Source organism: Topomyia yanbarensis, chromosome 2 (assembly GCF_030247195.1).
Source record: "Topomyia yanbarensis strain Yona2022 chromosome 2, ASM3024719v1, whole genome shotgun sequence".
NCBI classification, from domain to species: Eukaryota; Metazoa; Arthropoda; class Insecta; order Diptera; family Culicidae; genus Topomyia; species Topomyia yanbarensis.
In genome coordinates this window covers 287,270,208-287,342,296 of record NC_080671.1, presented here as the reverse complement: position 1 = coordinate 287,342,296, position 72,089 = coordinate 287,270,208, and the positions used below count along the sequence as shown (strand labels likewise).

General features: G+C 40.1%; 4 protein-coding genes across 4 annotated transcripts; 2 read left to right on the top strand and 2 right to left on the bottom strand.

Annotated features, from left to right (window-relative positions):
- Positions 1-19,573: 19,573 nt before the first annotated feature.
- On the top strand, positions 19,574-20,875 carry LOC131680404 (uncharacterized). The gene has a single exon (XM_058961120.1). It carries the CDS (start codon positions 19,574-19,576, stop codon positions 20,873-20,875), a length of 1,302 nt encoding a protein of 433 aa, XP_058817103.1.
- Positions 20,876-54,856: 33,981 nt separating this feature from the next.
- Positions 54,857-55,543, bottom strand: LOC131680402 (uncharacterized). Its single transcript, XM_058961117.1, has one exon. The coding sequence runs from the start codon at positions 55,541-55,543 to the stop codon at positions 54,857-54,859; it is 687 nt and encodes a 228-aa protein (XP_058817100.1).
- Positions 55,544-57,161: 1,618 nt separating this feature from the next.
- Positions 57,162-60,119, bottom strand: LOC131680401 (uncharacterized). The gene has a single exon (XM_058961116.1). The coding sequence runs from the start codon at positions 60,117-60,119 to the stop codon at positions 57,162-57,164; it is 2,958 nt and encodes a 985-aa protein (XP_058817099.1).
- A 6,426-nt stretch (positions 60,120-66,545) lies between these two features.
- LOC131683230 (uncharacterized) lies at positions 66,546-70,373 on the top strand. Its single transcript, XM_058965069.1, has 3 exons — positions 66,546-66,616; positions 69,219-69,904; positions 70,028-70,373. The coding sequence occupies exons 1-2, from the start codon at positions 66,607-66,609 to the stop codon at positions 69,854-69,856; spliced, it is 648 nt and encodes a 215-aa protein (XP_058821052.1). The 5' UTR covers positions 66,546-66,606; the 3' UTR covers positions 69,857-69,904; positions 70,028-70,373.
- The last annotated feature ends 1,716 nt before the right edge of the window (positions 70,374-72,089 follow it).

The following is a 72,089-nucleotide window of genomic DNA, read 5'->3' as shown; positions in this document are numbered from 1 at the left end:
AAACAAACCTCCATTGTTGGTTTTAATATCAGAAACACATATTGTTGATGCTGATGCATTTGATCAGTATAGCATTCCGGGTTATAAAGTTGCTTTTTGCCTATCTCATTCCAGACATACCGGTGGAGTTGCTATTTACGCCAAAGAATCGATTAAATTCAACGTTCGGTTAAACGAAGCAGTTGATGATAATTGGTTCTTGGGTATATCAGTTGAAAGAGGCATGCAGATGGGAAATTTTGCAGTAGTATACCATTCTCCTAGTTCAAGCGATCGACGGTTTTTAGAAATTTAAGAAAACTGGTGGGAGAATTTCGTTAACTTAAGTAAACTTAATGTAATTTCGGGCGATTTCAATATTGATTGGCTCAATGATCAAAATTCGAATCAGTTGAAGCAGTTGGCAGAGTTTTTCAATTTCAAGCAAACGGTTAGTGAGATTACAAGAATTTCCAGACACAGTAGAACATTGATAGATCACGTGTATTCCAATTTTGATGCGGTTCATTTCTATGTAGAGGCCGATTGACTTTTTCAGAAACACCCTAAGATAAAGAAGAAAAATAATTATAACATGAAACCAGATAATGCTATAACTTTGATGCATTTGAAAATGTTACTTAAAAAACATTTTTCTACAACTTTGCTGAAGTAAGTACCTTGCTACACCATTTAGTTCTAAACATAATTTTTCATGGTGTCTACTCACTGGGAAAACCGGGAAAAACATGGAAAACCGGGAATTCTCAGGGAAATTAATTTTACCTGGAAAAACCTGGAATCCTCAGGGAATTTTGAAAGTTGACTATGATGATATCAAAATTGTATCAATTGTCACGAGCAACGCCATACGCAAAATACTTTTGTTCCTTCAATACCATCGAACTTTTTCTGAATTTCGATAGAATAAAATATTTATTTCGAAAAGCGAGAAAATGTAGATTTATAAATTCAAACATTTCTTTAATCCGCTATCATTTCACTTTACTTGTATCGACTGCTACGAATAACAAATATTTGGGTTTACTAGCCAATAAAACATTCATTCAATTGAATAGTAATCAGAGGCGACGCGTCGGTACGTTCAACCTGTTCATTGAACAGGTCAGCCAAATCAGCCGAACCGAAACTTATTTAGAGTTTAACTGCAGTACTACCTACGAAAAATATTTTCAAGGAAGGAAAAATCTTCAAACACTGAAGTTGCAGTCAGATTGGAACGATAAACCAATCTAACGTCTCCATTACAAATGTTTGCCTTCCTGGTTTCACCGGTTCAACTCGTTAGAACTCTGTGTGCGAAACGAGAGCGCTTTATAATTTTCAAATACGTTTCGTAGCTGTACCGTACGTTTACAGCTGTCGGTCGAACGCTTGTGTTCTTGGGTAGTCTAACCAGATGTTTATGTCCTTGAGACATTTAAATTTCTATCCTAATTGGTAGAATTTATAGATGATTTTAAACCGGTTAATAAATGTTTCAACCTATTTTATAGGAAGGAGGAATAAATCTCGGTGTAAAAAATAAGATTCTACATTGTAGGTTAATTCGAATCATAACATGATTTATAAGTGTTCAATAATGCCTTTAAACATGATTGCGCTGTTTAAATTTAAATTGAGAAAACTTTTTCAATACGAAGGAAGCGGTTGCCGCCTACATGAATGTCATATATTTTTGCCTTTTGCTACAGGACTTTTTTGGATTAGGTTTTCCACAAAATGTTTGACAATTCACCGATGGGTTTTGACAACAAATTTGTTATGCTCGACTCCTGCGATCAGAAAAACCCGTCCGACGAACATCTTTTGTTGGTCAAGTCTTTTGTTTGTTGTCAAGTGAATAGTAACTAACAAACGAGAGGTTGTCTGAAACAATGTATTTAAATATAGCTGGGTTATCTACAAACTTTGTCGCAATGCGACATCTTGTAGAAAACAAACCTCCATTGTTGGTTTTAATATCAGAAACACATATTGTTGATGCTGATGCATTTGATCAGTATAGCGTTCCGGGTTATAAAGTTGCTTTTTGCCTATCTCATTCCAGACATACCGGTGGAGTTGCTATTTACGCCAAAGAATCGATTAAATTCAACGTTCGGTTAAACGAAGCAGTTGATAATAATTGGTTCTTGGGTATATCAGTTGAAAGAGGCATGCAGATGGGAAATTTTGCAGTAGTATACCATTCTCCTAGTTCAAGCGATCGACGGTTTTTAGAAATTTAAGAAAACTGGTGGGAGAATTTCGTTGACTTAAGTAAACTTAATGTAATTTCGGGCGATTTCAATATTGATTGGCTCAATGATCAAAATTCGAATCAGTTGAAGCAGTTGGCAGAGTTTTTCAATTTCAAGCAAACGGTTGGTGAGATTACAAGAATTTCCAGACACAGTAGAACATTGATAGATCACGTGTATTCCAATTTTGATGGGGTTCATTTCTATGTAGAGGCCGATTGTAAAATTTCAGACCATGAGACAATTTCAATTTTACTGGAGAAAGAACCTAGCCGTGAAGAGGATAAAGTTAAAATCAAGTGCTGGAAAAGATATTCGAAACAAGCTATGTCTCAACTGGTTTCGAGAAGCATGGATTTTACGGAATTGAATGGAAAGTTGGATAACAAGGCAGCTGTTCTAACTAACGTGTTAAAAGAGTGTATAAATAGTTTAGTTTCTCAAAAGTTTGTTAATTCAAATAACTCTAACAGCTGGTACTCTTAAGATCTTTAGCGCCTTAAACGTAAAAGGGATAAAAAGTACAAGAAATTTTGCAGAACTAATAGTGAACGTCTTTGGAATGGGTACACACACGCGCGAAATATTTATTCACGGGCCTTGAAGAAGACCAGATGTGAATATATTCAAAGGAAGATCGATCAACATCAAAACAACAGCAAAGATTTATGGAAAATCCTAAAGAATTTAATTAAACCTAAACGTAGTTCCTCGCAGTCCATAACTTTTAACGGGATAGAAGAACAATCTGAACAAATAATAGTTGAAAAATTGAACAGTTATTTCGTTAACAGTGTCCAACTGATCAATCAAAGTATTGAGCTGGTCAGTGAACCTGTGGAAATAACACAGCCGATTAATATTAACTGTAGATTTGATGGATTTCACCCAATCACTTTTGAACAATTGAAAGATATTTGTCTTTCTTTGGGAAAATCGGCTGGTATCGATAATGTCAACGCAAAAGTGATACAGGATTGCTTTCATGTCATCGGACACGATCTGCTGGACCTTGTAAATGAATCGCTACAAACTGGGCACGTGCCGACAGTTTGGAAGGAATCACTTGTGATTCCAATTCCCAAAGTTACTGGGACGGATAAAGCCGAAGAGTACCGCCCCATTAACATGTTGCACACATTAGAGAAAATTTTAGAACTTGTTGTTAAGGGCCAGCTGATGAGTTATTTGAATAATAATAATTTGCTAATTCCGGAGCAATCGGGATACCGAGAGGGACACTCTTGCGAAACCGCTTTGAATCTAGTGCTAACAAAATGGAAATCGAAGTTAAAGAAAATCGAAGTTAAAGAAAATCGAAGTTAAAGAGACAATTTTTGCTGTATTTTTGGATCCGAAACGCGCTTTTGAGACAATTTCGAGACCTTTACTTTTGAAAACTTTAGAGCGATTTGGTATCGGAGGGATAGCACATAAGTGGTTTGAAAACTATTTATGTGATAGAACTCAGAAAACTAGTTTCAACGATTTTGTATCTAGTCCTCTCGACAATCTTCTTGGAGTGGCGCAAGGTAGTGTCTTAGGTCCTATTTTATTTATTATGTATATAAATGACATTAGGCGAGTTTTACGATTTTGTGACTTAAATTTGTTTGCTGACGACACTGTTCTGTTCATTGCAGCTAAGGATATAGATGAAGCCGTGGCGCATTTGAACGAAGATTTACATTCCCTTGCTCGTTGGTTAAAATTTAAACAATTAAAGTTAAAAGTTGCTAAAACTAAATATATGATTATCTCTTCGGCTAATACTAGGCCTGACGTTAACGTTGAAATAAATGGTGAGACTATTGATCGCGTTAGTGAATTAAAATATCTTGGAATAATCATTGATGATAAGTTAACCTTTAAGTCTCACATCGACAATGTCATCAAAAAGATTGCTAAAAAGTATGGTATATTGTGTCGTCTGAAAAATGATTTAACAATTAGTAGTAAAATTTTATTATATAAATCTATTGTTTCACCACATATTGACTTCTGCCCGTCCATTTTGTTTCTTGCCAATCAAACACAAATATTGAGGTTACAGCGATTGCAAAATAGAATCATGCGATTAATTTTAAAATGTAACAGATACACTTCCTCTAGTTTCATGCTAAGCGCATTACAATGGTTCTCTGTGAAGCAAAGAATTTATTACTTAACAATGGTGTTCATTTTTAAAATTATTAATGGAATGCTGCCTCGATATTTGTGTGATCGAATTGAAAGAGGAAGTGATGTGCATAGGTACAACACTAGAAACGCGTCTGATGCAAGAACACCTAACTTTTTATTTAGTAGATCACAGAACTCCTTGTTGTACAAAGGAATAAGTTTTTTTCAATTCGATGCCTAGACATATTAAACGTGCGGCAACATTAGCGGAGTTCAAAACCCTATGTATTTCACACGTAAAATCTGCTTTGTAGACAGATTTTTTGAATTTTTATATTTTGGAGTTATTTGAATAACTATGTAATACCACGAAGATTGTATTTTTGACATTAAAAATGTCTTACTCCACTATCTGGGGCTAGGTGTCATTCTAAAATCTAAACTATCTCCCATGTAACGAAACTATGTAAGGTTTGCACGCTTATAACTCCGATATTACTAGATGGATTTTAATCATTCATACACCAACCGATTCAGAAACACCTAACTTAAATATTGGTAATAATTTAATATCTCCCCAATAAAAGTAGACTTTTGGAAATTGGTAAAATTAAAAAGTTCACGAAAAACGGGAAAATTACCATTCGTGAGGCAGATTTCTCAGACACAGCCGTCAAAAGAGGGCAGCTTAGTGACTCAATGAAAGACGAAAAGTCATAAATAGAAGCGACGCATGTCCGTTTAAATCAGTTGTTGCTCTTGTCTCATACGAACAACATCGTCTCCGGGCGATGCAATAAGCGCTATCGATTTTCGGCAACGTTGGCATTTGCACACACTCGCACCTATGTGACTAAACCATATACGGTTAGTTTATAAATAGAGGTGACGCGTACCCGTTTGAATCAGTTTTTGTTCTTATGTCGAACGGGTAAGATCATGGCTGCAGCGTGTGGGCACTACAATAAGCGGTAGACGCTATGCATTTTCGGCAGCGGTGGCCGTGTGCGGATTTTTCGGGTACCAGCACGGTGTCACAGAATGATTTGCAAAGTGGGTGGGTGGGGTGGTTTGGATTTAATTCAATACGGTGTGTGCTGCTTAAGAGTGTTGCGTTTGAATAAAATATATTTATTTTTATGCATGCGTGTGCGTTGTAACTTGTTAATCCATGTTTACGGCGCATTGTAGCTGCCTAGGGTAAAGAGCCTATTGGTTTTCATATGTTTCATATTTTGGTTATATGTTTTTTATCAGTAAGGCATCTGACAACGTGCTTCTGTAGTTATTGCACTGTTCAGCAGCGTAGTATTTTATATAGGGGAGTAAACTCAGGTTTTATTACGCGGAATTTTTTACGCGAATTTTGAAATTTCCGCGGTTTTCATCTACGCGTTTTTTTTGAAATTTAGGCGGTTTTCATTTGCACGGCCTGTATCCCCTGCGTAAAAAAACCTGAGTGTAATTGCATCGGAAACAATCACATTCCCAGCAGAACTTTTTGTTTTCTAATTTCAAACACTTTTGTTTCGTACTGTACACAACGGAAAATTTTAAAACAGAACTTACCGTCCCAGCAGCAGTTTAGGCGGGTGTTCTTTTTCGATTCAAATTCAAGCCATGTTTTAATCGTTACTGGACATAAAATTGTTTTCCCAGTTTATCCAGTCAGAGTATCTGTCCTGCCCTATGTAGTTAAAACACAGTTCTAATTGCGTTTTAAAGTATACAACAAATAGAACGGTTAGGTATACTAATTTAAATTTTAAAATATATCTGTTTGAAATTATGCAACAAACCGCTGTACTGAAGATATAATTATGTCAGTCCTATTACCACATAAAACACCTATATAACATAAAACGCTGCAGAATTGGTTTAATAATACAATGTTTACACTACAGAGTTATAACACGTTTTAATAATTAGCAACAAGAGAAAATGTCACCAAGGTAGCATAAAACCCGTTTTAACTGGTAGTGCGAACGTTGCATAACAATGTAATTTATCAAATAATTTCATTTTTTTCACCACTAATCGATCAAGAAATACTTAACGTTAAGATTGTTTACTTAAGTTCATTAATACATTATTGAAAATTTAAATGGAAAATGAAATTTCATATTTCATGAAGAATCTGTATATTTCCGTTGCTGGGCGTGGGCTTCCTCGTCACGGTTCTAAATATGGAACTTTTCTTTTAAATATATTTTCTGGACAGACCAGCCTATTTTTACTAGATGGAATAGCCAAATAATGCCAATCACCTAGTGAGATACTTGATTAATTAATAGATTACCGTTAAAAGACCTTCAATAAATTATGTTTTAATGGGGAGGGTATATAGCAAATTGTAACATAAAAAACAGGCGAGTGAGCAAGAACTTGAGTCGATATGTGTGATAGATAAAATACATTTGCACGCTCTTGAAAAAAGCTACATTTTTAATGTCACCGTGGTCGTGTCCTGTACACAACCCTTTAATTTTTTTCTCTTCTATTATTTGCATTTAGTCACACTAAGTTATTATATTCGCTATGATGATGATGGATTTTTGTTAATTGTTTATTATAGTTTTTAAAAATAATGAGATGTCTACAAAAGTCTGAGCCACGCGCGCGATAAGCAGATAGAGACTAACTTGAAATCGAACATGGTGACCAGTACTAAGAGCTCATCGGGTTGAATTGAAGCTTTTAGACTTTTGTTGTGATCAGGGTCTGATTTGATGATGGAGTTGCTTTGCTGGCTTTGCTCGACAATAGAGTTAATCTCGGTTATTGCTGCCATAGCGGCAATAACGGAGTTGGTTCGTTGAGTGGGGGGCTTGGTGACTTCTTCTGATAAAACAAGATATCGGGTTCAATTCCTGATCAATCCAGAGTATTCCCGGAAAGGAATATCCCTGGATTGCCTTGGGTTAGTGGTACGCAACTTTCAATAAAGGGGCCTGATGTGGATGATATAACTCGATTAGACTCTGCACTGCCACTAGGCTCGTCACTTCTCACCTAAGCAGGTGGTAGTACCGATGTCTTGGTCAGGCGGGAGGAGTCTTACAGAGAATTATCAGAAATGGAAGCTATTGGGTTCAATTCCCGATTCTATCAAGTATCTTCCCGGAATGGAAATTTTCTTGATGGACCCTGGTTGTTGATGGAATATTCGAAATATATCTGGTTACGTTCTTTTGAAGGAAAGGCTATGTCTGTAAATTGAACCAGTCCGTTTTTTTGTTAACTGGTCTTGTCATGATTTAAAATATTAATTATCTTCTAGATAAATCGTTCAGCTCACACCTTTGTGGGGGTATGAGGTGGGACCATCATCATCATCATCAAAAGTATAAACTTCAAATCGATTCAAAAAAGATTTTTTTTGGCTCAGTACAATTACATGGTTCAAAAAAATCAGTTTTCCCACCACAATGCATTGATTGAGGAATTTAGATATTTTATTAACAGAGCATTAGCAATAATTCGTTTGTATGTCTATTTTATGGGCCATTTTTTCGCTTTTCCATTGATTTGGTTTGAGATTTCTAGCACTGATTTTGTCCTATGCTGATTTGAGCGATTCTCTGAGTCCTGCCACTATCCCATGTAGTACGTGTTATCAAAAACATCGCGAAGCATCAAGTTCTAAATGTTCTCAAACGATATAATATCCGAAGAGAGTGATAAGAGTTATAAGAAATGTCTCATCACACTGTTAGGTGGATTAAAAGCGTTTTTTTTTATTTAGCTTAAAGGTGCCATTTCTTATTGTTTTACGTTTTCTACATTTTGAATTTCATTTAAAACTAGGGGGTTACACATTTCAATATTATTTTGTTTTACATTTCTTATAAGAGAAATGTATAAAATTCGCTCAAACTTTCAAGATTTTTTCCGAGGCCCGGAGGGCCGAGTCTTATATACCAATCGACTCAGCTCGACGATTTGAGACAATGTCTGTGTGTGTATGTAACGGACAAACTCTCATTCGTGTTTCTCAGCAATGGCTAAACCGATCTTATCCAAACCAATTTTGAATGAAACCTATCAAACAGTAAGAACGCTATTAATTTGTTTTTGATTCTGATGTTTAGTTTCTAAAATATGAATGTTTGAATGTACAAAAATGGCGTTTTTGCAGTTTTTTTAAATTATCAGCCGAAATTGACAACACAGATTAACAGTTTATATATTTTTAGGCAGCTTATACGAATACCTTTCGAACAGATTGAATATAATCGGACTATTATCAAAAGAGATATTTAACATTAAATGCGGACGAAAGATTTTTATCATTTCCCATTGTCAGAAATATGACCAAAAACATGTAATCTATTATTAACGCCAAAACGGCTTATTTTAGGTCAATAGTATCTTCGGAGAATTTAATGGAGGCAATATGCCCTTTCTTTTGGTACTGTGCTTTTGCTGATTAATCCCCCTATGAGTGAGATATTTTCATAAATTTTCTTGGAAGTGATTGTATTGAAATGATGCCTTCAGCAAATTTATATCTCTTACTTTTGCGAATAACTTTACTAAAGACTTCAAATATCTATTTTGAATCCTTTAAAAGTTATGGCTTGTTGTTTGTTGATTACTCTTTGTCACCTATTTATTGTTCAATATAGTAGTCATCCATTGAAATAAGCCGAACATTATTTCGATAAAACAAATTTTGTTTTTCATTTTTCTACAACCGCTAGAAACAATCACCGAACACTTCCAATTTTTTTTTATTTCGTTTATTTGACACGGCTCATAGCGGTAGATTAACGGAGCCGTGGATCTTTTATGTGTTTACAATATATAAAATATAAAAATAAAACAAATATTATTGATTGTCCGTTGGATCTCGTGCGCGCAACTTTTTATTGCGAGCGGAGACCTTCTTTCGCGGCTCGCCTACTGCGTCATGGGGACAATTAATTCTCTCCTGTCCTCCACATCAAGGTCATCATCGTTAAAAGCGCCTTGGTGATCGCGACCAGATGTTCTTTCCTGCTTCTTGCACTTACGGGTGACCAATGTAAATCCGTCGTCATTGCTATTATCTTCATCACCGATGTTGCTTACAGTGGTTTCTGGGGTGCTGGATGCTGCTTTGGCAGTTGTCAATATGGACTGAACAGCTGCCACAAATTTGGCAACCGTTTGTGGTTCAGGTATTGGTATTGAAAACTCTTTTTTGGGTTGGTTTACCGTGGATTCGTTGGCAATCGGTAAAGATGCATTCTCCTCTGTATCTTTCGCGCAAGGTTGTCCGTGGTGTGCTGTTTGATTAAAATACTTGCATGTGGGAGTTTGCCCCTCATGGGTGCATAACGTAGTTTGATTAATAGTAGCTTCGTGGGTTTTGAGTATTAGTCAAGTGGGAGGGGATAAGTTTTTCGATCCGCATCCTCACCACAAGAACACCGTTAGGTGTACCCAGGAAGAAATTTCTCCACGTATCACGTGTAACTGATTCTACTTCACCATATTGCGACATGTATTTTGCGATTAGATCAGGAGGGGTACGCGGTGATAGGTCATGTAACTTTACATCTACATAGTCTTTTTCTATATACACGGGAATCTTAATTCCAACTTTATCACTTTGAGCCACGTGCTTTAAGTTGTTCTGCAAAACGAAACGTTCGGCTTGTGCTAACGTGTTGAATGATATGAGTACGACATTACGAAGATGATGATACTGTAGATACATAACCTCCTTGAGCTTAAGCTGCATGTTCACCTTCAGCAGGTATTCCACTTCACGAAAACTCAATCTTATTGAACAGAATTTAAAGTCAACGACCGCTGCGTTGGGTCGGAGCAGAGATTTTTCGTCAAATTTACTCATGATGGCAATATTATTAAAAGTTTCCTTTGTTCTCGAGACAATGCACACTAGATTGAGAGGTTACTAGTTTTTGTTCACTTGGTTCGATTGTACGTCTGTCTTGGGCAGAAGTAGAAAGTAGACTGACACTTCCAAGTTGTCTGGAAGGAACTTGATAACTTATCAGTGCAAAATTGTTCATTTGTGCGAACCTTCTGACTGCAATTTTTCTAACTTATAACCATCGGATTGATCTGCAACACATCGGAAAATGTAAAGCGAAATAAATAACTCCAAGCAATGGCGTAGCCAAGAGAAGGTTTCTGGGTTTAACACCATACAACCCCCCTCCACCACACCCAAAAAAAAAATTGGATTGAAGTTGAAAATTTATTGACGCTGACTGATTTAATTCAATATTACAATAACAATTATCTGATCCATACATTGATAACCAGTTGTTGCAAACATCATGAGGACTTTTGATAAATTGTCGGAATGGGGTCCTGATATGTAACTGATCTATTGGTCTTGATTTCACAGTTGTCTAATAGCATCAATATCAAATTCCTGCCTGAAAACATTCCAATAGAAAATTCCAGAGTTCTGTAAGCAATCATAATCCTCAGATTTCTTTTCAAATTGAGCTCGCTTTTGTAGAGATGTACTGTAATAAGTGTCTTTATTTCATAGGAAGCGAAGTTAAAATTGATTTAATGTCCACGAAAGATAGAACTGCTCACCAAAAAAATGCATAACTTTCAACATTTGCTAAAAATGTTTTTGCCTCTCTCATTGACTCTAAAATTCGTCAATCAAATCCCGACCCGGAGGGCCGAGTGTCATATGCCGATCGACTCAGTTCGTCGAGATCGGAAAATGTGTGTGTATGTAAAAAAAATGTGACCTCTGTTTCTCAGAGATGGCTGGACCGATTTGCACAAAGTTAATCTCAAATGAAAGGTACAACCTTCCCATCGGCTGCTATTGAATTTTTTATTGATTGGACTTCCGGTTCCGGAGTTACGAGTTGAAGAGTGCAATCACACATCAAATTTCCATATAAACTGAAATGAAAAATTTTCAAAATCAAATTTGTATTTTTGATGCCAAATGACTTCAAAATGCATGAACAAAGAGATTTGATGTAAACTCTAAAAAAATAATGTTTGACAAAAATTGACTTTTTTGGACTTCGGCATATTTTTGCCTTTCTCATATAGAAAGCTTATGCAATCACTCTAAAAATCGTCAATCATACCGCCCCGGAGGGAGTATGCAGTGAGGGGTTGCTACTTTAAAATTAAAACTAGTTTAAAATTTCTTAACAAGTTGAAAATCTTCGGCAGGACCCGGACCTCCCGGATCTTTCTCCATGATCCGCCGCTGGTTTCAAGCGATGTTTCAGTATCACATAGTATCTCAAGATCGTGGCTGTCGATCCATTGTATGTATGTGCAAATCGTACTGAACATGTAATATTCATTTCCACCATTGTATTGAACATAACCAGCCATGGAATCGTAGTCTGGACAAATAAGACAAGCACAATTGCACCACTAGGTGGATTAAAACAGGTTTTTATTTTGAGAATGCGTCGAGTTGAGACGAAAACGTAATATGATAAATAACGAGGATAACACTTTCCGAATGTAGAGAGAAATTTATGCAAAATGACGATATTCATTCGACTCTAGCAGGTCCTGATCGATTTTGATGAGCATTTGATTTTTGTTGTATGACCAATTATATGTACAGGTCAAATGTTCAAAAAATGCCAATTTCGGAGGTTTAGTATCTTCGATGAGTTTTACAAACGTTAAACAGCGAATCATTTGATAAAATAATTTTGCCGGTATATCGTCCTAAAAGTATTGATGGTGAATTTTCCCAGGCTAATATTCATGACTACAATAAAGTCTCAACAAATTCGCTAAAGACACGAACTCTGTTACTATTTTCTGAAAAATTAATTCTGCATAATTTTAAAACTTCAAAAATTACGGTTTCGGAATTTTGCCGTTTGAACAGTAGGGTTGCCACCTCTGGAGAGGCTTTGACCCGGAGATTTTCACTGATCTGGGGGGTGGTGGATTTTGAGTGGAACGAGACAGAAATTGGAATCAAAGCGATTGCTAGGCATTTTAGAGCACTTTAATCGCTTTTTATTACCACGTTAAAGTAAAACTGAAAAATTTTCTCGCTTGAGAACGGTTTCATCGGTTTAATGTGGTGTAGTATTTCACTTACCCGACTAAGTGCCAAGAATACAAAAGCTCCAGCTACTCTCACTGTGGAGGTCGAACGAGCATTGCTCTCCTCCACAACTAACAGAAGAAGGAGAGCAAAGGAGGCAGAGCTGCGACATCACACTATGTGGTGTCGGTTATTCGTCATCAACAAATTTTAATTTCGCAACAAAGGGGCAAAACTCACCTCCCTAGCCCAGTTAAGGATCGCTGCTGGAGTAGCAACAACACCGCAAGAACTCGTTTGATGTTGACCTAGTCAATTGGATTAGAACAAATCTGCCAGACCTTAGTGCAGCTGGTGATAAGCACCACTAAGAGTGAAATGATCTGGTAAAATTGCAGTAAAATAACTTTTTTACACCATTTTGAGCGACTTAGTGGAATGCAACATTTCAATTGTAGCACATAGCGAAATATTACTTTCCTTAACCCTCCGGAAGTCGCGCATTTGGCTTACCGAACGAACAGCCGCTGGTCCCCTAAGACGATTTCGCTAGATTTTCAGAGCAGCGTGCACTCAGTGCACTAGCGCGACTTCCAGAAGGTTAATTTGTAGTAAATTTTATTTGTTTTTCATTTTCATTGCTTTGTGAAAGAAATTAGCAATATTGCGTGAACTCTTCGCCACCTTGAAACGAAGGGTTAGCAGGGAAAAATAAATCTGAACCAGAGTAATAGTTAATTTAGACTTTTTAAATATTTTGTAAAGAATCAATCAATTCCAAAAAATTTAACCTATGCTTCTTCCTACCAAACCCGGAGAAATTGATGTAAAACCCGGAGACCCGGAGATCGCTCCCGAAAACCGGAGACTCCGGGTCAAACCCGGAGGGGTGGCAACCCTATTGAACAGTAAGATCGATTTTCACCAAACCCCCACCAAACCGAATTTCTGGCTACGCCGCTGACTTCAAGTAAGTAGAAACAAAGTCGTTCTACACTCGTTCACAAGAAACTTCTCCGAATGCTGAATATCTATTATAATACATTGAAACCCCGATTTTATCAGCCAAATATGAACATATGTTTGATGGGCTCTAGCAGACGAACAAGACTGAATTCGAGTAAATTCTTTCTTGAGCATGTTTTCCTTATCATGAAGATGGAAATACGCAAAAATAAAAAGTTCATCATAATCAGAAATAGTTATCAGACTACATCAAGGGACGGGAAGAATATTTTAACAGCTTCAGTTTATTATAAAGAAAAAAAATTGTCCGATTTAGTCAATGCCCATTTTGTCAGCCCAAAATACACCATGAGACTGATAAATATGGGTCTTTATTGTATGTATTATTCACTGTGTTTCACATTAATAGGTACATTTCATTTTTGGCGATTTTTTTATTGCATCGAACTACAATAATTTTTAGGTAGTTTTCAAGGGGTTATTTTATAGACTTCTTCCAAAATCTGGCGAACCTATTCCAATTCGTATACCAATTAATTGGTATACTTAAGGGTTTATATGTTGCAGATAGAGAAAATACTGAAATTTTTAGCTTTTTTCCTACACAATATTACGAAAGCTTATTAAACAATTTTTCCTAATAAGTTTGTGAAAATTATAAACTATTTGAAAATTTTCAATAGTTTTATTTTTTATTTAACCGTGACTTTTTTAATAAATAGTGACCATCGCTTCACAACGTAGTCTATTTTTCATGGCTTGCGGTGAGCACGATCTCTCGAATTGCTAAACTGAAAATTATGGAATAGAAATAAATTTTTAGTATTCTTTACAGATTTAACTCGCCACGCAGATAGCTCTGAATTAGACCCGCTGGTGCCCTAAGACGATTTCGCTAGATTTTCAGAGCATTGTACACCCAGTGCATTAACGCAAGTGACGGAAGGTTATCGAAAAGTTTCGTGAAAATGAAAATTCCAGTAATGATGATGATTTTCCCAAATGGTTCGGTTTCGAGAGGTTTTTATTTGTTCTTTGGCATTGGGATTAGCGATAATAATTCAAATCAAGGATACTACTGGGAAGTCACCTTTAGAAAAAGTCAATGTCGAAGTAAAATTTGGAAGTATGATGCACTTCAGAGATAGCGTGATATCAGGAGTTGCGATTTCATTTCAACGCTTTTTTGTGAAAAGGGCGATACTTACAAATGTAAACATAAGGCTTTTTTCATACATGCGAATGAGGGCTTTGAAACGCAACAAATTAACCTAAAAATTTTGATTCTACGATATTGCTTTCTGAAACTACAACAAAAAATACAACGGGCGAAACTGCATTTATGTTTGTTTATTTAAAGTTTCGCCCTTCACGCTCCATGCAAACAAACAGGGCGATACTTTTTTGCTAGCAGTTTAGAGACGAAACTGTTTTTTTGTGTTTTTTAGGATTATCAAGCTGATAACAGCTGTAAATAGTAACAATGATCGCTATTGAAAAAACCCGGCCAAATTCGGTGGTGTAAAACGGTAGTTATTGTAAAAAAACGTAAGGACGATACTTCAATGCTGATAGGTGGGACCGAAAAAGTAAACAATCGCCAAAGGGGCGATACTATCAGATTTTGTCAATTTCAATAGCAAAAACAAATTTTAATTTAATAATTTCTAATACTTTATGAAGTTTTGGGTTTCGATCACTGAATCATGCAATCTAGGGTGTAAAATACAATAGTTCTTAAATAGGAAATAAAACCAAGTCTGGAAATATTCACTGTTGATTTTCTTTGAATGGTATCACTGCTAGTATCGACCTTTTCAAGAAAAATCGTTGATTTCTTAGTTCTCAGTCGCATTGGAAATTTGAGTAAAGTATAAACTTCAAATCGATTCAAAAAAAATTTTGATTTTTTTGGCTCAGTACAATATATAACCCCTTTAGGGAAATTCAGTTTTCCCACCACAATGCATTGATTGAGGAATTTAGATATTTTATTAACAGAGCATTAGCAATAATTCGTTTGTATGTCTATTTTATGGGCCATTTTTTCGCTTTTCCATTGATTTGGTTTGAGATTTCTAGCACTGATTTTGTCCTATGCTGATTTGAGCGATTCTCTGAGTCCTGCCACTATCCCATCTAGTATGTGTTATCAAAAACATCGCGAAGCATCAAGTTCTAAATGTTCTCAAACGATATAATATCCGAAGAGAGTGATGAGAGTTATAAGAAATGTCTCATCTCACTGTTAGGTGGATTAAAAGTGTTTTTATATAATGAAACTAAAAAAACTTTACAACTAACTTATACATATACAAGAGGGGATAATATTCGTAAGATTAGGGGGACGGGTCATTTTGTGTGTTCTTTGTATAGCAATGCACTTAATGATTTGTAGAAGGGAGATTGTTGGAGCAATTAATTATTAACTAAGCGCAACATTTTACAAGCTTATTAACTAGGAATAATTTGAGAGAGTGGTTAGATTTTATTAAGATTAGAGGGGATTAATTAGGGCTATTTTTAAGTATTGGTACTGTTGGGTATTTCTTAACGAGATTAAATATTGATCAACTAAAACTAGAAGATAAGGGGGCACATAAGTTTTGGGAAGATATTCAATGGGTGGATGGGGAGAGCGAAGTCCTACATCTGTGTATCAGAAACACGGGAGAGAGGGCGGACAAGGCTGGCAGATGGGGGGAGTAGATATAAACTTTATGTTTCCGGCATCGCGAATCAACGACAAGGATTACAGATTCGGATGGATGTATTGGGACGCCGGGCGGCCTTCCTCGAGCCGGCAGGGGTTCCTCTAGACGACTTCGTAGTACGGATCACATGCGGATCGGCAACATACCGCATTGCGCGTGTGTTGTTGTACTGTAGGTCTCGTGTTGTTAGGTCATTCGCCAGATGTTTTGTGTCGTCTTGGAGTCGCATCAAATAATCATTGAGGTACGGTAGGCGAAAGAGGACACTTCTGAGAATGATAAGGAAAAAAGATAGGGGCATTTAGATCTTGATATTGATGGTTTTAAGAATGTGTATATGAGGGACATATAGAGGGGATCGCTGCTTGCGAGTACATTTTGAACCGGGACATTGGGTGATCTTCCTCGGACCCGAAGGGAATCGAATAGATGAGATCTGGCAGAACAGTACTCGGCGCATACCCAGACAATATGTTCGATTTCGTGATAACCGTTGCCACAAGCGCAGATACCACTATCAGGGAGCCCAATACGCCGGAGATGAGCGTCCAGCATGTAGTGATTGGACATGAGCCGAGACATCACGCGAATGAAATCCCGACCCACATCCATCCCCCTGAACTAAGGTTTCGTCGATACCTTAGGGATTATCGAATTTAGCCACCTTCCCAGTTCACCATTACTCCATGAAGTTTGCCAACTTTCGAGGGTTATCTGATGAGTAATACTGAAAAATTCACTAAAGCTAATTGGTCTTTCATATATGTCACCTTGTAACGCACCTTAGCCTTAGCTAAAGAGTCCGCTTCTTCATTACCTGGAATGGAGCAATGCGAGGGAACCCAAACTAAGGTAATCTTGTACGATCTTACAGACAAGGCACGCAGGTGCTCCCAAATTTTACCCAGAAAATATGGTATGTGTTTTCTAGGTTTCATTGAACGGAGAGCCTCGATTGAGCTGAGGCTATCCGAGACAATAAAGTAATGATCGGTGGGCAAAGTATCAATGATCCCAAGGGTATACTGAATAGCAGCAAGTTCTGCGACGTAAACTGAAGCAGGATCATTGAGTTTGAATGAGGCGACGAGGTTTTGATTGAATATACTGAAGCCAGTGGAGCCGTCGAGGCTTGACCCGTCGGTGTAAAACATCTTGTTGCAGTCGACTTCTCGAAATTTACTATGAAAGATGCTTGTGATCACTTGCGGACGTATGTGATCCGGGATTCCACGAATCTCGTCCTTCATGGATGTGTCGAAGAATACAGTTGAATCAGAAGCATGAAGGAGATTGACACGGTTGGGATAATATGAAGAAGGATTGATATTTTGTGCCATGTAATCGAAGTACAAGGACATAAATCGGGTTTCAGAATTGAGCTCGACAAGCCTATTGAAATTTGTAATTACTAACGGGTTCAAGATATCGCATCGGATGAGCAATCGATATGAGAGGTCCCAAAATCGATTTTTCAGCGAAAGAACGCCCACCAGCACTTCTAAACTCTGTGACCTGTGATTTGTTAGGTCACAATTTCGTCGCTTTGGTCACTGAGCCCAGCTTGTATATATTTGTAAATATTGTTATTTTTTGTCGTATAAATAAATAACAGTGTACGGTCTATCTCGTGTATTTGACGACGCTTGTTCTTTGTTTATACTTTGAAATTATTGTTCGTAAATGTCTAAGTAGAATTTAAACGTCAAACCATTATTACTCCGTGTGTTGCGAAATGCGGGTATTAGGCCCTTTTGATCGGTTCTTCTTGAGTCGGCGCCGAAGACTATTGACGCGGCGCAATAGTTAATGTTACCCTGGTATATGAAAGACATTCCCAGTGACTGTGCATATAATACCAGCTAGGCTATAATAGAGCTACATTTCGCAGGAGATAATACCATCTGAGAGGAATATTTAAGGTTTGCTAATCTACCTAAAATTACCTAAGATTACATTGTTTAAAATATCCACCTAACTAACCTAATGAATTACTATACCTACTTATTACTAGCCTTATTAAACTATTGTCTACCATCTACAAAGCTAGGAAACCTAACCTAGCTAAATTGAAACCTCATTGGATTAATTGAATTTTAATTGAAGAGTTAGGAAACTAATTTGTAAGTAATTGTTGAATTATAATAGATACTGACAGTTCTCAACACTGTCGGTAAAAAAGGCTACACCCGAATGCAGTCAGTGCTGTCAGTTGACTTGCTACGAAATTAGTGTGTAAGAAATTGAATTGAAACAACGTAGGTTTAAATTGTAGTAATATTAGCAATAAAAATTCTCTTTCCCATTTGAACCGTCGAGAGGAACAGACCGCGAATAATAGTTTTTCCGCTGTACTAGTAGTGCGTAGTTATTCCTCGTGAACCATATTCCATCGGTATCCCGTTTTCTATTGTGCCTTCACGAGTCGTCCGTGTGCGAGTCCCGAAAGCTCTAACCGCCGGAAATCACGATCCTGCCTCAACATTTTTGGTGCCGTGACCAGGATCCACTCCCTTTAATGAATGCGGACCACCCACTAAACGATCCATACTGTCGTCCGTATCCAAACACTTTGACCCTCTTGGTCTTACAGCGCCGGTTATTATACGGGCAAAAATGCTTCTCCAAGAGCTATGGTTGCAACCTTGCGGATGGGACGAAGAAGTTTCGGACAATATACGCACTAAATGGGAGAACTATTATGCCGCACTTCCATCACTTTCTTCCTACAGAGTGAACCGGTACGCATTCTTACCAAATTCCACCGTCCAACTGCATACATTTGCAGATGCATCCCAGCAGGCATATGGCGCTTGCATATATGCCAGATCAACTCATTCCAAAGGTCGAGTTCACATCCAGCTGCTTGCATCGAAGTCGAAAGTCGCACCGTTAAAACAAATTTCCGTACCCCGATTAGAATTATCAGCTGCTGTTCTCGCGGCCCGTCTACACAAAAAGGTTGCCGCCGCTCTGGATATGCTCATCTCCACATCTTTCTTTTGGTCCGATTCTACAGTCACGCTGGAATGGTTACGCTCCCCTCCATATACTTGGTACACTTTCATCGCGAATCGAGTGTCCGAGATACAGACCAGTACCCACGGATCCCACTGGAACCATGTAACAGGTAAACAAAACCCATCACGAGAGGGATAAATTTCCTCAACTGTGATCTTTGGCATCACGGACCTACGTGGCTAAAACTACCTGAAGCAGAATGGCCAGCAAAAACACAGCATCAGAAAACCCCCGAAGATATTCTAGAGCGGCGAAGGATGGTGGCGGCCGTCCAAAACAAGCCCTGCGTGAATGAAATATTCAATCGATTTGCTACTTATAACCGATTGATTCGTGTGACAGCATGCTGCCTTCGTTTCATCGCTGCCTGTCGACGAAAATTGTTTCCCGAGCAAACGCCAGAAAATTCCACAACACTCACAGTGCATGAAATCACAGCAGCTCGCTTTAAATTAATAGCACTAGCCCAAGCAGATGTATTCGCTGAGGAAATGAGAGATCTGGGGAAGGGTTATGCGATATCTAAACGATCCGACTTACGCCTTTTGAGTCCTTTTGTCGATCCGGACGGTATATTACGTGTCGGGGGCAGATTAAAACTCTCCGAGCAGCCTTACCTGACTAAGCATCCAATCTTAATTCCCAGTTCCCATCCATTCACACGATTAGTGGTCCAGCATTACCATCTTAAACTGTTGCACGGTGGCGGCCGTGTAACCCTAGCTGCCATTCGGCAAGAATATTGGCCAATTCAAGGACGACGAGTGGTCAACAGCGTCATGAGAAACTGTTTTAGATGCACCCGTGCCTCTCCCGTTCCAGCAAAGCAGCAGACCGGACAATTACCCTTGCAACGAATCACTCCAAGCCGCCCCTTTTCGGTTACCGGTGTGGACTATGCCGGTCCAGTATATATCACGCCAATACACAAACGAGCGGCACCTACAAAAGCCTACCTCAGCATTTTTGTTTGTTTCGTGACGAAAGCAGTGCATATTGACCTGGTCAGCGATTTGTCGACCCCCGCTTTCCTCTCTGCACTAAGAAGGTTCATTGCCCGCCGCGGCTGCCCCACGCATATGCACTCCGATAACGGAAAGAATTTTGAAGGTGCACGTAACGAACTGCATGCACTTTACCAGTTACTGCAGAAGGAGAAAATTACCGGAGAAATTGCCACAGACTGCGCAAACGAAGGAATCCAATGGCATATGATCCCTCCGAAGGCTCCACATTTCGGTGGATTATGGGAAGCAGCTGTAAAAGTCGCCAAGAAGCACTTGTATCGCCAGCTTGGAAATGCAATGCTCTCTATTGAGGATATGGCTACGGTGTTGGCTGAAATCGAATCAGCAATGAATTCGAGACCTCTTATACCACTCACGGAGGATCCAAATGATCTAGCAGTCCTCACACCAGCACACTTCCTGATTGGCACTTCACAATCCGCTCTCCCTGACGCCGACGTCAGCCAGATGCCGATCGGCCGCCTTGATCACTATCAACGTCTCCAGCATCGAGCACAACAGTTTTGGTACCAGTGGACGACCGAATACCTTCAAGAAATGCAGAAAAACAACAAACATATCACACCAAACACTGCTTTCCAGCCCGGCAGATTGGTAGTGGTCGTCGACGAGTTTCTCGCACCCGTAAAGTGGTCATTAGCGAGAATCATCAGCACCTGTCCTGGACCAGACGGCCTTACCCGCGTCGTTGAATTACGCACCAGCAAGGGAATCATTCGCCGACCGATTACGAAGATATGCCTGCTGCCCTATAAGGAAGAATAAACAGAATATTTCAGTGTTAGAGATAAGCGAAGAACTATGTGTTGACTCATTGAATTTGATTCCAAATGATTGATTTTGTTTTGCTAGGAGTTAAGCCAGAGTGAAATTCAGGAATTTCAGGTGGCGGCGATGACAATTCTCAACACTGTCGGTAAAAAAGGCTACACCCGAATGCAGTCGGTGCTGTCAGTTGACTAGCTACGAAATTAGAGTGTAAGAAATTGAATTGAAACAACGTAGGTTTAAATTGTAGTAATATTAGCAATAAAAATTCTCTTTCCCATTTGAACCGTCGAGAGGAACAGACCGCGAATAAAAGTTTTTCCGCTGTACTAGTAGTGCGTAGTTATTCCTCGTGAACCATATTCCATCGGTATCCCGTTTTCTATTGTGCCTTCACGAGTCGTCCGTGTGCGAGTCCCGAAAGCTCTAACCGCCGGAAATCACGATCCTGCCTCAACAGATACAGAATAAAATAATCTATGATTTGCAGTCGAGTTGCGGAAAACCGAACTTCGGAAAGTTTTTATAACATTCTTGAAAATTACAATCCGAGGAGGTGCATGAATGCTTCCGGAATACCATCGGCAGGTAGCTGCAAGACATGCAATCGGCCAGATCAAGCCGAAGATATGGTCGCGTGCGACGGCTGTGGAACCTGGTTCCATTTCATTTGTGCGGGAGTGCAGGCTTCCATCTGCAACAAACCATGGTACTGCGGCTATTGTTCGACTCAAGGCGACAATCAAAGCAGCTCAGCGATATCTGTCGGCTCAGGTAGCTCTAGTGCTCGTTTACGTTTGAGGCAGTTAGAAGAGTCCAAAGCACTGGATGATCGTTTGCTACTACAACAAACAGAAAAAGAGCGAGCTTTCTTAGCTAAGAAGCACCGGTTGGAGGCTGAAATTCAGTGCGAACGGCAACTGAAAGGAAGCACATCGAGTTTTAGAAGCCGACTCAGTCGTCGCAGTCATCGAAGCGAGATTAGAACCTGGATCAATCAATCGATGGAAACTCCACCGACGGTCGTAACACAACAGGCTGGTGCGTCAACGTCCACTCCCGTTGTGTCCTCCGGGAACGTAAGCAGTAAAAGACATGCGATTAGCCCAGCCAGCTCAGTCGGTCCCCCAAGGGAATCACCAGGAGGTTGTTCAGAAAATCGTCGTCCCACCTCCGCCTACCAACACGAATATCGTACAAGCCACTATAGCTGTTCCACTAGGAACTGAATTGAAAACAAGTGTTGCTCCTATTATAACCAACGCTATTTACCCGCCTAAGCAGCCAATTCCGGCACCGCATTACGATACTTTACGCCGAGATCAGCAGAAACAACATCCTCCAGGTCCGCCTAAGCAAGCACTTCCACCGACAAGCCAGTCAGGTCAATTAGAGGTAGCGCTACCAGGCATGAATCTTACGGTGGGAAAGTCAGTTCCTGCCGCATCTCATTTAGAAGATCGAAAACAAGAGAAAGCGTTAGATAGGCACCAACAAACCCATCTGTATAATCAGCGTGACGGTCAATTAAAAGCTATTCTTTGCTGCCAGCAGGGAACCACAATACTACGTCGCTGAATGCTCCATTGCCCCCTGCCCAGTGGCACTCAAGCGCTAATATAAGTTCCATGCATAGTCAGCAGCAGTTCCATAAAATTAATCAGAACCCCATTGCGCCATCGATCAATACTTTCTATCCGATGAATTTCTACCCACCGCAGTATTACACCGGAATGAGTACAGGTGTGTCGCCAGCTTGGATGCACCAACACGCCGCGAACCAGCTGTCGGGTGCGACTGAAGCTAATGAAGCTGTGCCTCAAGTATATGCGGCGACAGCGCAGCATGATCGCGAGCAAAATATACAGCAAAATATCCAGCGGCCACGTCCTGGCCAAGCTTCGGGTATCTACTTTACACCAGCTACTGAAGGAGTCTTGAGTGCACAGCAGGGTTGTTAACCCGATGGATTCAACGTTATCGTTTTAACGCGATATCGTTGAATCGATATTTTTTCCGTTAAATTCAATGGCGTTGATTTTTGCGTTGATTTCATCGTTCATCGTCAACGCACATCGATGAATGTAACGTTAACGTTATCGGAAATTTTGCGTTGATTTCTCTTTTAATCCTCCGGAAGTCGCGAAAAAGGCTCGCTGAACGGGCAGGCGCTGTTGCTCTATATAAAAGTCAAAGTTTGTATGTATATGATTTATAGACTCCCAAACGGCTTAACCGATTTCCGTAAAAATTTATACACAGTAGGTATTTGTTATGGGGCGTGTTTGTGTGCTATTAGTTAGAGATTATCTGCCAGCCAGATGGCGCTTTGGAACGAATTGTGGTTTCCTCCTATTTAGTTGAAAATCGCAGCAACGCGCGATGGGTATTAGCTAGTATTCTATAAAACATGCAATACATACCTTCCAAAAAGTTGTTACTACAAACTCATAGTATAGTCAAGTAAAACCAGAGTTGGAGAAATTTAAAAATTGACGATTTTCGCGGCAACTCGAACAAATGTTGGAGGCGCCTCCTCAGATTTGAATGAAACTTTCTGTACTTGAGAACTTTGTCATAAAAAGCCACTTTGCATACTTCGTTTTTCCAAAAATGATCTAGACTGTCTTTTGGAAAGGATCAAACTGTTTTTACCATTTTTCTTCAAATGGCTATTGTCTAAAGGTGACAAATCCTACAAAAAATGTTGTAGCAGTGATTTTCACAAAATTAGCCAAATTTTTGAATAAAAATATTGAAAAAATTCTTCATTGACTCCTACACTGAAAAAATCGATTTTAAAAATTTAAAGTCGATTTTAGAAAACCCATCTTTGATTTGGATGAAATTTTGTTTCAAGATAGGTAATTATGTTCCTTACGTCAAAAATCAAGTTGGGCACTTTGAAGATAAAAATGCATTTGAAAAAAAAGTTTTTCTTGTCCAAACAAATTTTTTGCAGTGTATTTTTATCTAAAACTAAACCAATGAAAATCATAATCAGCTCAGAATCCAATTTCCCAACTGCTAGTTGCCTGATACATGCAAAAGGCATCAGTAACGAATTTGGTATAAATTCATAACAAACTTGAATGAAGTCTGGAAGACTGGAAGACTGCAGTTCAGTTGTTCATCTCAAAGATGATAAATTTTATGAAACGATTGACAAACTTTTCTAAAATTTATGTTTTGTCTGTTGGAGCAGCAGTACAATACAAATATAAGAAAAACCTCGCAGGCTTGTGTAGATTGCAGTCAAATTGTGAATTAAGCGCAGAATGGCATTTTTCGGCAACATCCCATGGAAGAGGACCCTGTGATGCTATTGGTGGCACTCTCAAGCGAATGTCAAAAAGAGCCAGTCTTGCTCGCGACTTTGGAAATACCATAACAACTTCCCGAGAGTTATATAGTGGAACAAACGGATAAAAATATCACAAAATTAAATTTCTACCACATATCCACTGAACAGTACAACAAATGAAGCAATAATGGAATATTTGTGTAATAACATGAACTCTTTTAAATGGGATTCTTGAGTAATAAAAATACTATATATTTTTATTAATCGAAAATCCCATTGAAAAGAATTCATGTCATTAAGAAATATTCCATTATTACTTATTAGTATATACTTAGCTGCTAAATTAGACAATATCTTCTCACAAACTGAGTTTTATTGGATGCTGAGATGATTATGACTTTCATTGGTTTATTTTTCGATAAAAATACACTGCAAAAAATCAGTTTGGACAAGGAAAAGTTTTTTTTTGAATAACTTTTTTTCCTTCAAAGTGCCCAACTTGAATTTTTGACGGAAGGTAGGGAACATAATTACATAATTACATAATATCTTGGAACAAAATTTCATCCAAATCAAAGATGGGTTTTCTTTAAATCGATTTTAAATTTTTAAAATCGATTTTTTTCAGTGTAGGAGTCGATGAAGTATTTTTTTCAATATTTTTATTCAAAAATTTGATTCATTTTGTAAAAATAACTCCTACAACATTTTTGTAGGATTTGTAATTTTTAGACTACAGCCATTTGAAAAAAAATGTTAAAATAAGTTTGGCCCTTTCCAAAAAATAGTCTAGATCATTTTTGGAAAAACTAAATATGCAAAGTGACTTTTCGTGGTAAAGTCTTCATGTACAGAGGTTTTATTAAAATCTGAGAGGATGCTGCCAACTCTGAATGCGATTTAGCGCGAAATTCGTCACATGCTTCAGAAACTAACCTCAGAATTCTGAATATAAAATTAAATTTCTTATGCATACACTATATAACATATCTGACGAAAAAAGGACGAAAACAGAAATCAACGCGAAAATTTACCATAACGCTAAAGTTGAATTCAACGCAGTGCGTTGACGATGACGATGAAATCAACGCCAAATTCAACGCCGATAATGGCGCTGAATTCATCGTTATCGGCGGTAAAGTTGAATTCAACGTTAACAACCCTGGTGCACAGCAACTGGCAGCACGTCAAGTTGTATCACGCGAATTGCCCAAGTTTTCAGGTGATCCTCTCGAGTGGCCAATGTTTATCAACGCATTTGAGTCCACTACGGCGATGTGCGGTATACAGCCAGATGAAAATTTGGCTAGGTTGCAAAAAAGCTTGGGAGGGGGCGCCCGGGAGAAAGTTCAGAGCATATTAACTCTTCCGGCAGCGATTCCCGAGATCATTCAAACTCTGCGGGATGAATGCGGACGACCTGAACAGCTAGTTCATTGTTTGCTGCAAAAGATTCGTCATGCTGCTCCGCCAAACGTCAATAAACTTGATACTTATAAATTTCGGTAGGGAGGTCAAAAATTTAGTGATTTTTATCGAAGGCGCCAGACTACAAGACCATTTCTCGAATCCGATGCTGCTGTCAGAGCTGGTTGGAAAGCTACCCCCAAGTCTGCGGTTAGAATGGGGGCTTCATACTAGAGATGGTCGGGTTTCAATTTTTTCGAACCCGACCCGAACCCGAGAGCATGAAAATTTAAAAACCCGAACCCGACCCGAGCCCGAAATTATGAAATTTGAAAAACCCGAACCCGACCCGAGCCCGAACATTTTAAAACTTAAAAACCCGAACCCGACTCGTACCCGAGAATGAAAATTTTTTAAAACCCGAACCCGACCCGACCCGAGAATTTTAAAATTTGAATACCCGAACCCGAAAATTTAAAATTTGAGAAACCCGATCCGAATCCAACTTGCTAATACGGAGAATCAACCAAAGATTTCGAAGATGACCCTAGGCTCATCTAAGAATAGTAAAATCACTCGAATCTGAAGAAGCACCATACACATTGAGTTATATCTACATAATGCAAAACAAATCACTGCCGAGTAGAATCCGCATTTATATTTACTATTATTGAACGTCGAATTTGTAATGTTCTGAGAAACTTATAAATCGTCGATATCTTAACCGGAAATTAAATTAAATCCGCGCCTAACTCATGGGGAAACAGAAAGCTTAATGGTCACAGTTTCCAACAAACTTGCCCGTCGTACTTAACCAAAATTTCTATTTTTTACCGGTTTCTGCAAGGCAGTTTCATATAATTTGTTACGTGTATTAAATTAAGCTATGACAATTGGCAATTCGTATTCGACAGTTTACATCAAACTTGTCAATCAAGATTTTCTGACGTGTTCTTGATGTTCCATCATAAGCGTTAGCACGATCTATGATTGGGTATCTAAGTTATTTTATGCTTCAGAGACACAATCAATCAATTCCGTTCGTGGAAATTCATGTATTTTCATGATTGAATCCGACTCATGCAACATCTCAGCCCGGGAACAATCTGACTGAAAGTGCTTGTTTCATATATGTACCACTGATTTGATAGTGGTACTATTATACCATCACCATATGAGTGTCATGAACAACGAAACCTAGCGGAAGTGAAGCTAGGTTTAGGTCTGATGGAACAAAGACAGTCTATAGAAAATAAATTTGGCCTAAACTATCTGCTTTTAAAAAAATATTGTGCCCTTTTCAAATTTGAGCCGCCATAATGACACCAAAGTACCACCAAATTTGTGAGTTCAAATCCTTATTTTTCCGTTACAGTTTATTTTAATTGCAAGCAATCTTTATCATAAACCAAGTTGATTATTAAACTTCCGTTCATTCATTAGTCGTCTATCGCTCGTGCTGTTTGGACTTTTTTTAAACTCGTTACAAGTTTTACACGCATTCCCGTTTTATTGCGTCATTCGCAATCGCATCGTCGCTCCCGCGTGATGAGCAAATCGCGTCACAGATCCAAGGAGGATCTCAAAGCTGCTAAGCGGCTGAAGCAGAATGGATCGGAGACAGCCGCCAACCGGTTGCTTGGTAACAACAATATTCCAGCCTTCCTGTCGATGCAGAGGAGAAAATCGAAAAGAAGGAGAAAATGCCTCCGTTCTATTTGAAGGGATTTCCGCCGATGTTGCGGTCGGATATGAACACGCTCATCAATCGCGGACTACAAGCAACAATCCGTCTCTGCACTGACGGTTACAAAATCATCGTTCCATCGCAGAATCATTACAACGCAGTGCAGTGCTACCTGAAGCAAACAATTTGAAGGGATTTCCGCCGACGTTGCGGTCGGATATGAACACGCTCATCAATCGCGGACTACAAGCGACAATCCGTCTCTGCACTGACGGTTACAAAATCATCGTTCCATCGCAGAATCATTACAACGCAGTGCAGTGCTACCTGAAGCAAACAAAAGCGGAGTATTTTACTCACGACATCAGTGCTAACAAACCACTAAAGGTGGTGCTTCGCGGTCTTCCAGATATGCTGGAAGAAGAACTAAAGGAGACGCTATTAGAGGCTAAACTGAAACCACTAAAGGTGGTTTATAAAATGAAGCGACACAATAAGGACCTGAAATATCGAGATCAATTATATTTGATTCACTTGGAGAGAGGGTCCATCTCCATTAGTGAACTGAAAAACATTAAATCTATCTTCCATATCATTGTGGAGTGGGAGAGATACAAGCCAGTTCACCGCGAAGTTACGCAGTGCATGAACTGCCTAAATTACGGGCACGGAGCCAAAAATTGCCACATCAAGAGCAGGTGTATGAAGTGCACAGAGTCCCACAATACAAGTGACTGCCTGGTGGAGGAAGCAGAAGTGAAAGTGAAGTGCACAAATTGTGAGGGTGACCACCCTGCTACCAGCAAAGCTTGCCCACGCCGGGCAGAATTCATCCGCATCAGGAAGGAGGCCTCGGCCAAACGTCAACCGAATCGCACAACGAAACCGCCGCTCGTCAACATCGACCAGTTTCCTACACTACCACCTCGCCTACCACCACCAGGCCTGCCGAACGCGAACATCTTCCCACATTCAAAGAGAGCATTTTCAGCCACTTCCCCGCAACCGCCGCGCAACCAGTGGGACAGGCCTCTCAACATGAACCAGCAACCGTCGAATGATCTCTACTCGCCGGAGCAACTAAGTGCCATTTTTCTTGAGATGGCAAAAAGACTGCGTGACTGCAGATCGAAATTTGAACAAGTTCAAACGCTGGGGTGCTTTCTGCTCGAGTATGGACTGTAACAAGATCACCCTCGTGAACTGGAATGCTTGCTCACTCTTGAGCAAGAAACTTGAAGCCAACACCTTCATGGAAGAGATGAAAATTGATGTGGCAATTTTCACGGAAACTCACCTGAAACCCGTTAGCAACATTTCTTTTCCATCACACTCGATGATCAGGCTCGACCGGAACAACTCTAGGGGCGGCGGAGTGGCTATTGCAGTACGGAGAGGACTCAAGTTTCTCTCGTTACCTTGTTTCAACTTAAAACTGGTCGAAGCCGAATTGAGTTACACACAGTTACCGGACCAATCATTATCATCGCAGTCTACCTTCCCAGGCAAGTTAAGGAACTCGACGGAACTGCAGCCCGGTTTCGAAGAGAATTAGCCAAGCTCACCCGCAGAAGAGGAAACTTCGTCATCGCCGGCGAATTAAACGCAAAACATCAATCGTGGGGAAATCTTCGATTCAACAAGAACAGTACAATTCTCTCCAACGATCTACAAGCTGGTTTTAATCCTGAGCCCGGATAAACCAACCTACTGCTCCCAAGCTGGAATACCTTCGACACTGGACCTTTTCATCACTAAACTGAAGCGGAACATATCATCGCCTATTGTCATCGAAGATCTCAGCTCAGATCACTACCCGGTGGTCCTGGAACTGGGAAACGTGACCGAAACCAAGAGCATTCGACGAAAAGACTACCACCACGTTAACTGGCTGGCCTACCAACGGACGGTCGACAGCTGCATCAACAACGAACATCCTCTCCAAACAACTGATGACATCGACCACGCGTTGAACGACATCGAATCGGCCCTCCCCAGCGCTCGAGTGGCTCATGTACGTGAAACTGCCCCGGTGAGCACCTATATTCAAATAGACAACACCACTAAATACTTGATCAGGTTAAGAAACATCTACCGGAGGCAGTTCCAACGAACCCGTCCACCAGAAAAGAAGGAACAATACAAACAACTGTCTAAAGTTATTCAAAACCGTGTTTTAGAGTTGAGAAATCAAAACTTCAGTCATATGATGAAGCAACTACCAGATCACTCTAAACCGTTCTGGAAGCTTAGCAAAGTGCTTAAATCTAGGCCAAAACCTGTTCCTCCACTGGTCCTGCCTGGGGGTGGGGATAATGGTTCACTTCTATTAACACCTGCCGAAAAGGCGAATGAGCTGGGGCGCCAGTTTGTGTCTTCTCATAATTTGGGACTCAATATAGTTAGTCCACACGAAAGGACTGTTGCTGAGGGTGTGGCCATGGTGGACCGATCGGACAGTTTGATCCCGGAGGAGTCGAGAGTCACTGCGGAGGAGCTCAGAACATATATCAAATCATCCAAAAATATGAAGGCCCCCGGTTTCGATAACACATTTAACATCCAGCTGAAGCATTTGAGCACCCGCTCATTTGACTTCATTGCTAAAATTTTCAATCGGTGCTGGGAACTTTGCTACTTCCCTTCAGTGTGGAAGTTAGCTAAAGTCATCCCAGTACTGAAACCGGGGAAAGACCCTTCTATTTCCACGAGTTACCGTCCCATCAGCTTGCTCTCTGCCCTTTCCAAGCTGTTCGAGAAGTCAGTACAAACCCGAATACTCTCTTTCGCAAATGAGCACCACCGTCCACCAACTCACTCGAGTCACCAACATCATCCAGCGGAACAGGTCAATGTCTAAGACGACAGTAATGGCGATCTTGGACATTGAAAAGGCATTCGACAATGTGCGGCACGATGGTCTGGTTTTTAAACTGCTTAGATATAATTTTCCAATGTATCTGATCAAGATAATTAAAAACTTTCTTTCGAATAGAGCATTCCAGGTGTCTCTGCAGAATGTTCTATCAGAGAAATTTGCCATCCCTGCAGGTGTGTCCCAAGGAAGTATCCTTGGGCCCATCTTGTATAATATCTTCACCTCTGACATCCCACCTCTCCCGGGAGGTGGAGTCTTGTCACAATTCGCTGACGATACTGCCATCCTATACAAGGGGCGTATTATCAACGCTCTGAAGAACAAGCTGCAGCGCGGCCTGGATGCCCTAACCGAATACTTCACAAACTGTAAAATTGTAATCAATGCCGCAAAAACTCAGGTCATCCTGTTTCCACATTCGAGATCACCAAGACTTGTTCCGTCTGACGAATGCAAAATACGGTTTGGTGGCGCTCTCATCCAGTGGTCCGACGAAGTGGTCTACCTAGGCTTTACTTTGGACAGACATCTGATATTCAGGTCTCATGTTAGCAAAATTATCATTAAATGCAACATACTCATCCGGTCTTTATACCCGATGATATGTAGAACATCAAGACTGAGCCTGAAGAATCAGATGGCTGTCTATAAACAAATCATCTACCCTGTCATCGAATATGCAGTCCCCGTATGGCAGGGCTGCGCAAGAACACACAGGCTGAAGCTCCAGCGCATCCAAAATAAAATCCTTAAAATGATTCTAAGTCTCCCCCCCCTGGACAAGGACCGGTGAGGTGCATGAGATGGCCTCTATGGATGTTCTGGACGAAAGCTTCAATAAATACTGTGCACGGTATAGAGATCGATGCGCCAATTCTGAAGAGCAGATCATTAATGAATTAAATGTATTAGGTTAGGGTTAGATTTAGATAGGTAGGCCAAGTTTTTATTAATTATAAGGTCCTAGATGTTCTCAAACACAATATGTAAAACATAAACAAACATTAAGAGGAATTGAACCAAACAATCGAAGATGCAAAAATCAAAGATGAAGAGCTGTTAGCTGAAACACTTAACATGTACATGATGTAACTAAACACGGATTAAATAAATAATATTTTATGCAAAAAAAATATGTAAACTTCCGTTAAGGCCCCCGTCGGGCAATCCGCCATTTTTCGTGTTTTTTTGCGGTTTTTTATTTTATTTTCAAAGAAAATGACAAAATATGGAAAAAAGAAAAAAATCACGACCTAGATAATTGTTTTTACTATGAATTGGCCGAAATGGAAAATTCAAAATTTTCCAACTCGAAAAACTGTGTGCTTTTTCCGGTTGAAAAAGCACACAGTTTTTGCAATCATGTGTTTAAAATTTTGATTTTTCCAATACAACATTGCTAAACAATTTTTCTAGGACGTGATTTTCTCCGATTTTCCATATTTTCCGCTTTTCATTGAAAAATTTTCATTTTACTAGAAGCAGTTTTTCCACCCGCACAGACACAACTAAAGTAAAATTTGTATGTATGGGTGCGCAAAAGTGGAGCAATATTTTTAACCTGCTGTTTCTTCGATATTTCCTACAAAACTACCCAAGTGTTGCATATGTACGGATTCGTTAGAAACCAAGGAATCTGATATTACAAAGAAAAAATCGTTTTGGAAAACTTCATAACAGCGTTTTTCAATTTTCCTCGCGATACGCAGTGTACCGTCGCACGTGAAACAGCGTGGAAAGATACGAAAAGAAAAACAAGTGTACTAAAAGTTATCCTTGGGTTGATGCAGATGGCGTGCTACGAAAGCTCGAAATATCGAAAGCTTTTAGCACAACTGTTTTTGAGTAATTCTGAATGTAGAAATAGTTGAAAATGATTTCAAATAAATTTCTTCATTGAAATTTGATGATTTTCGATTCTCTTGGGAGATCTATGATATTTTATTATTTTACGAGACTGAAACAAACCGCGATGCTATTTTATCTTTATACGCTAAATAATGAAAAAACATTTTCTATTTCGAATTTGCATGTTGATATTTGATGATTTTGAAACTAATGATCGTTTGAAACCAACGGTTTTGTGTTGAATTGATAACACATAATTCAAAACATCTTTGGCTTTATTCCAAACAATAATGGAGGCTTGTCAAATTGAAAATTATTTGGAAGTTCCATCAATTATCACATGTCACAATTTTTTGTAAGTTTGGTTTTATTTCTCAGAAATCGATTTCCACACAGCATTGATGAAAACCTGATGAAATTTATAACAATTGAAGCAAATATTTTCGACATTCCACAAATACCAACGAACGAATTTTCGGGATCCCTATAATTAATTTTCATACTGGATTTGACTGCTTTGAAACATTTTTGAACACAGATGTTGTTTCGTGTTTACAGAAATGCAAGAAATCTTGGCAAAGTTTCCTCAGATTCTCATGGAATAATTATCATACTGATACTTGGATTTAAAAAAAATTTAAATGACACATTTTGCGAGATTGTAAACCAAAATAATATATTTGTTTTGATAATATTTCTTTTTCTTTTGTTTTATTGAGATTCGAGAGTATGTATCACGAAAATCACGCTGAAAGCAACAACTTTTTTTTGTTTCCATAGCGTTATTACGCCATGAAAATTTGAGTTTTTCAGGAAGTATATTTTATAACGGCCGTATCGTATTTCATTTATGAATCAATCAGTAGTCCCGACCAGGACGATTGAAAATGAATCACTTGATAATATTTTATCGCTTTATTGAATGTTAAAGTTCATTGAAATAAGGAAATAATAATTAGATCAATTTCATTTTTTCCGTTGAATTTTTGAAAAACTTTTATTTGGCTCTCTCTAATCAATTTACTTACTACACTTCCATTGATTTATAACGATTTATAGAAAAGATGCGATTAATCGTGTATTGTAAATGATATGCGTAGTTTGAACTACCATAAAACCATTCTCGCTGATTACGTCTAAAGGATTGACTGAATGGATTTGTTTGAATATTCCAACGTTGGAATACACAAATCTGTCACGTAGTTTTAAAAATACCCACATGGCTCCCTGCAGATCACCTGACAAAGGATCTGAAATCCAAACTTTTTAAATCAACAGAAAATGCTTTAGTAGTTATATTGGTCAGGAAGATTGTGCTACCAGGAGTACGTCCAGCAACTGGCGGTAGCACTGCTGACAGTAAAATATGTACTTACTTGGTTAATTTTGAGCTCTTCGAGGAATAATATTTTTTTGAATTGCGCTATTAATTTTTCGTAGCGTACCAATTTTCAGCACAATGTGGAATTTAGAATGTCACAAACGTCTAATAACTTAGAGGAGATGGTGTTCTCGGAAAAAATTTAGAGAAGGTTAAGAGCTACGCGATTATGGACAAAACTAATTGAAATAGATAGACCAGGCGGCACTAGTGAGCATGTATTATTTTTCAATTTCTGAATCTCGAGAACATTATTTAGAAGTGTGATGTCTTCGACAATATTCATCAGCGAGTCGAGTGCTACCCGACGGCGAATAGATAACTACAGAATTCGCCCATCAGGCGGCGCTGGGGAGACTAAAACTTCCAATTCATATTAGGTAAAGTTTATAAATTTAGGAAAATGACGTTTCCTGTAATGTAATCCAAGTCACAATTGAAGTTTTATAGCACGCTACAAGTGCAATCTAGGTTGTATGAGTGGCTATAAAACCACCATAAAGCCTAAATTGTTACTGGGGCAAGGACTATTTAATGATGTAATGATTAAAGTGGATATCACCCTCAAGGCGGCGCTAGTGAGCACACACTTTTTTATTTCAATATCCCAAAATAGGAAGGTGGGAAAAAATTTGGGAGGACTATCAAATTGATTTTTATTGTAAGAATTAATTTTTCCTTAGAAAACCTTACAGAATGATTCTGTTTCACTATCCTGCATCAAACAAAAAAATAAAAATGTATCGTCATGTGTTTTTAAGTAATTTCCATGATCATTAGTGGAAATTTGTGGATTGGAAAAAAAATTGGGAGTACGATAAAATTGATTTTTATAGAAAGAAACATTTTTGTTTACGAAACTTTGCAGGATGATTTTGTTTGCCTATCCTGTATCCATCAGAAGAAGAAAATTTCGAATTACGGAAACAAGTTTTCTGACATGCATGGAGAGTGCTAATCATACACAGAAATTGAAACATGCTAAAATGAGCTCAAATGCTGGTTTGTTATAGTTTCACAATCTATAAAAGTAGGCTTTGAGACACACGCATAAATCAAAGAGGGTCAGCTTCTTTCCTATGCCGCTATCATGACAAAAATATGTAATTCGACGCCTTTATCCAAGTCAAAAATCAAATGTTGGAAAAAAATGGCTCACCAAGTCTTCCTCACCAAGGTTCCTGTAGACCCGGGACTACGACACACTTCGACATCTGATGAAAGGTCTAACTAATCAAATAAGACTCATTTATCGCAAAAAATAATGTGTTTCCAAGTGCTGAAGTTTTATGATATAACGAATATTTGCGCTCGTTTGGCATTAACTCGTTAGTAAATTGATGAGTAATACTGTTAGAGCTGTCCCAAATGTTATTATGAGAATTTTTAGCACTGCCCGTTATGAGTACAAAACAATTTCTACCACAATATAATACAACCTTTTTAAAATCATCAAAACGCGATGTAATATGTAGCAAATTTACCGAACAATAGACGTATTTCTTGTCTATGCCGTCAACAACCAGATTGACAGCAAAAATATCGTAAGTTGTTATGTCAAATATAAGACCTGTGCACTATACGCAAAATGAATGCACTAGGTATTTCACAAGGAGTGGTCATGCATTTTTTTTAAATGCAATGAAAACGGGGTTTGCTAAGTTTTCAACATAATAGCATCCTTCATGAAAATACAGTCCACAACAACTAGAAGCTATCGAAAACGTTGGATAATGCTCTCCTATTTGTGTTAATTAGGGGCATGGCTAATTGTTGTTTTAATCGCCGCAAGGTTCTACTGTATCGATTTTGTTGGCTATTTTCGGCAACTTTAAGGCTAAGAGAAACGAAAGCATGGACATGGACATGATCGAAAGGAAATGTGAAGAAACCTTTGCCTTCTGCTAAGTAGGAGTTGGGCGTTGTACCCAAGTCTACCGCATGATCATTGATAGAACATAACTCATCATCATGCTTTACCGCCGACGCCGGCGTGTTAATATGATTATAACGCCAAACTCCTACTCAGCAAAAGGTAAAGGATTCTGCACATTTCCTTTCGATCTTGTCCATATGAGCCTGCTTAGTCCTAGTTTTCTGTTTTGATTAACTCTAGAATACCTATCCGTCTTTCAATTTCATTGCTTTTGTTTCTCTTAGTCTCAAATTTGCCGAAAATAACCAACAAAATCATACAATCATCCATTATGTTAGAGCTTCGGTTGACACAGCGATGGAAAGGTCAATTATGCTCCGTTTACTGACTTATTTTAGTCTTTCCAGCCTTTTGGTTTTCAGCTAGAGGTTAACTTGGGACTCCTATTTCTGCTGCCTTCCACGACGTGAGAGCAGGACTCCAGCGTCACGGCATCCAGGCTGATTTAGTCCAGAGAGAGATAATAGACTGTTATCTACCTCCTAATGGACCACAACCGAGAAAGTTTGTACTACTTGAATGGTATATGACACTAGATCCCAACTAACTTTTCCCAACTAAGTTTCCCAACTAACTTTTCAAATGTTTTTGGACAAAAAACTACCAACAAGTAATTTCGACATTTCTTTCGAAAGTTCAATGTAATTGAATGCTTGTTTGTGTTTTAAAAACCCCAAAACAACATGTACGTAATTGTAAATGCCTTAGTCTGGCGGTTCAATGGCTAAAGACTTAGATGACCTTAGAAGTCACTCGGCGTATGCTCGAGCCCCAGCCAGAAGGAACTCTTAGTGATAAGTAGGGTCGCAATACTAACCCTGCAATCCCACTGTAAAATTATGTTAGTACCAAGGTATTGTTTTTGATAGTGAATTATTGAAACTCAACGATAAAGTTGTAATGAACTGTTCATGATACACAACTTGTTCTATGTAGTATGAAAATATTTAGATCAAAATACTATTCTACCGTATAACTAATCTTACTAATTTCAAAGATCTTTCTTGGTCGGTGTCCATACTTACTGGTTGGTGTCCAACTGGACATACTGGCTCATAGTACCAGTGCATTACTTGCGGTATAAATCAGTTTCATTAACATTTTGTCTATATAATATGATAATAAGATGGTAATAATATATACCCTGATCAGGAGGTAAGAATTTCCTATCACTGGTTCCAATAGCTAGTCTGTTCTGTCGAGTCTCGACCTAGATAGACGCTTTGTGTTAGTAGAAGTAGTTCTTCAGCTCTAAACGTTGGGATTTCACTTAGATATCCGTTGAAATAACTGTTCAAGTTACGTACCGAAATTTGGCACTAGATTTTTTTCCGATTTTGAATATAACCATATTTCGCATAGTTCAAAAAACCAAACCTCATATTCGTGGATTCAATACTTTTTGGTCTATCAACTATTACTTGAAAGGAATCGTTAGGTTAAAAAACGTGGCATTTTGAAAACCGTGCAAAAATTTGGGCAAAAAATACCCATGAAAAACAGGCAACGCGCTATAGGATTTTAGGAAAAATCCGCCCATATGCCAGAGGTGAATAATCATTAGATTGATTTGAGCAAACTGATTGCTAGCATATATTCATAGCATAAAGTCATAAAGCTCAAAAGAAATATAGTATGTAGTTTTCGAAACGAAATCATTCTTTTATCATAATTTATTATAAGGGATCAATATTTTGGCGCTTCTTGTAGCTAGTATGAGTACTTTAATTTTTTTATAAATTTATAGTATCAATTGGAAAGAAATCGGCAATCGAAGCTTTTTAGTAGATTTCTCCACAAACGAAGATTTATCTGTGAGTTCTAAAATACAAACAGAGCAACTATCAATGATGTAACGCAACATTTTCATTTCATTTGCCCCCTCCCACTTATCAGGGTCATTGGTTATTTCCTTGGTAAATAAGTCACGAATAAGATGTCCAATATTTTTTTCTTCGGTAGAAATACATTTGGTATGTCTCAGGTTACTTTTTTCCACCAAATTTCACAAAATGTTGAAATTTTTCATTGTCCCTCCCTCAATACAAGTGTGACATGATTTATAAATAGCCCCTACACCAAGCTTTCGGGTAGTACTAATTTAGCACAAACCCTGTGCTTTTCTACTGCGCAGAACAAGCGACGATATAATGCGTACGACGGGAAAATTGAAAAACGCTGTTATAAAGTTTTCCAAATCAAGTTTTACTTGCTACCATTAGTTTCCTCGGATTCTTACGAATCCATTGGTATACTATACTTGGGTAGTTTTATGGGAAAAGCGAGAGAAAAAGCGGGTTGAAGAAATCATTCATTTCATTCGCGTGCACGCATACATTCATATGAGTATCGTATATGCGTATTATATTGATATCCTCAATTCTGCAGATAAGAAGAAAAAGAAGCCCGACGGGGGCCTTAAAGCAGGCACAACCTATTTGTTTCATTTGACCAACTTAACAGTGCTCGCTTAAAGTTTGTTTGGGGTATAAAAGTACCAAAAAAACTGTTTACGTTAGTGTTTTGTCATGTGTACATATTTAAAAACTACAAGGGGCAGCCCTATGGGGTTGCACGAACTGTAGACGTAGGACTATACTACTTAATGTAAAATCTTTATTTTCTTAGTACTTAGTGTGTGGGAAAAAACACCCGAACCGGTGAAGAAAAATCAAATTTTAGACAATATAATCACATCTCATGTAGCTAGTTGCTCTCAAACAGATCCAAAAAGTTCAAACACCCATGGATAACCCCAAGTTTGTAGATGTGTTTCGATGCCACAGGATTGTAAAATGGTTAATATTACGCCATGAAAATTCAATTCTTCCGTGACAAGGGGCCGTACACAAATGACGAAGCTTTTTTCTGGCGATTTTCGACCCCTCCCTCCTCCCTCGTAGCATTTGGTCACAAAATTCTAACCTCCCCCTTGTAAATGACGTAGCATATCTCTAAACACCCCCCCCCCCTCCCACGCAAGGTAACCGGGAGATGAAAAAATTACATATGTTTTTCAATTCTTTTAAATATATGTCCTTACAAAATGTTTGACGACTTTTATCAACATTTTCATTATAACAGCAAATTGCCTACAAAAGAAGCCCATTTCATGACAAATATAGTGTGGATAGTTTTGTTTAGAATTTTACATGTCATAAACCATGAAGAAAAGTTCACAATCCTGCAGTTGCCAACGATTTTAGGAAGCATAAGCTCAACTAAATTACTAAATTTTCTTTGATTGAATCCGAAAGAAAATTTAATTCAGCTACCAAAATAAGTCTACTAGTTAGCAATATTAGCTAACTAATGTGGAAATTTAAATCCGCATGAAAAATCTATCCTTTTCTTTGCGAGCCTGCCATTCCGCGAACAGTAAAATTTACAAAATGAAAAACCGCGTGAAAATCAATTTAGGAATGGAGGAACATTAAATTGTTTTCTCTAATTAATGGGTTTTGATGCCCGTCAAAAAAATTAAACTTAATGCTACGTCGCACAACTTCTGACCCTACCCTCCCCCTCGTCACACTTCGTCACAAATTTGGTGTACCCCCCTGCCCCCTAAAATGCTACGTCATTTATGCATGACCCCCAATTGTTTTTGCCTGCAAAATACCCTGTGTGTATGCAAAGCTCATGATTTGTTGGGATATTAGCATTGATCGGAAAATACTTTCCAACGCTGCGTATTGCATACATACAGGACATTTTGCAGGTCACCAGAAGCTGATCATTTTACCACCGCCACATGTTCATTTTACCCACTCGCTATAAACATGTCTCATTTTTGGACATGTTTGGAAATCAAGTACACCGGATTCTGTTTTTGCACGCACTTTTTTTGCACGGATTTTTTTTGCACGACTTTTTTTGCACGGTTTTGCAAAATAACACGATTTTTATGTATAAAATACCTATTTCGATATACCAGTTTAATGATTTGATCATCCCGTGAAAAAAAAACCGTGCAAAAAAAATCCGTGCTATTTCGAGAAACCGTGTACAAAAAATCCGTGTTATTTCGAGAAACCGTGCAAAAAAAATCCGTGTTATTTCGAGAAACCGTGCAAAAAAAATCCGTGGTATTTTGAGAACCCGTGCAAAAAAAATCCGTGTTATTTCGAGAAACCGTGCAAAAAAAATATTTTTTTTAATAGGCATTTAGTAACGGCAGCTGAAAATTAATGGCATTGGATATTTGCAATACAAATGGGGATGATCTGCCAATGTGTAAAAATCACGTATTTTTCAATTTTAGGAAAAGAGTTGTTAATCAAAATTCAAGTTATGGTAGTTGAAAATCAATAATGTTGGGCTATGGTTTGTATAGGATTGTATGCTTTTTAGATATCATCAAATAATATTCCGGTTCATATATCACATCGCATTGGCAATGGAGCAATTGGTATTTGGCCAAGTTCCCCCGGGTAGTGCCACTACACAAAGTATATTAATTTTGCTTGTTCAGTTTGATAAGCTAGAAACTGATAGCGGAGATTTTAATATGCAGGGATACGCAATACGTATTGTTTGGTCTGAGTAGATAACGACTGATGTTTCTTTTTATCAACCAATTAGTGATCTCTGATTAAATAGAGCTTTCAAAGAGTTAGGAACAGGCACAAGTCTATTTTTTTTACTGAGATGGGACAAGTTGGTGCTGGACCTGTGGCCTTCGTCTGGTATGATCCATTCTCGTTGGTACGGATGTGTTCATGACTGGTTTGTAGATGAGTGGTCCTACTTACAAGCGAATTGATCACTTCGCTTGGGTGGGGATATATGTGACTTCAGCTAGCTGTCGAGCTTGGATATGTTAGCTGGTTCCAAGAAGATGTGCAGGACTGGCACCTACGAGAATGTTGATTGTTTCACTCGAGCTTTGGTTCTTGGAAATAACAAATCGCTTCCTCGGTGTGATATGCTCGAGTTGAATGCTCAGTGGTTGAAATGTGTTTGGAGGATTGGTGGTCTCCGAGAGCAGATGCGAATAACTCTGAAGTATCCAATAAAGGGAGATTGTATCTGTGGAACTGAAAAATATTGTCACTACTTTAGCATATTTTCCTAATGTATTGTACATCATAACAACTACCAATATCGACTATTTAGAACAGAGATTTTCAAATTCTGTTATAAGATCGAGAAGAAATATAGCACAGTTGTAGTGAATAAAGTATTTGCGAATAAGGGCCAATACTGCTGGCATCTTTTATCATATTTATTAATAGTCGATTGATCCGCTTCAGACCTAGGAGACGAAAGAAAAGAATAGAAACAAAGGCGGTTCTAATTCTAAATTGGTTTAGTATAGATATAGACGACTCAAACGCACTGGCAGGAGAATATTTTTTAGAAGTAGACAAATTAGAGGACATCACACTTTTTGAGACACACATGCACAAAACTTTATCGTCCTCCTGAAGATCGGTGTTTAATTGGCAGATAGTCGCAATTTCGTACGATTTTGCAAAGTTTGCCTCGCGGGACGGACCGATATCCACCAAGGCATAGGTTGCAGTCGTTAAAAAAACTAGATTCGCTAAGTGAAAAATAGCGAATTTTTCAACTTCAACTATATAGAATTTTTAATCAAACATTGCAAAATGGCAAATGTCAACATTGCAAAATGGCAAATGCTGCCTCTTTCCAGGAAAGAGTATTTAATTAAGTAAAAGCCAATCAATAGGCCGTTGAAAATTGACAATTTCTGACATTTCAATTGCGCAAGAGTCTTTGCATCAAAATGATTTTTTTACTTTTCATGAAAATTCTTTTAATGAGAAGATAACCATTTACATGAAAAAATCGCAAAAAAATACAATTTTGATATTGTTGTCCCAGAATCGAACAATGTTTCTTACCAAACTGTATATGACCGCATACTGTTCGAAAGGTCTAGTTTTCTTCGTTCAAAAAATTTTACAAAACCGAAAATCGGCTGAAAATGACAACGCAGCTAATTTTGTTGTGGCAAAGGTCCCAAAAAATGTTTGTTTGCTTCAAATTTTCGTGTGTACATTACTTTGTATCGCATTTGTTATACTAGTTCATTTTAAAAGTTTAAAATCACTGTAGCACAGTGTAATCTACAAAAAGTTAACAAACTCTAAATAGTTGAAACATTTTACCATTTTAACTATTGCTTTTCAAAGGACAATAACTTCTTTTAACGAATAAAAAAACTTACATTTTTCTAAAAAAAAACCTCGAAAAATTAAAAAACTTCTACTGGGCACACTGACAGCCCCCTTGTGCATTTAAAATGTCCAACAGTATTCATTGTTAAATACCATTAGAAAATAGCTGTTAAATAAAAAAAAATCAGATTTTTTTTACACGGTTTCTCAAAATAACACGGATTTTTTTTGCACGGTTTCTCAAAATAGCACGGATTTTTTTTGCACGGTTTCTCGCAATAACACTGATTTTTTTTGCACGGTTTCTCGAAATAGCACGGATTTTTTTTGCACGGTTTCTCGAAATAGCACGGATTTTTTTTACACGGTTTCTCGAAATAACACGGATTTTTTTTACACGGTTTTTTTTTGCACGGAACGCATCCCCCGTGCAAAAAAAGAATTTGGTGTATCATGTTTGAAAAAATGTGTTTATGACGAAGCATTTTTACCAGATATGTACAAAACATGTCTAACAAGGAATATAAGGTGATTGTAATATCTCATTCACTTATTAGTTAGAAAATAATGACTTTGCTTAACGTGTTCATTTTACCGCCACATTACATTCGTCCCAAACATTGAACCCAAGCGTACAATGCAAAATGAGTCAACGCTGATGATGATGGGTAGAGCGAAAGAGACAACTAGTACCACCACGACACTATTAGCGCATTTCACCAAAATTCCACGTGGCCTTTCCCGATTGAAAGGAACGGCCGCGCTTAGCCCATCTGTCATAATGTCGTGATTTTGCATAGCGAAGAGCTGAATGATAACACATTTTGTTCCAAAAAACATCCCTGCGTTATGCAACACTTTGTGCAGGTTGATTATACCAGTTGCAAGTGGGGCCAAATTCACCAAGTTCCGTAAAATTCCTTTTAAATTACAGAATTGATAAAATTGCTTAGATGAGCTAAACTAATTAATCAAATCCTGTTTTAACAACTGTCCTTGCGTTTAAACCAAAATGGGAAGCTTATTACTACCACTACATCACATAATTTCAAGCGCAAATAGCAAATACATGTGCTAGTCAGAGATGCCAGATTTGCAGACAAGTCTGCAAATTCGCAGACTTTTAATTTAAGCTGCAGATTTTTTCGGTGACGCAGATATTTGCAGATTTTTTAGTTTGGTTGCAGATATTTGCAGATTTTTTAGTTTGGTTGCAGATATTTGCAGATTTTTGAATATAAAGGCTTTTGGTTACACTAGCTTTCCTGACATTTTTTGTTCTTTCCAGACTTTTAAAATTATTATTGCAGACATTTGAAAAAAGTACCTGGCATCTCTGGTGCTAGTTAAACCAAAAATTTACTGGCAACATTACAGCGGCATTTAGGAAGCAGTTGGAGCGGTCGCCTGTTGGACGACACAGGGTAGCGTCCCTCCACAGCCAGTGTAACGGACTTCTAGCTCAACTACACTGGCTGTAAAAAAAAACTGCGCAGTGATCTGCTTCTCCAGCCGTTCAACAGGGAACTGAGCGTGTCTGGCCAAGTCCGTTCTTTAAATAGTCGATGATGACGTCATTCATAGAAGCGTTGCGCGCTAGGTATACCAATCCGTCGTACAGGGCTTGGGAAGCGCTATCTTCTGTGTGTTTATACGCGATATTTTGACAAGGTTGTATATTATTTAATTTTTTAATGCTATGATATCAAAAATCTTTGGGTTTATCTATTGGAATCTATTCTTAGAAGTATTTCGGGGCGATTTGTGCAAAAAATTTGAAAATTTATCGTGAGATGGCTGAATTATATGCGTTTAAAATTGGACCACTTTTCGTTACATACCATTTTTGTAGAATTTGCAGAGTGCACCCCCATATCGAAAACAAAGACGTAGTCCTACGTCAAAAAAAATTATATCTTTTTTTAAAAGCAACATATCGATACATAGTAAGCGCGAAACATGTGTAAAATTGTTTTAGTTCCAACTCTGCCGAATAAGAGTATCTGTTATTTGATATAACAAAGCACTATAGCAAAGTAACTAGAAAATGCGTTTGGGTCGGTATCGTAATTTTTGCTTTTGCGGATGAAAGAGTCAAAACACATTCGTGAATAGGGGTGGTGTAGTGTAGTTGGTAAATCGATTGCCTTGTACGCTACGCACCTGGGTTCGAGTGCCGACCCCGCACGTAGGGTTAGAAATTTTGCATAAGAAATTTTTCTAACCCGAAGAGGCGAATAGAACCTCTATAATTGAAATAAAAATAAAAAACATTCGTGAATATGATTTGTATATAGTATGCAAGACGCATCATTCGATTCGTTATCTTCTGCAGCCCAGGCTCTGGAACATACTTACTTTATATACACACGTACAATGCACCGACTACCTGTTCCTTCGACGCCTTCCTGTTTGATCTCCGTTACTGCATATTGCTGTATTTTTGGCGTTTGTATTGGCGTTTAGTTTTCAAAAAAGCATCGGAACAAATATACTCTTTGACCGGTTTTTGAAAAAAATGTTAGGAATTAAAATTTAATAAGCTTTACAACGACGTATAAATGGTCAAAATCGATTTGAAACTACCGGAGTTATAGCAATATGAAGAAACAAAGGAATTTTGGCGTATTTTGAAGACTTGTTCTATACAAAATGAAATATTACATAATTAAATAGTCACGAATATTTTTAAACAGGTTACTTTACGAATGATTTTAGAATAAAACTATCCAATTTACATATAAATTTAATAAAAATTAGACATATTAGAGCGATTTTAGTTCTGGGGTAGGAATGCCAAAACCGTTTACGTAGAGAAAAAGTCGCCGCGGCCTTAGTATCGGTTATAAAGTACCTGTCGAAATTTGTATTCTATTATAGAAAGTTGAACCGATATTTTTCGATAAATTCCTGTTGACTTGGTTTATTACTAATAATCATAGAAAATAAACCGCAAAGAGATTTTAGATGTGAAACATGTATTGTTGAATGCTCTCTCATGAATATTCTTTTAAAAAATTAAATAATTCAGGCAGCTTGCGAATCTGAAGAGACGGAATTTTATGCAAGAATGAAAAAATACAATATTTGAGCACCAGAAAATACGACGAATTCTAGCGATTCAGAGGTGCTAACATTTGATACGGTTATATGTGTCATCCATTCATATCACGAAGTATAATTCACTACTACAGAAAAGACTGCGTTTGTGTATAACAGTGTCGTAAAATGGTTGGGTTGTTTTGTTCAACACCCGAACCCGACCCGACCCCGATAATTTGTAAATAGAAAAACCCGAACCCGACCCGAGCCCGAAAGTTCAAAATTTCAAAAACCCGAACCCGAGAATTTTAAATTTGAAAATCCGGAACCCGACCCGAACCCGAGAAGCTTAAATTTACAAAACCCGACCCGAAACCCGTCGGGTTCGGGTCGGGTCCAGGTTTCGGGTCCAAAAACCCGAACCCGACCATCTCTACTTCAAACGCAGAAAATACCTCAAATAACGCTAAAAGCATTTAGTGATTACGTTACAGCCATCAAAAGTGCTGCTTGCAAAGTTTCGCTACCTTCAGACTGTATTCAGGAAGAAAATCGACGAGGTAGGAAGGAGAAAGGTGGTTACGTGAATGCACATTCCGTTGAGGAGAAGTCTACGATCGCTTCGAGTTCAAAAAAAGAGTATCAAGCCAAATTGGAGAACATCCCTCCCAAACCATGCCCCGCGTGTAACAGGAATGATCACAAACTGCGCAACTACGGTAAATTCAAAGGCTTCAATATGGACCAACGAAAGCGTATTGTTGAACAATCGAAACTATGTCAACGTTGCTTGGAAAATCACGGTAAATGGCCTTGCAGAACGAAACAATCCTGTGAAGTCGATGGTTGCAATGAGTTTCATCATAGCCTTCTCCATCCACCAAATCCGAAGCAGGTTAGCCCAATTCTACCAACAGGCTCGCCAGGAGTTATTTCTGCTCATTGTTCTCGCCAAGCTGGTGTTTTATTCAAGGTGCTTCCAGTCGTTCTGTCAAATAATGGCAAGTCTGTTTCAACTTACGCATTTTTAGACGACGGATCCAACCTCACGTTGATGGAAGAGGAAGTCGCTGAAGAACTTGGATTGAATGGAAATATCAGTTCGTTATGCATTCAGTGGACAGGAAGTGTAACCAGGAATGAACCAACATCACGGCAGGTAGAATTGCGCATTTCTAACTCGCATGGTGGGCGGAAGTACACTATCTCAGAAGTCCAAACGGTTCCTCGTCTTGACCTACCGCAACAGAGCCTGGACTATGCGGAACTTTCCAAACAGTTCCCCCACTTGAAAGGACTTCCTGTGAGCAGCTTTTCCAATGCTGTACCACGGATTCTCATTGGATTGGATAACGCAACACTGAAGTTGACCTTAGACAAACGTGAGAGACGCAGTAGCGAACCGGTTGCAGCCAAAACGCGCCTTGGGTGGACGATTTTTGGCGGCGGACAGAGGGGAGTAAAACGATCCGATCGCGTAATGTTTCATATGTGCGATTGCACTGCAGATGACACGCTTCACCGTCTCGTTAACAACTATTTCGATGTTGAAAACATGGGAACAAAACCGGTCACATCTTTAGAATCTCCTGAAGATCAACGCGCCAGGCAAATTTTAATGCAAACTACCCGGAGAACTGAGTCAGGGAGGTTCGAATGTGGGCTGTTGTGGAAGAGCGACACAATCGAGTTTCCTGAAAGCTACGCAATGGCCGAGCGTCGCCTAGTTTGCTTGGAAAAGAAACTAGGCAAGAATCAAGAGCTGAAAAGGAAAGTCGTAGAGCAGATTGAACAGTATCTTGAGCGCGGCTATGCACACAAAGCAACTGAAGAGGAGCTACGTAATTCTGATCAACTTCGCGTCTTGTACCTTCCCTTGGGTATTGTTCGGAATCCTCGCAAACCTGAGAAAGTGCGCATTGTGTGGGACGCAGCAGCACGTGTGGGAGACGTATCCCTTAACTCTATGTTACTGTCGGGGCCAGATCTGTTGACTCCGCTGCTGAAGGTTATGTTCCAATTTCGACAACGGCAGTACGTTGCAGTAGGAGATGTGCGTCAAATGTTTCACCAGTTGCTGGTTAGGCAAACAGACCGACAAGTTCAAAGATTCTTGTTTCGGTCGGAACCGGAACAAGCGCCGACTGTATACGTCATGGATGTTTTAATCTTTGGCGCATCATGCTCACCGTGTCTTGCGCAATATGTAAAAAACACGAACGCAAGGGAATTCGAAGAGTTGTATCCAGAAGCTACGTTGGCGATTATTAATAACACTTACGTTGACGATTTTCTGGATAGCAAGGATACGGTAGATGAAACAGTGCGGATAGTAGAGGAGGTGCGACTGATTTTCGACAAAGCTGGGTTCGAGATTCGCAACTGGCAGTCCAATTCTGAGGAAGTTCTTCGACGGGTCGGGGTCGACTTTATGGAAACAAGGAAACGTTTTGCGGCGGAGAAATCGACGGTGGCAGAACGAGTGCTTGGGATGGTATGGATTCCCAAGGTTGATTCGTATTTTCTACGCAGTTCCGTGAAAATCTTCAACCATTATTAACGGGGAGCATCGTTCCAACCAAGAGACAAGTTCTTCGTGTGGTAATGAGTCATTTTGATCCACTCGGGATCGTAGCTTTCTATACAGTTCACGGAAAAATATTAATCCAAGACGTGTGGAGATCGGGCATAAAATGGGACGATCCGATAACAGTACAAAATTTTGAGAGTTGGCAACGTTGGGTGAAATTGATTCCTAATCTGATGGAAATTCAAATGCCGAGATGCTACTTCCCGAAGTACAACCTAGGAAGCTACGACACTCTCGAGCTCCATGTTTTTGTCGATGCTAGCTTGATGGCCTATTGTGCTGTAGCTTACTTCCGGATCATTGACAACAGTACACCTCGCTGTGCTCTAGTAGCTGCCAAAACGAAGGTTACTCCCTTGAAACCTCAATCGATTCCACGCAACGAACTGTGCGCGGGTGTGATCGGAGTGAGACTTCTTAAAAGCATTCAGGAGAATCATTCAATTCCAATCCAGAAGCGCTATATGTGGACAGACTCAACAACCGTCCTGGCTTGGTTACGATCAGATCCACGAAAGTATCAGCAATTTGTTGCCTTCCGAGTTGCAGAAATTCAGTCGGAAACAAGCATTGACGAGTGGGCTCATGTTCCGTCTACTCCAAATCCCGCCGATAAACGTACCAAATGGTGAAACGGCCCTTGCTTTGATCCGGAAAATTCATGGTTCATCAACATTTCTACATCGGCTGAAGCATGAGTGGCCACGTCAACCTACTACATTTACCGATCCGCAGCAGGAAGTCAAAGCGATTCATCATCACGCAGCAGTTTGTGACTCGACAATAGATTTCACGATTTTTTCTCGCTGGTAAAATCTACTGAAAAGGTTAGCCTATGTGTATCACTTCGTTCATTGTTGTCGAAAGCGAAGAAGAAAGTCAACGGGATGTAGAATTGTTATATTAGAACAACGAGACTTCGAAGCCGCTGAAGCAAGTGTGTGGCGATTAGTTCAAAGACAGGAGTTTGCCTACGAAATCGATGTCATTCGCAAGAACTCCGAGTTATCAGAAGAGAACAAAAAGTCCTTGAAAAGAAGCAGTGAAATCGGAAAATTGTCGGCATATTTGGACGATAAAGGGGTACTGCGATTGCAAAGTCGAATCAACACCGATGTGGCCTATTACTCTTTCGATTTCGTGAATCCAGTGATAGTTCCTAGAAAAACACACGTCACCAATCTGCTGATACACAAATACCATCAACGTTACGGACATGCCAATGTAGAAACCGTCGTCAACGAGTTGCGTCAACGATATTACATACCCAAAAATCGTTGCATGGTGAAGAATGTAGTGAAGCAATGCGTGTGGTGTAAAGTCTACCGAGCTAAACCAACCGCGCCCAAGATGGCTATGTTACCGCACCCGAGAGTTAGGCCGTACGTAAGACCATTCACATTTTCGGGTCTGGATTATTTTGGACCATTGACCGTGAAGCGAGGACGAACTATTGAAAAACGGTGGGTGGCACTTTTCACATGCTTAACTATACGCGCTGTGCATGTAGAGGTAGTCCACTCACTGTCGGCAGATTCCTGTAAAATGGCAATTCGCCGATTCGTTGCACGGAGAGGCGCTCCTCAACAAATATACAGCGATAACGGGACCAATTTTCGAGGGGCAGCTCGCGAACTTGCAGTCGAAATCAAGACTATCAATCGAAAATTAGCGTCCACGTTCACCAATGCAGAAACTGAGTGGGTTTTTAATCCTCCTTCTGCTCCACACATGGGCGGTGTGTGAGAGCGAAAGGTGCGTTCAATCAAAGATGCATTTAAATCCCTTCACCATGCTCATCACCTGAACGATGAAGAACTGATGACCTTTATCGCAGAAGCGGAAATAATTGTCAATTCCCATCCTCTGACATTCATACCCTTGGAGCATTCATCTGACGAGGCCATAACACCGAACAATTTCATTCTCATGAGTTCGAGCGGCGCTAACACCACTTCAAGAATATCGGTGAATGAGAACTTTCCATTGAGAGTCAATTGGAAGATGATGCAACAGCTTTTAAACCAATTTTGGAAGCGGTGGATTCAAGGTTACCTCCCAACCATAGCTCGCTGGACCAAGTGGTTTAGCGACGTTCGTCCGCTTCAAAATGGAGATCCAGTGGTCATTGTAGATGAGACGGTCCATAACGGATGGTTATGAGGTCGAATCACTAAAATCTACCCCGCTAAGGACGGTCAGGTGAGGAAGGTTGACGTCCAAACGTCATCTGGAGTACTTCAAAGACCAACGATCAAAGTAGCCTTGCTGGACATCATTGATAGTAAGACCATTCAAGATGAAGGTATTACGGGTCGGGGTGTTGCGAAATGCAGGTATTAGGCCCTTTTGATCGGTTCTTCTTGAGTCGGCGCCGAAGACTATTGACGCGGCGCATTAGTTAATGTCACCCTGGCATATGAAAGACATTCCCAGTGACTGTGCATATAATACCAGCTAGGCTAAAATAGAGTTACATTTCGCAGGAGATAATACCATCTGAGAGGAATATTTAAGGTTTGTTAATCTACCTAAAATTACCTAAGATTACATTGTTTAAAATATCTACCTAACTAACCTGATGAATTACTATACCTACTTATTACTAGCCTTATTAAACTATTGTCTACCATCTACAAAGCTAGGAAACCTAACCTAGCTAAATTGAAACCTCATTGGATTAATGGAAGAGTTAGGAAACTAATTTGTAAGTAATTGTTGAATTATAATAGATACAGAATAAAGTAATCTATGATTTGCAGTCGAGTTGCGGAAAACCGAACTTCGGAACGTTTTTATAACACCGTGCTTGCATGTATGAGTTCTGCTTAATAGCCCAGGTTGGTGTCAAATGTAGTTTTCGTTATTTATTTGTTCAGAGATCTATTTACTCATTTATTTATTTATATATTTATTTATTTATATATTTATTTATTCATATATTTATTTATTCATATATTTATTTATTTGCTTGCTTATTTATTTATATTTGTTATTTATTTATTTTGCTTGTTTATTTATTATTCATTTTGTTATTATATTATTTGTTGTAACTGTTCATTATAAAAAAGTCAAGGAACCAAGTACCGCACGTTTAGCATGTCAATATATTGTACTAAAATTTGAGCATATTTTGTGACACCAACCAAAACGATAATTTTTTTGTAAATGTCATCGTCATCATTCTGTTATCGCATCATCATCGTCATCGAATACGGGGTGGGATACGAGGAGGCGCGGAGGGTATGTGTTGGAAAGTGGACTCGTTGACTGCCCCGTTACGTACGCAGTGTTACTCATTGACTGCCCCGTTACGTACGCAGTGTAGGAACTACCTAGGTTGTTCTATAAGAGGTGTGCTCTATTTTACGCCAAATTTATTAACTGGTAGGTAAGATCAACGTTACCTAGGTTGTTCTATAAAAGGTGTGCTCTATTTTAGTTCAAGATAACTAACGGGTAGGTGATCATCTTTTCTTCTCTTTCACTCAAGCTTACAGCTCGGCCATCCTGCACTAAGATTCGTCATCTGAAAATATATGAGATAATTCTTCGTCTAGCTCTTGGTCTTCCAAATATTCAATGTCTTCATACTCAATTTCTGAGTCATGATTTTTACTGGCATTAGCTTTCTGATAAAGGCGCAGGGAACTCTCGTATGGATTCAATGTGCCTATCACTTGGACGAATCTCATTAAACCGTACATCGTATCCTAAGTACTCCAGCTGAGTTTTAACAAATAGGCATTTGGAAAACTGCAATTCCAAATGGTTATCGGATAACGTGTGGAGCAATTCCTTCAAAATATCTTGTTCTTCTAAAATAAAGTGTTCTTGAAGATCGTCAGAAGCAATCAGCATATCGTCGATAAACACTACGATCTTACCGTCTCTGATAAACGGGGCTAGAACTTTAGTTATAAATTTCACAAATACAGCCGGTGAGTTGGCGTATTCGAACGGTAAACGGTTAAACTCGTATTGACCACTGTCGGTAGCAACAGACGTATACTGCTTGGATTCCTCAGATAATTCCACATGATAGAATCCGTTTTTTAAATCCAGTGACGTAAAATATCGCTTATCCTGAAGCTTAGAGATTTGGTCTTCGATAATGGGCATAGGGAAGTGACTTTGCTCCACAATCTTGTTCAACGGCTTGTAATTCACACACATACGAAAACTATTGTTCCTCTTTCTTGTCAACACTACTCGTGAGGTGTAAGGCGATTCACTTTCTCGAATTACTCCGCGTTCGAGTAACTTCAAAATAATCTTATCCAGTTCATGTTTTTCAAAGTCGCGGAGGCGTAGCTGTAAACACTTTATCTTTTTTTAAACGTATATCTGATTTAAATTTAACTAACGGTGATGTGGGTTTCGGCCTTTCAAGATATTCCTTCTTCACCAAATTTTCCACCACCGTACGATAAGATAGCGTTTCTGCATCATCGCCAACATCAAGATTCAGTGAACTTTGATTTTCAATCATTGCAAGGTCTTCTATATCACCAAACATTGACCAGTCTGTATTTATATCCAAATTATGGTTATGAGTGACAGCGTCGAAGTTAAAGTTTATGAAACGCACACAATTTTCTTTCAGAAAGCTTCTGCCTAGTAAAATATCAACTTGCATATTATCGTTGGGCACAACCAATAATCGCACCTCAAATTTTACATTTGAAATTAATAAATATGTAACGATTTCTCCTAAAATCTTACATCTTCTATCTTAAAGTTATTCATTCCTACAACTTTCTCGATAGACGTTTTGATTGTACACAATGACGGAAGAAACTTCATCTTTATCAAGTTGGCAACACTACCTGAATCGATCAGAGCCAGAGCACAAACACGTTGACCAGCTACATCTATATCAACTTCAACATGCGATGATGAATCAACATCGATTCCTCGTGATTCTGCGCCATCAAATACTGCATTTATAGTTGACTGCGTCGGTGTTCTGAAACCACGCTGCTGTTCGACTCGATCGGGAGCCAACGTACATTTCTCTGCAACATGTCCAATCTTCAAACATTTGCCACATCGCTCCTTACGCTGCAGCTTTGAACAATCGATGGACCTGTGTCCCGATTCTCGACAGTCAAAACAAATTATCTCCTTTACCGTTGGATGCTGTTGATTGATTCCTGTATTCATAGTTGCTTTTAACATCTTCACAGATTACTGCGGGGCCATGTCCAAATTCGAAGCGACCCACTTAATATGTCTTTTTTTTTAATTAACGACATTTTACACCGAAAGGGTGCATTCATGTCAGGGGAAAAAATTAGTTCTACATTTATTTTTTTTACATTACATACATCAATCATAGAAAGTAATAAATTCACTTATCTGGTTTCCTTGCTATTGTCGTTCGGTTTCCCAGTCATCTCCGCTCTTTCTTTTTCTTCCTCTGCATCTTACGTCATTCTGTATATGGTTTCGATTCTCTTCGCACACTTTTTGTTAATTATTTGTACTGCAATATTTGACCTTTCTTCTTTATTTCTTCTGTATTGTTCTTTAGCACTAGATCACTGTGTACATCTTGTTCTTCTATTTTCTTCTTTACGCTTTTGTTTACGCCCTTATTTCTCTCCAGCTTCGTTTTCTGCTCAGCTTATTTCAGAATTGCCTTTTTCAGTATCTGCATCTTCTTTTATCAGCCTTCTACTTTTTCATTAACTTTTCACAATCTTCCATACAAATCGGCTTCTTTCAGGAACCCAATCAGTCGCTTTTCGTCATCTTCATCGTTGCATAATGCCGCACACAGGCTTGTTGGATGGATATTATATTTGTTTCTTAGTGCCTCGAACTTTCTGCATTGAAGAATAAGATGACGAACGTCCATTACCGTTCCACAGCATTCACACACCGGTGGCGATGATTTCTCCAGTAGGAATTCATGCGTAAGTCTCGTGTGACCGGCTCGTAGTCGTGTGAGTACTCGCTTTTTAGTGTCAGGTTTTATTTCCCGTAGTTTTACCTCTCTAAGTTGCCCCCATTGATCTTCCCATTGCTGTCGAGTGACTTTGGTTATTGCTTTTATGGCATCCTTCTTTGGGATGGTGATATTGAGTGGAGGGTTGCTTCTAGCTTCACCGGCAAGCCGATCTGCTCTTTCGTTTCCGTGGATGCCGGCGTGGCCTGGAATCCAGCAGAAGCAGATCGCGTGATTTCCCAACAGGCTTTCAATGTCTTGTATCCACGGATGTTGCGATTTTCCGCTCTCTATGGCCGAGAGACAGATTGCGTACGATCAAGGGTGACACCAACGATCTTCAGCAGTCTCGTTTTCGGTATTGCTACCTGGTCAATACGGATAGTGTTACTGAGTTCCCGGCGGGCGTTGGGGCTGCCGTAGAAAATGCGGGATTTTTCTGCTGAAATTTTGAAGCCAACGTTTTTCGCCCACTTATCGACTGCTTTAACTGCAGCTTGTAAATCACGGTATAGAGGTTGTTCTTTATCCCTTCCTACTACAAGTAGAATATCGTCCGCGTATAGAAGTACAGTTACGTTTTGCGGAATTACTTTAAAAATTGGCTGCACTGCCACAAGAAACAGCGTTACCGAAAGCACTGACCCTTGAGGGACGCCGTTTTCTAACGATTTTTCTCGAGACAGGTGTCCTCCCACATTTACTCGGAATGTTCTGGTGGCAAGGAAACTGTTCAGTATGCTGAACATCCGCCCACCGATCTTCCATTTTCGGAGGCTACGTAAGATACCGAATCTCCATGTGGTGTCGTATGCTTTCGAAAGTGACGCTATCAAGCAGTGTTCATCGTTGTTGGGCAACGACCGATCCAGTTCCGCCAGGTACGTATCGATGCCCAGCTGACCAGCTCTAAAAGCATTGTCGATAGCCGGGAAGAAATTCGGAAACTAATCCGATAGGCGGACCGACAGTTTCTCCGCGCCGTACCTGAACCTTTGCGAGTTTCTGTGGCTGGTTCAACCAAACCAATGAGGATGGGTGCTATCAACCCTTACAGGAAAGTGATCTCGATCGCTTGGAGAATTCAGCGATTAATTGCACGTCACGTTATTACGCACACAACACATTTTAATATCACATAAAAATTCTACTCTATTAAATAATATATATTAATTACTATAACATTAATTGCGCTTAAACTAGAGGAATAAAATGGGACGCGATGTCCCTTCGATCGTAGGTATGCATGCACTGTCGGTGGTGATCGTTGCCCAGCATCTCGAGAGGCACGTTTGATAACGCCTCGATTGTTTCTCGATAGCGGTGAGATACGGGTAGATTGTCGATAGGTGAGTGAAATTTTGGCTCACATTGGCGGCGTGTTGGTAGGGTAAGTTTGTAGAAGCGAACATCCTGCCCCCGCTGAAATAACGATTTCTGAACCGTTCGTAGACTGTCCTCGATGTTGGTGCAGTTCGTGTAGATTCGTGTGTGTCGTTCTTCCCTTTGATGAATCTTGACTCGTTGTAGATTATAACGTTCCTCCTCAGACCATTCCAGTCGGATACCATGAAAACAAATAAGACCCGGTAGCGGGTTTCAAAAAAGTAGAAGGAATGGTCAGGTCCTTACCTGGACCCTACAATTTAAGGGCCTTGTGGTTCTAATAAATACGCCTTCCTCAGCGCATGGTTGTGGGTTGACGCTTCGTTGATCCATCCGAACCGAAACCTCTTATAGTTGATCTGCTCCGGCAGAAACCGACGTATTTGGTAAGGTTGATCTAGATGGAAACCTCTAACTTGATCACTGTTGCGTTGCGTTTGTTGTGTTCGTTGGCGCACATTCCGCCGACTCTATCGGAAGAATGCAAACCTTCGCTGCGGGACGGGTGATGATTCCGTTTGCTGTCTGAAGTGTAACAACTCGAATCACTCCGTCATTCCCAGGATGCACATCGCGGATACGCGCCATTGGCCAGCGCATTGGTGAAAGATTTTCGTCCAGAATGATGACAAGCGTATCAGGCTGCAGATTCACAGGTGGTTTGTACCATTTTGTACGTGGTTGAAGGGATGCAAGGTACTCGACGTGCCATCGCTTCCAGATGTCTTGGAATATCTTCTGGGTTTGCTGCCATTGGTGCAGCCTGTTGAAAGGGATTGATTCGTAATCGGTGTCAGGAACAGATTTGAGTGCCGCTCCGACTAAAAAATGCCCTGGAGTGAGAGCTTGCAAATCCGATGGGTCCTCATGAAGCTTCGTAAGGGGACGTGAATTGAGGCAGCATTCGATCTGTGTTAAAAGGGTCTCCATATCGTCAAATGCGAGCTTCGTGTCACCCAGAACACGGATGAAATGTTTCTGCGCGGAATTTATGGCTGCCTCCCAAAGGCCGCCAAAGTGAGAACCCTTCGGAGGGTTAAAGTGCCAGCGAATCCCGCTGTCAGCGCATTCGCGGGCCATCGACTGTTTAAAGTCTTCGTTGCGCATTATTTTCCGAAGCTCGTTGGCCGCACCGACAAAATTCTTGCCGTTATCTGTCCATACATCCGAACAAAGGCCTCTACGGGAGACAAAACGACGGAAAGCTTGAAGAAATTTGACTGTAGTAAGGTCAACGACCAACTCCATATGCACGGCCTTTGTGGAAAAGCACACAAACACTGCTATATATGCCTTCGGTAGGGCGTCTCGACGGTGACGAGGTTTAAGATAAATTGGTCCCCAAAAATCAATGCCGACGATTGAGAACGGTCTTGATGCGGTCACTCTCTGAGAAGGCAGCTCGGACATAAATTGTTCGACTAGCTTCGGTTTGGCTCGAAAGCATGTGATGCACGAGTGTATGGTTCGACGCAAGACACTGCGACCCCCAAGTATCCAAAAACGAAGTCTAAGTGTATTGGTCAAAAGCTGCACAGCTGCATGTAGTAATCGCTGGTGATAGCATCGAACTAGTAGTTTCGTGAAGTGATGCGACCCTGGAAGCAGGATCTGGTGCTTTGAGTCGAACGGAACTGTAGCCCGACCCAAACGTCCGCCAATGCGCATAACATTGTCTGTCATGAGCATCGGATGAAACCAACGTAGGCGTGAACTCGAGCTGACCGTTTGCGTTTATTGTAGTGATTTCCATTCCGACGGGAAGCTTTCTAATTGAACCAGACGGATAAGCAACAATTCTGCATCGCGAAGTTCAGCTGTTGTGAGACAAATCGAAATCACACGATTTTTTCCCTTATACCGAACATTATTTACGAAGCGTCGACAGTAGGCTGTAACTCGAAGCATATGTTGATAATCCGAAAACCTTGCAACAAATTCCTCGATGAACGAAGGTGTAGCAGGAGCAGCTACTAAGGCTGTCTTCCGTTCTTCCTTCAAAATTTCCGACCTATCTACCATTCCGAGTACTTGAACAGGCCAGGATTCCCTTTGTTGTATAAGCCACGGTGAACCCTGCCACCACAGTTTGCTCTCCAGCAAATCATTTGCAGGCAGCCCTCTGGATACGATGTCGGCTGGATTTTCTGACCCAGCAATATGATTCCATTCGCAGTTTTGAGTTGCATGCTGTATCTTCGAAACCCTGTTAGCAACAAAGGTAGTCCATGTAGATGGAGGGGATTTCAGCCAGCTCAATACGGTTGTTGAATCCACCCAACAGTATGCCTTTGCTGAAACACGCAACGCCTTTGATACCTTCCCGTACAACTCTGCCGAAAGCAATGCCCCGCACAATTCAAGACGTGGTATTGACTGCTGTTTTAATGGCGCAACTTTAGATCGCGAAGTCAGAAGAGCTATCTTCACCTCGCCTACTGCATTTATTGATCGAACGTAGACGCATGAACCATACGCGTGCTCCGAAGCATCGGAGAAAAAATGGAGTTCAACTGCAATCGCCTTGGGGATCAAAATTATTCGTTCGATGCGGAGCTCACTCAACAAAGGTAGCTGAGAGTAATACGATGTCCACCTCTCCCTCATTGGTTCTGGCAATTCTCTGTCCCAGTCGATCGGTTTTCCATTTTCGCCCTTTAGACTCCACAGAGCCTGCATAAAGATTTTAGCTGTCACTACAACCGGACTCACTAGACCCAATGGGTCAAATAATTTTGCTATGCAGGAGAGTGCAGAGCGTTACTGTCTTGGAAGGTTCAAAGCAGGGTGTTTCGATCCTATATTTCAGACGATCTGTATGCGGCTCCCAATGCAATCCTAGTGATTTGATGGTTTGATCCATACTGAACTCGATGGTCTGTTGCAGTGCTCGATCCTCTTCTGGTACATCCATTAGGGCAGCAGACGAGTTACTGGCCCATTTACGAAGCTTTAAACCTGCTGAGTCGAACATTGCTTCCATCTGAACACGCAGTTCAACTGCCTCCTCAACAGTCTTAGCACCTGAGAGAAAGTCATCCACATAAAAATCTTCGCTGGTGGCTTTGGCTGCAACGGGATAGTTTTGCTGCTCATCATTTGGTAGCTGTTGAAGAACGCGGGTGGCCAAGTACGGTGCTGAAGCGGTGCCGTACGTAACTGTCTTCAATTCATACATGCTAACTGGCTCAGATGGTGAAAATCGCCAAAATATTCTCTGCAACGGAGTGTCTTCGGGGTGCAGTCGAATTTGCCGAAACATTTTTGCGACATCAGCGATCAACATTATCGGATGTAGGCAAGATCGCATGACTATGGAGCGCAGGTCTTCTTGGATTATTGGACCTACCAGCATGACGTCATTTAACGAGAGGCCTGTTGCACTCTTGCAAGAACCGTCAAACACGACCCGAACCTTGGTAGTGCTGCTTTCTTCTCGAATGACGGGATGATGGGGAAGAAAAAAGGATGGCTGTATCTCAGCTTGAGCTTCACTGATTAGTTCCATATGACCGAGTTGTACATACTCCTCCATGAATCCTCGATACTCGTCGGCAAGCTTAACGTCTCGGCTCAATCGGCGCTCAATGAGACGAAATCTATGGAATGCGGTGATCTTGTTATCTCCCAAATTGCTTAAATTTTCTCTTTTTAATGGCAATCTAACACAATATCGACCGTCGGTATCACGGGTAACTGTATCGCGGAAATATTGCTCACAGAATGTTTCCTGCGGTGAATACGCTGGCGATGTATCATCTTCAATAGTCCAGAATCTTTCCATGGAACGATGTATATCTGACATGGTAGCGACGTTGCATGTCACAGGTGTATGATCGGTTGCTAATGCCGTCCTTCCAGAAACAACCCAGCTAAACACAGAATTAACGAGACATGGTAAAGAATCCCCCAAAGGAATTCGACCTGCCACTGTAAAAAGGTCGAAAAATACTTCTGCACCTAATACGACATCAATCGCAGCTGGTTCGTAAAAGGAAGGGTCCGCAAGCTGAATTCCTGTCGGTATGGCCCAAGAAGATGTGTTAATGGCAAGGGAAGGTAATTCGATTGTCACCTTTGGGAGGACAAACAGATCAACCACATCCGTATATGCCGTAATCCGAGACTTCAATGTCGAGCGAAATTTGAACCGTACTTGCGTTGACGATTGTCCTATGCCCGCAATTGGAAGATCTACCTTGTTGCGACGAACAGCCATTCGCTGACTGACTCTCTCGCTGGCAAAACAACATTCGCTTCCCGAATCCAGCAGCGCACGAACTGGGTGCTCATGCCCGTTGTCATCTATTAGAATAATAATAGCTGTTGCCAACAAAATCTTGCTCGTACCTTCACCATGCGCTTTGCAACTTGTTACCCCCGTGTGTGCAGCTGGTGTAGAAGAAACTGTGCCTTGGTTGGTAGGTAACGTTGTTGAATTTGAGTGTTCTAGTTGTAAAGGAATCGAAGCTGCTTGACTACTTCTCTGGATTGTACATAGCTGGGTATGGTGACGACCACGGCATTTTCGACAGCTACTTTCCGAACTACAATCCTTCGCCATATGTCCTCTACGTAAGCAATTCCTACACAACTGGTTCCGACGCACAAATTGCTCTTTCTCGTGTGTGGCGTAGTTTGAAAATGTTTCGCATTGATAGAGGGAATGTGGACCTGAACACGCTATGCAGCCACTCGAGTTGCCTTGTACTGATCCATAATATCCAGAACGTTGCATGACTGGCTTTTTTACAGCTGACGGCTGTTGTTGTGTCTCTCCAGATTTATAGACTACCGTTTGCAAAACATTCACTCGGCGTTGAAGAAACTCGATCAACTGGCTGAACTTCGTAGTTTGATTCATCTCAGCATACTCCTCCCAATCTCTCCTTGTAACCGTATCCAAACGAGTGCTGAGTAAATGAATAAGCAATACGTCCCAGTGCTCGGTGCGCTCTCCAAGTTGCTTGCAAATTTTCACGTTAGCTTCAAATTTTTCGATGAGTGAATGTAACTCTGAAGCCGTTTCTCGCTTCATGCATGGGAAGTCGAATAGGGACTGCACGTAAGTGCGTTTTAGTCGACGAGGATTTGAAAAGTGGTCTTCAAGCATTTTCCACGCCACCGGGTATTGTTCATTGCAGATGGGAATTGTTTGTATCAATTTGAGCGCCTCGCCCGCCAGAGAGGAACGCAAATAGTAAAATTTTTGGATTGTAGATAAGTGCGCTGAGGAGTGAACGAGTGATAGGAAAAGGTCGTGGAAATTGAGCCATGTTTCGTAATCTCCACTAAATACAGGCAGCCGCACATCGGGCAATTTTATGTGGGGCATTTGCGAGGATGGCTCCTGAAGCCGACGCTGAGAGTCTTGAGAATCTGTGTTGGGTTTATTGTAAAGCAGCAGCTTACCCTTAACACGGTAGTATGCCTTCTCGAATTCTGTTCGTTCCTTCAGGTATGACTCCATAGTCTCCTCAGATTCCTCCATGCTCTCCAATTCGGCCTGTACCTCGTTGAATTCATTCCACAACGCCACAAAATTCTCTAAACGGACCGGAACCTCGATTGCATCTCGCTCTGATTGGAAGTTGTTGACGAAGGACGTAATGCATGTGAATGATGTTATTATACTGCGTTTTCGGTTTTTCAACCCACGCAGTTTCCGCTCTACCGCCGACATTGAAGAAAAGATCGCCTGCAAGCAAAAGACCGCGTAGACCGAAAGGGCGGGATAATGTGAAAGGAACCTCAATTACCTGATTGAGGCAAATTTAATGCCTTGAAAATATATCTGCTACTCCTCCCGAACTCGACCAGCACAGAATTGCTGGGATTAGTCAACAGTTGCAGGCTGCGTCGGCCTTGTTAAATACCGAAATTGTATGATGTCCCAAAAGAGCCGAAAATAATATACGTCCCCAGATATTGATTGCAGTTGTTGGTTATGTGTGAAATTCTCTCGGTGAATCAGCGATGATCAGCGCGCGATAATAGTATAGCCACATAAAAATTTAGACCCGGTAGAAAAATTAGGGTAAATTAAATTAATGGAACCGCACTCACCTTAGTGAGGCATTGTGAATGCCTTTTATTAAATTTTTAGCAGCATGCGGTTTCACCATGGCGCGTCCGCCATTCTGTTTTAATACGACGCGATGAAGCTTTTGTCCGGGTAGACGGATGATTCCTATCGACGTCTATCCGGCTCGAAGGACCATGTCGATAGCCGGGAAGAAATTCGGAAACTAATCCGATAGGCGGACCGACAGTTTCTCCGCGCCGTACCTGAACCTTTGCGAGTTTCTGTGGCTGGTTCAACCAAACCAATGAGGATGGGTGCTATCAACCCTTACAGGAAAGTGATCTCGATCGCTTGGAGAATTCAGCGATTAATTGCACGTCACGTTATTACGCACACAACACATTTTAATATCACATAAAAATTCTACTCTATTAAATAATATATATTAATTACTATAACATTAATTGCGCTTAAACTAGAGGAATAAAATGGGACGCGATGTCCCTTCGATCGTAGGTATGCATGCACTGTCGGTGGTGATCGTTGCCCAGCATCTCGAGAGGCACGTTTGATAACGCCTCGATTGTTTCTCGATAGCGGTGAGATACGGGTAGATTGTCGATAGGTGAGTGAAATTTTGGCTCACATTGGCGGCGTGTTGGTAGGGTAAGTTTGTAGAAGCGAACAAGCATGTTGCCTTCTGTCGAGTCGTCCGTTTGATTCTAGCTCGGCGATCAGTCTTCTATTCACAATACGCTCGAACACTTTCGCTATGCAGTTGGTTAGTGTGATGGGTCGGAACGCAGCAGGACCGGACTCGGAGGATTTCGGTTTCGGGACTGGAATTATAATCCCGCTTTGGCAACTGGCTGAAAAACGGCGCTGCGCCAGATTCTGTTTAACAGTTCTAGTAACGCAGTTTTAACGGATAGGGGGAGTTTTCGAAGCATGGGATATCCTACCGAGTCTGGTCCCGTGGAGACACTACGTCCTTTGTCAAGTGCCCATATCAATTCGTTTAGGGTGAAATCGAAACTATAAGCGTCGTCAGTATCCGGTAGAGTTTTCACGCCTTTTCGTTCGGCTCTTTCCTTCGCCGTTTGAAACAGTGGAGGATAGCTAGATGTAGCTGATATCTCACTGTAGTGCTGAGCTAATTCTTATGCTACTTCTTCCGCTTTGTCAGTGTAACCGTCGGATCGTTTAATGACAGCTGTACTGTGTTGCCGCTTACCCCGCAGAGTATTTACCGTTCGCCACATTTCTGCCGTAGTGCTGCTTGGAGAGATTTTTCCAACGAATTCTTCCCACAATCGACGTTTGGCATTTTTAATTGCCTTCTTGGCTGCCGCCTTCACTTCCTGAAATTTTTTCAGTATATCGGATGTGTTTAAGCCCGCCGCTTTACTACGCTTGAGTGCTTTAAGGAGTTTTTGCCGCTGCTTAACCGCCGTTTCCACTTCTTGGCACCGCCATGGTACTGATTTAGAACCGACTCGGCCGGATGTTTGGGGTATGCTGTCTTTTGCTGCTGACAATAGTCGATCCACGAATTCATCTACATCAATTTCATCACCTGGTTCGATGCTGGCAGCAGTCAATTGTTCGTATGCTGTCCAATCTGCTTGATCGAAAAGCCACCTTCTTCGCTTAGTTGTAACCTGTGAGTATTCAGGTAACGTCACGGTGATCGGGAAGTGGTCACTGTTGTGGGTGTCTGGGGGTGTTCGCCAAATTAATTTGGGTGCTATCATCTCAGAACATATTGAAAGATCTGTGGCTGAAGTGGCTCCGGTTGTTGGATCGATCCGAGTGTGTGATCCGTCGTTCAAAATAATCAAGTGTTTAGTCAGTGTTTTCTCGGCTATGAAGCGACCCAGTTTATTCGATGTTGTGGAGCCCCAAGCGAGATGGTGCGCATTGAAATCACCAAGTAGCAACAGTGGCGTCGGTAAACCTTCAAGAAAGTTGTCCATATCAGCATGGAATTGTTGGGTACTTGGTGGTATGTATAACGACACTACAGTCATTGGGGTTGGAAGATGGACCCGAACTGCAATTGCTTGTAAATTGCATTTTATATCGATACGCTCAAAGGGTACCCCTTCTCGAATTGCAAGGCCCACTCCTTGCTGCCAATAGCGACAGCTGCCGGATTTAAGAAGCATAGAGTAGTTTGTGCCAATAAAATCTGAAGGGATTACTCGATTGTCTGCTTTAGTTTCTTGCAGAGCTATCACACATGGTTCGTATTGGCTAATCAGCAATTTCAGTTCATTGATGTTGGCGCGTAAACCACGAATGTTCCATTGCAATGCAAAGCACTAAGTGGTTTCATAGAGGCTTGTTGAGGATGATGATGATGATCTACTCGTTCCAGCGGAAAAATCGACCGGATTCCGGGAGGAAATAGGAGGTGCAAGACACTCTTGACTGGTCTCATCTCATCCCCCCGGCAATCCACTCCCGTCCAGGGGAGGGGGGAGGTTACTTCATGCTCTCCCTCCCCACGCTGATTGTGGGACACTGGTCTAGTTCAGAGGCGGGTGGCGGTAACAGGTTGTTGGTTTCCTGGAGATAACGGTAAAGAAGCAATGACTGCTACTTTTTCTTGACGATTCTGTTGTTGTTGATGGGCTTCACAGGCGGAAGGCCAGGAGGAGAGCGAGAGCTGTATATCCGAAAGGGTGGGGACCGCTCTCTTCCCCCCGGACAGACCCTTCCAGACAAGGAAGTGGGGAAGCTACTTTCATCTCTTCTTCCCTAAGCCGGTTACATGACATGTAGACGGTGTTTTGATGGTGTGTATTTGACGACGACGGTAGCTGTACGACGATGTGGGTATTGTGATTCAATGGTTGTTGTAGGCGATACGTGTCAGGCCACGTATCTACGTTTGTAGGTAGTGTGTGTGTTGTGTTGCGATATGATTCCATGGTAGGTAGGTGGGTGGTGATTGGTAAGCTTTGTCGGCTGTAATCGACCGCAGAGGGAGATTCACTGTCAACGGGTTGGAGTATGACGTCCCGGGCAGATCCTCTCACCTGCTGCGCTCCCTCTTCTGGGAGTGGAAGGGGTACTACGCTTTCCCTCCCTCCAAATCGATCGTCGTTATAGTCCGTTTCGCTGGTTTGGTTGGTATCGTTGATCGGTGGTCGTTTATATATACTAAGATCGTCGAACAGGTTGATTAGAAAGGGTTTCATCGATCTCAATATCTTCGTCGGTATTAACAACCTCCGCATCGGAGTACTCTGAATCCTCGGTGGTAGTTTTCTTCGGTGGGAAGCTTCGTCGTTCCAGCGAGACTTCAGGCTTCTTATTTCTTAAAATGATTTGCCGTTTCGTTTTTTTGGTCATTTCTCCGTGTTTTGGTTCCGTTACCGCTGGTGATCTATTCCGAAGTTGCATACTAGATCAAGTTATTTGGGCTGCGTTTCGTGATTCTCTATTCGTTTGGGGTTTTGGCTGTGACTGTTCGTTATGTGTTATGTGGATGAATGCTGCCATTTTTTCTATTTGTTCATCCCTTTTCTTTGCTGCCTCTAGTAGTTGGTTGATTTGCACGTCTTTTTCTTTCATCTTTTTCTCCAGTTCGGCAAGTTTCTGCCGATCGATGTTTGATTGAGCTGTTATCGTCGCATAACTACCGTTAGTTTCACCGAACCGTTTACGCGCTTCCGGGTATGTAATATTGTGATCACCCTTAATTCGTATAACCTCGATCCCCCCGCCACAGTCGAGCATTTGCAGCCAGCGATCATCAGTCGTCCCGGTCCTGTGTGTGGGATGGGTGAAAGGGTCTTCCAATCTGCCGCAAATGGCAAGTATACATCTGTTCCGAACACTTCAAGCGCTGATGTATTCTTCGCTTCCAGTTTTTTGCCTTTTGATCCGACATCTTGTTATCAGATGCCAACCATTTCTCTCGACGACGACGATAGTCGTATTTTGAGCGCGACGCAGTTGATTCGGGATGCCTCGAATCCCTCACCACAGTCGACCAGGCGACCGTGAACCGTCCCGATACTGTTCGTGGGATTGACGAAAGGATCTTCCTACACGGCAACATAGTTTCGCTCTCTGCTGTACCTGATCCGTCCTCCAACAACATCGAGGTTTACTACCAGAATGTTGGTGGCTTAAATTCATCAACTGACAGCTATTTTCTCGCGACCACGGGTTGCTGTTACGACGTTATCGCCTTGACCGAGACGTGGCTCGACAACCGTACTCTGTCTCGCCAGGTCTTTGGTTCAACATTCGATGTCTACCGCTGTGACCGCAATGCCCTCAACAGCCAAAAGACATCAGGCGGTGGTGTACTTATCGCCGTTCGCCGTGGTATAAAAGCCCGAGTGATCAACGATGACCGGTGGGCGAGCTCCGAGCAAGTGTGGATATCAGTGAAACTTGGCGATCGCAATCTGTTCCTGTGTGTTGTGTATTTTCCACCTGACAGAATTCGTGATTCCAGCCTGATCGATGTACATCTTTCCTCCGTTTCTTTTATCGCCTCGATCGCCGCCCCGTCTGATGATATCGTTATACTGGGCGACTTCAACTTACCTGGCTTGACGTGGTGCCAAGCAAGTAATGGTTTTCTACGAGTGGATATCGAAAAATCTGCGCTTATTAACAATGCCAGTTGTATTTTGGACAACTACAGCAGCGCAACTCTTCGGCAAATTAATAATGTCACCAACGAGAATGGACGTACATTGGACCTCTGCTTTGTAAGTGCCCGGGACTGCGCTCCGTACTGCTGCACTGCACCGACTCCTTTAGTCAAGCAGGTGCGTCATCATCCCCCACTACATCTTGTACTTGCTGGTAACCTAGGAGCGAATTTTGAAGACGTCTCAAGCTCTATCGTCTACGATTTTAAAAACGCTGACTACGACAGCATCGTTAGCACGCTGTTGGATATAAACTGGGACGAAAATATTAACAATGACGACGCGAACGAAGCAGCGATGACGTTTTCTAATATTCTTAACTACCTTATCGACAGCCATGTACCAAAGCGAACAATTATTACCGATGAACACCCTCCCTGGCAATCAACCGTCCTTAGACGTTTAAAATCTGCCAAACGAGCTGCATTTAAAAAGTTCTCGAAGCATAAGACACTTGCATTACGGAATCACTACTTTCAACTCAACCACGAATACAAACAACAAAGCAGACGCGCCTTTTTTAGACACCAGCGAAACGTCGAGCGTCAACTGAAATCCAAGCCCAAGTCGTTCTGGAAGCAAGGTTGCTATTATTCGCGTCGTTGGACTCAAAAACATTCACCACCTTCGAATAATCTGAGAACGAAGGGAGCAAAACATGCACTGTGAATGAAGCAACCGCTATGCTTAATACGAGCGGCCGTGAGCGACCTGTGTACGATGAGCGTTCTTGCTGTTCGTGCCGTCTTCCATTCGTTCGTATTCCACTCTCTTGTATTTTTACGAACTGGTGGAATCATAGACGAGTGCACCTGCCAATGACGACTCAAGACGAGTCATTGTAAGACTCGCCGCGAGTGAAACCAGATGCAAGCATGAATGCGAACGTACGCGGAAGTTTGAAGAGAAAAATAAGTGATGCAGTGGAAGAAGTGAACGATTCCGCTGGAGGCAAAAAATATAGATGTCTCGCGGATATTGATGCTGAAAGGAAATGTGTATACGAACAAAAAAATTTCAATCCGGGCAATTTTAAGCGTCACTTTATATCCTGTCACGCGGAAGTGGCGCATCGGTTAAACTTAGTGAGCGAAGGTAGTGATCAGCCGCAAAATACCAAAAAGCGACCAAAGTCGGCGTCCAAGGTGCAGGTGGAAACCACCAGAAGTAATGTGCTTTTAGGCACATTGCAAATGATAACAGAGAACAACCTCTCGATTCGATTCCCGGAATGGGAAGGTGTTCAGTTGCTATTGGGTCCTTTGTGGAATGCATGCGATTTAAAAATTTCAAGGAACACACTTCCAACCCTCATTCACCGTGCTGCTGACATTATGCGGCAAACAATGGCCGGTAAGTTTTACCAAAAGCCAATTTGCCTTAAAGTAGATGCAGCAACCCGGCATTCGAAGTCGATTTTTGGCATAAACTTGACTTTTACGGATGACGACGGCATTGTACAGATAATGCATTTAGGTAAGTAAAATTTATCATATTATGTAATTAAATATATGGAATAATAACACCAACGGACCAACCACCAGCTTTTTATGTATCTATATATTGAAAATAGTATATTTGTTGAACTTTTTGTGCAGGTTTTTTTTAAGAAAAACGGAAATACGAAGCGAAAGTTCTCAATTCACATCATCATCATCTTTCGTTTCGTATTTCCGTTTGTATAAGAAAATAACAGGTAAAGTCTAATAACCCTTTAACGTTTGATGGTTAATAGTAATGGTGAAGTTTTTCCACAAAATATAATGCTTTTTCATCTCCCAAAGGTTTGCAATGCTGAAAGAAACACCTTGCATATTGTGATATTTAACTTCAGAACATTGTTCAATGGCTCAATTACCACTGGTGGCGCAAATCACTTCCGTGTAAAGGCTCGAACATAATCAATGCGGTGCGGCACGATACGGCGCGGCAATTTTGTTTAAACCATTTCGATTGGATGCGTGTACCCACAAAGACTGTGATGCGGCTCGTTGCGGCGGCTGCAGGGTTTAAAATTTCTCAACAAGAATGCGGCAAGCGCGTTCGGCAGACGTGCGTGGATTTATTTATCGTATAACTGGGAATTCAAGAGGAAGGCACATTATTTTCAGAGATTATTCTGTTGCAATTAATGTAGGCTACTATTCGTGGTAAAATATTTTTTGAAAGTCATTGGAAATGCTTAAAAAATAGAAATATGAAGAAATTCAGAAATTTCACTTATTTTGAATTCAATGCGATGACATACATATTTTTGTACTTCGAACCATTGCAATTTATGTAGGCTACAATTATTAAGGGAAACTCTTTTGAAATTTATTGTATCTTTTCCAACAAATGATAGGAATCGTAGAATTTCAGAAATATATGTTGTTCAGCTAATAACTTTAAATTCAAAGCAATAACATATACATTTTTGTACAACAGTCGTTTCCAAATTATGTAGGCTTCAGTTTACGAATATGCTTGAAATTCATTAGAAATACACACACCAAAATCTCATAGAAATATCAAAATAGAACATTGAAAAAACAAGTATGATAGATGTTACTATTTTAAGGGTTAAATGTAATATAATGCACCATATAAATTTTGTACAACAAATATTCTTTTTAGACAGAAAATGGTGTATCATATAAATGTTCCATGGTAACTTTAATGAAATTTTTTATTGGTGTTTACTATATAACATGCCCGTTTTTGAACGCACATGGTATTTCTTACTATAATCAGTAATTTTTGAAAATCTTGATTTACGATGTATGGTATTATTCCATGTATGGAATCACGACGGACGTTGAGATCCATCTGGTGTCTTATACAATTTTTATATTCATTTTTATCGATTGAAGTTTTTTATAATAGTGGCTCTTTGTGATTTCATTATTGTAAACGTCATTTTATATACATTTATGTTTATTTCATTTTCCGAAGAAACATTAAGATATACCCGTGAATAAATTCCGTTTGACAGAAGCATCTGCGGCCCATGGGGTGTCCCGGAAAACTGGTTCTGGAATCTCCTGAATCGTCCATAAGAACCTCACATACCAATAGAAATGCTTGAAATGTCAAATACCACAAAACTTGCAGGTATAGATGACGAAAGTAAATAAATTCTAAAGAATTTGTAAGCCTGATTTCGAAATATTAATTTTTAGATGGATTTTCATTTCGCTTTTTGTTAAAATATGCTTGTTCTCAAATTCATCATCTACCATTTTGGCACAAACCTTTTCTAAGATGTCTAAAATTTGAAGTTATTAACTTTCTACCATAGTTGATTAGTTGAAAATTGTGGAAATTATAATTTCAATCTTACCTTAGTCATAGTAAAAAAATATTATTGTGTTAATGTGTAGTAAAATTGAAAAGGATGAAAGGATCATTTTAACTACAAGTTTTTCTTTACTTGAACACTGAATATGGTTACAGACAATCGTAACATTTTTAACTGTCGTCTGGGTTTGTTGGAAATATTTTTTCTTACCAATACTATTTGAGCAAACAATAGTTTTAAGAGCAGTCATGTTTAGAGATTTACTGGAACAATATTTTCAGTGTGAGAAATCTCATTTATTCTGCAATTCTACAATATAACATCCAATGAATTTTTAACGAAAAAAAAATCAGAAACTTTTACCTGCATCCATTGTCATTGTTTGATGTATAAAAATGTGTATGCCATCGATTTAAATATAAATATTGACTGAATAAATGAAATTGCTGAATTTCTCTTCGTAGTTTGTTTAGTACTTCAAATGAATTTCACAGGACTTTCATTTATAAACTGTAGTCTATATTCCCGAAATGAATGCACCCTTTTGGTTTAAATGTCGTTAATAAAAACAAAAAACATGTAGTCTATATTATTTGCAATCTATTGATGTATAATAATGTATAAACCATCGCTGTAGCTTTAAAGTTTGTGGTTGAGCAATTGCTAAATATCTTCTTGCCGCATTCACTGCGGCAGCGATTTTAGTCCTTGCCGCATTTGCCGCAACGCAGCTTATTGTGTTTACGCCTTAAGACTTTAATCAGTATTAAAATCATGTTTCAATTTATTTTAATTCAGCTGCTCACGAAATGCCTGAAAGACAGACGCAAGAGAATCTACAACGAGTAATTATGGATGAGATCAAGGTTTTTGGGATTGAATATTCGCAAATTGTGGCTATCACCAGCGACAATGGTCAAAATATATTGGCCGCAGTTCGATACATGAAACGACTGTTGGGAGATACCCTAGAGGGCTCCCTCGGTAGTATTCTTCGCAAAGAATATTCACTTGTTGCGAACTCTTGTGATTCGGAGAATATCGAAACACCGGAACTGACTGAAACCTTTGTTAGAGATGAGGAAGACATTTTAGAATGCGAATTACAGATGGTACCTGAAAATGACGACTTCGTTGAAGATTTATCTCGAACCGAATACGACGATGAACTGTTTGAAGATGGCGAAGATGATAAGATGATAAACATCGACATCCTGGAAAGTGTAAGATGTGGAGCCCATACAGCTCAATTGGCTGTATGGGACGTCTTGCGAGAGTACAAAACTCGCCTCTCGAACATCAACAAAAATGCCTCAGAATGCACAAGAAAGCCAATCGCCAAATGTTCATGTTCCATAAAACTGCTCTACCACCGAAGGTTTGTGAAACAAGGTGGAATATATGGTACATATTACTGCGATACCTCAAGGAACTAGAAGGTACACCATTTTTGGCGCTTCTTCAAACCAATGATCCGGATATTGGTAAGAATTTGTATTTTTCTAAGATTAAGGTAAAGAATCGAAATGGTTGTACATCAACAATTTTAGTTATTTAGTTTTTCAAGCAGTAAGTATCGTATAACTAATATATAAATTATTTTTCAGATTTCTCTCGGCAATGGTCTTTCATAAATAAGTTTTGTGATGCCTTTGAGCCGTTGTTCTACCTAACATTGAGATCGCAGAAAGATCATGTGCCAGTATCGCAATTCTACGCAGATTGGCTACTGTGCCAAGCACAGTTGAACGCAGTCAATCAATCGCAAAACAATGTCTTAGCCAGAAAATTGCTCGTTGCTATGGACAAACGATCGAAGATACTACGTACCAGCATGCCTTTTAAAGCATGTTTATACATTGACCCTAGATTCAATTTCCTTGGGTCGAATCGTCTCAGTGCCGATGAAAAAATCGAAATACAGGTTGGTTCTAACGAACGCTGCGCATATTTGGAGATATTTTAAAATTGGTTTTTTTTTGGTTTCAGAAATACCTCATGTCGTTCAATATTCGACTGAACGACCTTGCAGGCCTAAATGAAGAAAAATGCAGTGACCGGAATGATGAAAAGACTTCTGATGACTTCGTTGAGGAGTATCTCACGAACTTATTTCAGGAAGAAACTGTCACTCTGAGTCCATCAACAAACAGTTCAGATTCCTTCATAACGGAGATAATCAAATTGGAAACTCGCCCGAAGGTTCCCATCACTGCATTTTCAGCAAAAGAAGTCACTAATGCCCTTGCACTACCTTCAACTAGTGCACATTCCCCAACATCTGATTATTTCGATATATTCAAATATTGGAAACAGCGAAAAGTTTCCAATCCTCGCTTGTACCGCATTGCCATGGCACTGCTTTCGATTCCCTCTACACAAGTTACCGTAGAAAGATTATTTAGTCAGTTGAAACTCCTAATTACAGATTCAAGAACGCGGCTTGGGGACAAAATGATAAAAGATATCATGCTCCTCAAAATGAATAAAGTTTTGTGGCCCGAAGTCATCATGGTGCTCGAAGCAGAGTTAGAAAAATGACACACTGTATAGCTAGAAATTCTTCGATCTTTGTTAGATTGATGACAGAACTTGTTTAATCTACATCTTTTATTTACTAATAAATGAATTATGGAAAATGGTACATTAGTTTATTTTTTGTTCTGATATCCAGAGTCATACGCATTGAAGAGCGAATAAAGGCGCTAAAATCTAGGCTTATTAGCCAGGGCAATGTGAAAATACTTTTGTCCCGTCCCAATGGACCAATGGAGTGACATTAACCTTCTTAGCCAAGTCACTCCCAACGATTTATTATATGCCCCTAAAACTGAAACGGTCGGTCGTTTTTTCCTCCTCTAAGATTCAAAACAATTCGTTCATTAAATTTTTCATTGAATGGATAATTCAATCGCTATCTAATTTTGAAACATCTTCAAACCCAACTCTGCACAGTAGGGCTGGCCGTTTTAATATTTGCTACATATGAAAATATTCTTCTAATATTAGTATTGACAAGAATAACACTACAGAATAGGGTGGAAGTTTTCCGTGGCTTAACTTTTTGTCGGTTCCGACAGCATAAGTCATTAAATTGACTTTACGCTTGTCCGGACATGCCGCAGACTCAGGTGATTCGCATTTAATGCCAAAAGATCCTGACTTCTGCGTTGCAGAAGACAAAGAGTTAAGTAGCCGGGAAACTCTAAGCTTGCTCATTGACCCTACTCCACGCTTCTCTAAACTTTCTTACAAGTATTTGAACTTGCTCTTCCTTGAGTACTATGGCTCCTAATATTTGAAAAATACTTCAGCTTCCAGTCCCTTGCTAATTATATGTCGTTACAATATAAAAAACTACAGAATAAGTTCAGTGTTTTTCAGGATGGTTTTCAATACTGGCTGTGTAAGGGCTGGAACAAAACAGAACAGAACAGATGTCCAGTGTCATACGCATTCAACATTAACCTTCAAGGGATAAATTTCAAGGGTTTTGTAGGGTTTGATAATGTTTTTGGCCACGAAACTGTATTATAATTTTGTGGCGATATAGAGAGTGTTTGTTCATTCAGTTAATGTTTATATAATAATTTCTTACATGAATATATTCGCAAAATGTCACCACAAAATTTCAAAATTGAGCCAGCGATAGTGAATATTTCGTGCGCG

Bases quoted from the DNA above. Each gene is read 5' to 3' on its own strand.
- LOC131680404 (XM_058961120.1), top strand. From the start codon at position 19,574: ATGAGAGATCTGGGGAAGGGTTATGCGATATCTAAACGATCCGACTTA.
- LOC131680402 (XM_058961117.1), bottom strand. From the start codon at position 55,543: ATGCGCAACGAAGACTTTAAACAGTCGATGGCCCGCGAATGCGCTGAC.
- LOC131680401 (XM_058961116.1), bottom strand. From the start codon at position 60,119: ATGTCGGCGGTAGAGCGGAAACTGCGTGGGTTGAAAAACCGAAAACGC.